Here is a 72,089-nt window from a genome sequence, read left to right as displayed (position 1 = left end):
ACCTTTCAAAACAATTATTGTAAAATGGATTAAAAATATTACTTTGTCTGCATCCGTGAGGGTTGGAAATATGTATATTGTAAATAAAACAGATTCTTAAGTAACAAGATTCTAGTGGGGTGCTTATGGAAATCCTGCTATTTTCCATCAGGCTCTCACAGATTTGTAATGTTAAGTTTTTGCAACAGTATTGTGACTACATAAAAATAAGTTTTCTGATTGATCAATCTTTAACTTTGTGGATTTTTATAAAAGCAAAACATTTTTTTTTTAGTCTGCTGCAAAAGAAGGAAACAAATTGTGCTGTTTTGCCATGTCGAAAAAATGTAAGGGTTTTTTTTCCCAGATAATCATAATGTTATGATTATTGGAAAGGTAAGCTTTTAATTTCCCTTAGATTTGGAATCTCAAGGATACTTTCCTTTTGGTTTTTGATATGTTTTTATTGCCAGTCTGGATATAATGTGTTGCTCTTGTTCTGTATGAATTAAAGCTTCATTTTCAGTAAGGGCACTTAAAATTTTCAGTGTCACGGTGAAAACAAAACTCAAATCTGCCATATGCAAGCAAGCTGTACTCTTGCCAGTTGTATTAAAGAAAATCTCTGTGACCTGTTGGCTTCATGAATCAACAGTTATGAGTTAGTCTAACAGTATATTGTCAAGTTACTCAGTGGAGAGCTCTGGACGAAACACCAAAGTGAAAACATAAAATTTTCTTTTACCCATGTGTGTAAAATAAAGCTAAAGAAACCATGGTTTCTATGAAGCATTATGACAGGCAAGTGGATAGGCTTTGCACTTGCATACTTATTTTCTAGGGGTGGTGGATTACTGTTGATTAATTCAGAACTTTGCTGAAACTGAAGGTAGTCACAAATATGTTGCTCTTAGAGTACAGAAAAATGTATATTGTTTTCAGTCTTGCTTTCCCTTTCTCCTGATCTATTAGTTGAATATGATGTTCTTACTCATATCTTGTCATATTTTGGAAATCCATTGTTTAAGGTTTTTTTTTTTCTTTTGCTGAGAATGTGTCACATGAAGAATGTAATCAGACGATGGTGGTTCATGGGGAAAAGCCTAAACTCATTTTGCAGACTCAAGAAGTTCAGATAATTCTGACAGAATGCAAATGTCAGTGCTTAACCAGAGATTGTCTCTGAACCTTTATGTTCGTTGCGGCTTCTTGATTGAGTATTCATGTTGTTGTATGGAAGAAGAAAAGGTTGCAAGATAATTCCTTATCACTCTGGCAAACTGTGATCTGTAGTGTGGAGGGAATCATCTCTCTTATTTTGTCAGTGCTACTCCTTTGAACTCCTGGCTAAAAAGCTATAATAACCATCTGTCTCAAAAGGAAGGTCATCAGGCAAGTGCTGAGACTTCAGGAAGCCTTAAGCAAACCTACAGAGTCGTTTCGCCGTTCAATTGCTCCATCTTGAGCCAGGCCCTTCCTTACCAGTGTGTACTGTAATGAAAATACCAGTGCTGCTCTAACTCCTGCTGCTCTAATGTGTTTCTCCCCAGCCCCTGCACTGAATGCTAATTATTCCCTCTGTGGTGGCGCCCTGCACATGCGGTACGTTGTGTCCTGGAGAAGTAATGGTTAGTCATGAAGCCTGAAGGAAAGTGTGGCTGAGTCTAATCATAGAGGCAATTGGATACTGGATGTTAAATAGTATGTTGGGGAAGATGAAAAAATAGGCTGGAAAAAAAACAGCTAAGCTTAGCTGCATACTTCAAAAATACATGTTTGACAGCTTTTAGTATGAACATTTCCCACTTTTAAAATAGCGTATTCTGGTACTTCCAATTTATCTACCTAGCTGTTACTGCTGGGAGCCTGTTATGGAGACCGTAGGGTAGAAGAGTAGTACTCGCTTACTGTACCCTCCGAAACAGGATGTGTAACAGTGGCTGGCACAGAAAGAGGAAAGCTGCATGGGAGTTGAAATAAAAATGTTCCTAGAAGTCTTTTTCTCAAAAGTTGCCCCAAGGGCTCCAGCTGCTTGAAAGACATGTCTCAAGGGCAAACTTATTCTCTAAGAAGACAACAGAGACATCAGATCTTGGCAGACTAGTGTGCAAGCTCTTTAATGTCTGAATTAACTCCTTAGCTGCTAGGCTATTTTTTATTTCTTAAATGTTATTGCTGATATCTTTGGAAGAAGTTGACCTAGAAATAGAGATTACTCAAAGTTTGGTTGCGAAGCTCAGCCGTACTGGTGAAATCTTAGAATTGATTGCATAAGGCTAAAGCATATTCCTTCTGGGTGAGTGAGTTATGGCTGTTATGTTCTCCAGCCAGTGCAAACACGCAAACTGTAGAAGCTGTTTGCCACTTCTTTTCTTTCATGTTGTTTTTGTAAGTTGCCCGTTGGCTTAATGGTTTTCCAGGAACTCTTTTTGGTTTTCTGTTCTTGTCATGAGTTGCTGAGTAGGGTCTGTGCTCCAGAGTCATCAGGAATGTAAATTTTAAACTGGAATGATTCAGATTTTGCTTCCACTTTCACCCCGTATTGTTAAAGCCTTTAGGAACTACCCAACTTTCTTAGAAATTCTCAGACTCGATATTCAAAATGTTCACTATCACACGATCGGATTCTCAGAAGTCTGTGGTTGTGTGGTTGTTCGGGGTGGGTGTGTATGTTGGTGTATTGGGTTTTTTTTTTCTATTATGTAAATAAAACACCCACAGCTATCAGGGATGTCAATATGAGCACTTAATCATTGGGGGGGGATATTACCTCACTGTTTCCATTTCACTGAAGTAAAAGTTTTAGTCTTGCAAAAGAAGAAACGGATGTCTGTTTTGGCATCAGTAGATACTGCTCTGCTCATAGAAGAAGCTGTAATGTGGCCTCAACAAGAAAAGAAACCATGCAGTTTTAAGCAGATTAGATAATTGAGATTAGCTCTCTGTGATCTTGCTGTGTTTTCATTTATTTCAAAACAGTCTAACATAGAGCATGTTGAGCAATCAGTTGAAAATCACGTGCAAACACTACCTAAGTACTGATAAGAATCATAGAGGTAAACAATGAATTCCTACTAATGGCTAAGTCACCAAGGTAAGATCAAGTCTAAATACACACCCTTAGTTAAATATAATTTCATTAACTCAGGTTACGTGGCTTTGGTGAAGGTTTGTTTTTTTTTTTCTCTCTCTCCCTGCTCTCTGCTTTCTGGTGCTTGTCAAATGAATTGCATAGAACTAATCCATCACTTTCAACTTTGTTTGTACCAGAGTTGTGCTTCGAGCTGAGCAATAACCCAGTATAGCTCTGTAAGTCTAACAGCAGATTGACAGTAGGTACGTGTGATAATGCTGGCTAGGAAAGTCCGATTTCAGTACATTTAGTATTTGACTATTCTGTAACCGAATTTAACTTAAAATTTAGCTTATCCTAATAAAAAAGGTCTATGGCCTCTTATACCCAAATATCACAGTATTTCGTATTTAGGAGCAGGCAGATTTTGCTACCATTTTTGTATTGCAAGGTCTAAAGTGTTTCTAATCCCCTGATAACTTTATACATTATGCACTATGCACTTGATGCCATTCACTTGTCCCTTTTCATCTGCTTCCATTCCAGAATTCTACAGAGATATGGTGAGGTGGCTTTAAGTTTAAACAGTTTATCACTGGTTTAATTGTTTTGTAGAAAATCCTAATCAATATTTAACTGATATTATTTACATCTCAGAATTTGCCTTCCTTTGTAAGGCTTGCTCTTCCTTTTTGTAACATCTCATGTCCTTTGCTTTTCTTCTGCCCATGCAGCCATTACTTTGCAACACTTTTATTTCCATGGTTTTCTGCCTAACCATCCATTCTGAAATATACACATTCTCTATTGCTGTATATTCTGTAGTAAAGCTTCTAATCAGCAATGCAGTTGATGAAAACAGTGGGCAAACAGTGTGAAGGTTCTTACTCCCATGGAAAATGTTCCTACTTTAATATTCCTCTCATCTTCCCTATTAAGTTCTACAGGACCAGTGTTTTTTTCATGTAACAGAAGACTTTTCACCCTGCTGAGTACTGCCGACTGGTCTAGTCCCAAGGAGATAGTTAACACATAACAGATGACAATAAATAATAGCAATAATTGAAGCATCCATGGCAGTGAGAATTTATTGGATCATTTATCAGCCTGTACAGAAAAACAGGTTTCCTTGCTACCATAGTCAGTAGCCTGACAAGGGCCAGTAATAGGTTTTTCAAGAGAGAATACAATAAAACCCATAGTTGGGAACATATATGCTCTCATGACTCAAAAAAGGAAAGAAAAAATTCCTGTTCATGTGCTGATGCATGATTTGTCCTATTACCTGGAACTGTGAAAGTCCTTTATACCAGTAGTATCTTGTTATGATTAATACTGTAGGTGCTCACTATTTGTCCAAAAGCTGGACCTCTTTGTATTAAGCAAACACAGAACAAAAGGTTAATTGCTGCTTCAAAGAACTTACAACCTTGGAGAAGATCTAAAGATAGACAGAAAGATATGAAAGAGTGTTATGAGACTTCATTCGCCAACATGAAGAGCAGTGCCTGCAGAAGCTGAGTTGTCAAAGCATCATCTAATTTTTGGCAAGGTTGTTGGGAAAGGATGTGAATGAGCTAGTAGTCTTGCAGGGGCTTGTGGGAAATTCCCACTGAATGCAAAGGTAGCGTTATTGAAATTATGAGGGTGTTTTTCTTTAATTGAAACAAACATTTTTTCAAACTGATATATTGGAATGATGATGCAGAAGATGACATCAGGTGTAAGCTGTGAAAGAATCTGCCAGGAAGATAGCTTATATTTGATGTCATAGTAAAGATGAACCAGCTGAGAAACAGAATATATAGTCAAAGAGAGGAAGTAAGAAATGATCTTTCCCTAGTGATGAGATAGGCGCAAAATGGTATGGTGTGTAATTGTGGCTAGAGGACTGTGGCAGGAACTGATATAGAATCATAGAATAGTTCGGTTTAGAAGGGACATTAAAGATCATCCAGTTCCAACCCCCCTGCCATGGGCAGGGACATCCCACTGGATCAAGCTGCCCAAGGCCCCATCCAACCTGGCCTTGAACACATTCATGGATGGGGCAGCCACAACCTCCCTGGGCAACCTGTGCCAGTGTCTCACCACTCTCACAGTGAAGAAATTCTTCCTAATGCCTAGTCTAAATCCGCCCCTCTCCAGTTTGTACCTGTTCCCCCGGTCCTATCACAACAAGCCTTTATGAATAGCCCCTCCCCAGCTTTCCTGTAGGTCCTTCAGGTGCTTGGAGTTTGCTATAAGATCTCCTTGGAGCCTTCTCTTCTCCAGCCTGAACAAACCCAACTCTCTCAGCCTGTCCTCATAGGGAAGGTGCTCCAGCCCTCTGATCATCTTTGTAGCCTTCCTCTGGACCCGTTCCAACAGCTCCATATCCTTCTTACATTGAGGGTTCCAGAAGTGGGCACAGCATTCCAGATGAGGTCTCACAAGAGAGGAATAGAGGGGCAGAATCACTTCCCTCGACCTGCTGGCAATGCTTCTTTTGATGCAGCCCAGGATACGGTTGGCCCTCTGGGCTGTGAGCACACATTGCTGGCTCATGATGAGCTTCTCATCAATCAACACCCTCAAGTCCTTCTCTGCAGGGCTGCTCTCAAGCACATCATCCCCCATCGTGTACTGAAAACGGGGATTCCCCGACCCAGGTGTAGGACCTTACACTTGGTGTTGTCGAAGCTCATGAGGTTCTCAGAGGCCCACTTCTCCAGTCTGTCCAGGTCCCTCTGGATGACATCCCGTCCTTTCAGTGTGGCAACTACACCACTCAGCTTGGTGTCATCCGCAAACTTGCTGAGGGTGTTCTCAATCTCACTGTCAATATCGTTGATAAAGATATTGAAAATGAGATGGCCTAGATAAGAATTGGCTCAAGCGCTTTGATGTTCTGCAGAACAGCTGTGGAAGTAGTCTACACAGGACTTTAGAGGAAGCTCTGAATCAAAGATGCCTCTTTGATAATGGTGCCGTTTCCGTACTTCAGTTGACAGGATGGACATAACTGGTGGGGAAGATGGTGGTATGGTCAACAGTGAGAGAAAAACAAAACTGAAAAGGAAGAGAATTTAATACATCTGCTTTGGAAGTGGTCTGATTTTATCCTTTTAAATCCTTACCCCTCATGTATACCCTAGAAATAGGAAAAGATACAATTTGGAATAACACGGAGATCTGGAGTAGAGATATGGACTTTTAGAACCACTAAGGTATGGTGGATATGTGAATGAGGCTATCTGTGTAAAAGGGGTACAGGGAGACAAGACAGGAAAAATCTCTCCCTCTCCCAGTGTTGCCACTGTGAAAGACGAGGGAGTGAGGACAGATATTTCTATAGAATGCAATAAATTACGTATTTAAACATGTTCCTTTAAGGTATGCTGCTTTTTACCTTGGAACATCTCCCAGTCCTTGTATTGCAGAGGAAGCTGCATGAAGTACCCATTTTAATTCTTTACTGTTCATTATTTCTTAGATTCTTTTTAAATTTGCTTTTTCCCTAACCTAAAGAACAATCATCTCGAGATGGCAAAGTAAGAAACGTAATTGTGAACATTGTGGCACAGAAATAGTCCAGAGGAAGGAGCTGAAGGCATCCTCCCTTAGTCTGGCCTCTTTTAATCTGTTTCATCTCTAGGCGCTCAATGCCCTTTACTCGCTTGGGAAGCCGATAGTTTAACTTTGTTCCTAGATTTATGCAGTTACAGATACAAATATCTGCTGTATGCTTTCTGTGTTCAGAGCAATTTTGGCATGAGATATCAAGAAAACTTACAGGTGTGTTGCTGTTACTGTTCAGGGAACGTTCTAAACTTCCAGCAATTCCTATGTTTCTGCAAAATGTAGTTGGAGAACACAGCTTATTTATTGCCTACATTTTTGTTTGCAGCATTTAGTCATTGAATCTTATAGTTTGTGTTTGAAATTGGGATGTTAGGGTCTGACACTTTGTGGTATGGGGCTGGTTGGTTGTGTTTGCTTTGTTTTTTTCTAAACCCTCCCAGTTGAGATAGGGAAGTGTCCTTGCTACCTCTTCACTGTGGCAGTTAGAGCTGTCTTCTTGAACACCATTGAGGATGGATCTTCTTTCAGTTCTGACACAGCATCTTCAGAGAGTGCAGCCTCAGGTGTGTGCTGAACTGGTCCGCCAAATAACAGTGGTTAGAGAGATGCACGGAAAGTTAGCAGGTATCTGGCTCACTGTGGCAGAAGTGGTGTAACAGAAAGTCTCTTGTCTTTTGCCCTGAGCTGTTACTCCACTTGCAAGAATAGCAGAGCAATAAAAATAAACAACTCATCTGCTTTAAGGCATCTCAGTTTACTTAGTTTCCTCTCTGCTGAGTTAATCTCTATCAGTATTGTGATCTCAGTATGCTGTGCTGGGTCTTACTGCCTTTTTGTGCTAAGCCTGCCTCCGGTTTTGGGAAAGCAAAGAATAACACTGAGTGTGGGAACAGCTAATAAGAAATTTTCATAGGACAGGAAAAAAAAAAAACATTTAGAATCTCTTATTTTCTGATGAAGTGAAAACCTGTTCTCTGTGTATCTAAATACAAGAACAATATTGCTTTTAAAATTATGTCCAGAAGTGAAAATCCATTTGTGTGAATACCAGTCACTGGCTCCACAGCTCCTCATTTCGGAGGTTCAAGAGGAGGCAGTGTGTAATAGGGAGATTCTGACTGACAGGACAAAAACTTATCTAGGGAGGGAAGGAGCCACTCATTGCCAAGTGTTGGCTCTCTGACGTCACGCAGGAAAATAAGTCAGCAGTGTGTACTAAAAGCAATGTGAGGGCCATGTGATGTTATATCCCAAACTGCACTTGATAAAGGTCAAGGAACAGGTTTGTTGTACCAACAACCTTGTTGTACTCCAAGCCAAGCAGGTGGTAGCTGTGGCTACTTCAGTGAGTAGATGATGTACTGGCATGATCACAAGGTTGATGCTGGTGTGGAGTTTGGGTCTGAGTTGGGAAGCAGCAGTGTGGCAACTCATGAATCTTGGCCTTCTGGTTTTCTTCAGTTTACAAAAGAGTAGCTGATCTTAAATAATGGATCGGAAGGAAGGATTTTATTATTATTATTTTTTATTTTTTTCTGGCATTTTTAGTACCTTTGGCTGGAATTGGAAAAGGATCTCTTTGCAACTAAATCCAACCCGTCAGCAGAACCCAAAGATCTGCAGTTGTATTTCAGTGGCTAATCCCATCTCTGATATCAGAATGCCTAATCCTCTTTATAAATTACACCTGCCCAACTGCACACAAATATGCATTGCCCAGACCTCGACACCTGGGGACACTGGGGAAGGAGGACAAGTTAAACAAGCAGAAATTTTTGAGCTGTTTTTGGATCAGTCCAGAAGGAGATGGTAAATTGTTGTATTTTATGATAGCTCAAGTTTGCCAATTGAATAATCACAATCAAGTAATTCATTGAATTTGAAACCATTTGCCTAGTAAGATTATTATTGTATCCATGAGAAACTCTGCAGATATGCCTGATACTTGTGAACCTGAAGCTCTGGGAAAAGGAAAGGAAAGTTAAACACCAAACAGCAGCCAGGTGCTGTTGTTAGCAAATGTTTCCCCAATAATTAGATCAGCCTGTGGTGGAGCCAGATGGTGCAGGCGAGTTCACATTATTAAAAACCAAGAGGTAATGCACTTTTACAGTAAATTTCACTTTCCACTTCTCCGAACTACAAGATTTTTTTTCCTCCTCTTTCTATGTTATCTTTTGGCAATGCTGACAGTTTTCTCTTATTCTTTTGGAAGTATTTTCAACATTGCACAGCTGTTTGTTTAATATGTTTCTAGTGCCTCGGCAGATAATAGCAAGTCAGAGTGAATATTTACTTTATTTCTGAAGAGCTATTCCATTCAGCACTCCTAGCACTCCCTTTGACAGTCTCAAGTGAGCAGAATAGCATTTTAATTTTTCTTTACTTTGGGCATTCAGTTGCTCTAGAACAAGACTATTGCTCATGTTCTTTCTCCCATTATCTTTTCCTTCTCACCAAATTGTAAATAACTCTACCACCTCTTTTCCTGGCAGACTTTCAAATTTTTATTTGACGAGTTTGAGTGACCTCATAGAAAATGGCAATTCCCCCTCACCTTCCCCCAAAGACTGCAGAGTGCTAAGGAAAGTACCTTGGAGTGTTGTTACAACACTCTGTCCTGCTGCCATCAGTATGAATCAGCTGAAAAGCAGACAGCAAAGTGTTAACATGAAGAGAAAGAAACACCAAATACTACTTCCCTGCTGTGAGAAAACTAAGCTGTGTTTATTCCACCACTCATCGTGGTGTTGGTTTAGAGGTGGATCCCAAAACTTCTTAGTACTGCTTCCGCTGCAGTCATAAATCTAATAAACTTGTAGCGACCACTGAAAACCACCTCCCAAACAGGCATTTGTAGAGAGAACTGGGGAGGCTGTTTGTTGCTGACTTTGTACTTGTGCAAACTAGGTCACTCTGAAGAGACTGAGATATACTCTCTTTACTTTTCAGATATAAAACTTTCCTGCAGCTGAAGCAGGGCATTTGTTTAACATCATTCTTTTTCACTGCAGTATGCCACAACACAGTGCTCCATGCTGAATGCATGATCATGGGAATCTGTTCTGGTCTGAACAAGATAGTTTTGTATTGTACCTAAGCATCCCTTCATTTCAACCAGAGTAGGAATTCACTGCATCTTGGAGAATATGTAGAAAGGGAAATATTTTTCAGATTGCAAGGGTTATTTCTGTACTTAGCCTTGATAGTGTGTATTACACCAGCTAAAGCACTGCCATAAAGGTCTACCAAATATTAAATTTTCAATAATCCCACTTCCTTCTCTTAAAATTGAAAAGATAGTGACTCCCCTGGGAATGCATGTCATTTCAGCATTCCCGTTGACTCTGTGTTCTGAAATACTGCAGTCTGTTTGCTTAGTAATCCCCCTGTCTGTGTAAGTTGTTAGGGGTAACCAAAGGCAGCTGATTACTTAATTGTATAAGGCAGGAAATCTGGTTCTTTCATTAGTTCCCATAATGTTCTTGAGATCAACCAGTATTCTGCCTGACTGAGTTTTGGATCCTTTAATTCAAAAGATATACTTTCCCTTGGCATACTCAGTGACCCTTTATCTTGATAGGCTATTTATTTAATAAACTAAACATCTTAGACTTAAAAGCCTAAACTTTCTAAATAAAATAAAATGTTATCTCTAATTATAAGATATTATAAGATATTATAAGATATTATAAGATATTTATAAAAAAAAATATTTTGCAACCAGAGGAGAAATATGACATGTAAGCTCTTCACGTCACTTTGCACTTTTGTAAAATCATTGATTTTTGTGTGTTGCTTGAACTGATAGGTCTAAGTGGGAAAGGGAATATTACTATCAATTTGTCACAGCCTTAGAGATCTGCTTTTGTCCAGTGTCTCATGCTTAGGAAACCCTTTTCCGTGCTGATAAACAGCTTTCATTTGCTGAAATTAATAGAGCACTTGGGGCCAAATTGTGCTATTTGTGTGTCCATTGGCAAATAGTTGTCATAGAAGGAGATGGTTACAATGTTCATGCTTTGCCCTGTTCTTAGGGACACATAAAAATTTTGGTCAGTGCTGATAGGGGCTGTAGCTTACCTGTGTTCTGCCCTCCTGCTCCAAACACACGTTGTGAGTAGGAGCATGGAACTGGCATGGGCTCTGTGTGCTCTTGCTACCCACCAATGCAACCCTTGTGACTATAAGCAGCAAGTGAAGAGAGGTACTACTGCAACCTGATGTTTGGGAATATCTATTGGTTATACTCTTAAGAAAGAAACTGCAGGTTTTGTCCCCAACCCCCTCCCTGTCATGTACAAGCCGATACAAAGGTGGCACTAGCCCCTTAGAATCTGCTTACGAGTGAATCTGTTTCTCTGGTCTCTTGTCTTTAAAATCCCGGAAGATCAGTTTGTGTCAGATTGTCCTTCTTTTCATGCCTTGGGAGTCAAAGGGAACTTTGCCGTAGAATTCCAGGTGCTCAAATTCAAGTCTGTCCTGAGCCTCAATTGAAATTATTTTGGAGTTTTTGGTATGAATCTTCTCTAGGTTCTCAGGACTAGTATGCTCAACGAGAGTTTGCTATGAGGAAAGATAAGCTTTAGTATGTTAAGTGGTGGTCGGTGAAGGCTGGGAAAGAGTATTGGAATGTTTTTGATGCTATTGGGTAATCTTTGGTCCCATAAATTATGTAAAATCCCTCATGCATGGATGCTTTTCCCAAGACATCACAATAGTTTTGCTCCTGAGGAAGTGAAGGTGTGTTTGTCCCGTGGCTTAAAGAGTGCACTGAACACTATCCTGTGTAATCAGAAAGATGAAGTAAGAACACTCATCACAGTTAGAGTAAACTGTGCTGTGCTTCTCTTTGCCACTGTGCCGGGGCTGAGCCTTGATTTGATACCTTTAATTAGAGATTGCCTCAGGCAGAAAGTCTTTTCTACCCAGCAGAGATGTGATAGATGGATACTCTTCCCTATGCTTCCACGCTGTCCTACATTTCTACACAATGGAGGACATTGTTTCCTGTGTTCGGTAACGCAAAAAATAGTGGAGGGGGGGAAAACAGAGAGGCCTCGTGTCTGCTACCACACCCGAAAGTGGCAGTGCTGTTCCTTGTGTTGCTAGAGAGTGTGCCACCTGGACCCATTGCACAGAGGCTTGTAGGCTGTCATATTTTAATCTGTGTACAAACCCTTTAAGATAATGAATGCTGTCCTCACTTTTTGGAAAAACAAGTTGTAGAAAGGCTTAGCAACTCACGGAAGGTATACAGAGCAAAGAAATAAACCAAGATCTTTCACTTCTCAGGCAAGTCTGCCAGTAGACAACTCTTAGCTAATTTGAACTACAACATGTTACAAAGTTGATTTTAATTGTCTGATGAACAGGTAATAAGCAGGGAAGTCGTTCTGATGAACTCCTGTTTCAGGTGATTATCGTACTTGCCCATACTAAAGGGGATTAAATGGATACCTGGGTAGACTGGGATAAACTGAGCAGAGCCACGTTCTAGATAAATGAAAGGATGATAAAACCAGATTAGGGTGCATGGCCCTAAACAAAGAAAGGATGATAAAATCAGATTAGGGTGTGTGACCCTAAACAAACTTAACCAGGGAACGAGAAGACAGTTTCTATTCATCAATGAAGCGCGTTTGTAAGAGAGCTTTCTCATAGAAATAGTGGTGATGGAAAACTAGAGTGGTTAGAATGATTTGGTGTCAAAACTGAAAGCTTTCTGAATTCTTATAAACCCTTTCTACAGTTACTATGACCTCTGGGAATGTGTGAACTATTCTTCAGTCTTGTTTTTATTTTTATTATGTTTGTTTCTTTCCGTTACTACTACTGTGCGCCTTTATGTCAGAGAGCAGGGGGCAGAGCCTGGGAGGACATCATCTGCTCTGGCTGATGGAGCACCAGATCCACTCTAAACTTGGGAGTTGCCCATGATCACTCCCAGGTATTGACAATTTTATAGCCTTTCAATAAAATGTGGACACTGTAGAGTGGAAACTTTTATGGAAGGAAAGACACAGTCCTGTCTCCGTTGCCAGCTTTCCCAAAATTGTCAATGATCTTTTTCCCACGCTTTGTTGCAATCTCTTTCTTTTCACTACAATTACATCCTGTGCTTGTCAGTGGGGAAGAGAAGCAGCAATAGTTCTCTGCTACCATTTTCCAAGTGTAACTCTGTATGTCTTGCTTGTTCAAGTAGGTAAGCAATAGGAAAATTTGTGAGCTAGCCACATGGTGCTGGATAATTTCAATACTGGGTGTTCTGTGGTTCATACTCCTCAGGAGTGCATACTCCTGGAAGCTCTTCTGCCCCAGATACTCTCTCCACTGCTTCTGCATTCCTTGTAGCTAAAGCTGGGACTTCTCCAAACTAGATTTGGATGGCCTGTGTGCCTGCACTGGTGCTTGACGTGACCTAAGACGTTTGAGGCACGGCTTCAGGAGGGAGCAGTGTTTCCTCCTACCTGTCACACATCACTTGTGTTACCTGTTGCTGAAGGAAAACACTGTATTCATAGACTTGGAGACCTTTAAAGCATAAAAACCAAACAAACAATTTACCAAAATTTTCCATTGATCTATGTAGGCAAAAATGTCCCTTGTAAGATGTTTTCTGATATTTTTGGCAGTTGGACTGAAAACTGCGCAGGTTGGTGAGTTTTGAGGGATTATTTCAGGTAAAGACAAATATAGTTTGCAAAGAGTAGCCATAGTCTCTGAGTAAAGGTGTTCACCTAGTTTGGACTGATCTGTGAACAACTGTGTCTGTGTGTTGTGTGACTTAGTGGATGTCGAAAAGGTGAAATGATCTGTGAAAATGTTTGCGAAACATGCATAATTTCAGTGGACTGTGGTGGCAATGCCCTTCTATTGAGTTTGTGTGTTACTTTCCGTGGATTTATAAGAGGACACCTTTGCTGGTCATTGGCCCATATTGACGTAATGCAGAAAGCAGATCTATAACGAGGTGTTTACTTTGGATTTAATGCTCATGGCAGTTAGTGAAAAATCATCAGATTATTTAAATGACCTTTTATATACATACAACAACAATTTTTTTTTCTTAAGAAAAATGTAAGGCTGCCAAAAATAGCAGAGACTGTAGAACCTTGTGAACACATTTAATTTGAGTCTAATAATTTCAAACAAATATGTGACTCAACTTCAATTAATTGGAGGTTTCTGCTTCTAACTATAACATTTCTTATCATGTAAAGCATTAAGGCAGCATAACATATACAAGACAAATATTAAACAAAGGTATTATGGATGGGAAATTCCTAATCTAGCTCACTATGTTGCTACGGTGGAAGTTTCTTAATCCAATATCTGATGAAGGAAGAAGGAGAGAATTAATTTACTGCACACTAATTACTGAGGAGTATGCACTGTACATACAGTGAAAGGCGCCGAAATGAATACTTGATAAACAATATCTGGCAAATTAAAAATCTGAAATGTTAAATGAAATGCAAATTAAAAATCTGGACCGTTAAATTAATTGAATGCAAAAAAACCCTGACATTAACTATCATCAAGGGTCAAAGTTATATCAGCAAAAGCAAAGCTATTCAGAGTTAAATCCTGCTTCTCTCTCTGTGATTTACTTGTTGTGAATGGGTGGGTACTAGAGGAGCCTGGAAGATATGGATGAATTTGCATATGTGAGGAGCCATCCTTTCTGCCTGCTGTGAAAAACAGGTCTTAGGAAATGATAGGGATGGTTTGAACCTAAAAGGACAACCGCTGAAATGAATCGATCCCTTGGGTACAGGTGAAGAGTAAGACCTTTTTGCAGTGTCTGTACCCACTTCAGCTAAGCTAATGGTGTACAAGTTTTAATCTAGAAGAAACTTGATTGTTGTCTTGTGCATTGTATTTTAAACATGGTTTTCTCTATTTTTTTATTTTTTGTTTTCATATTTTGGTGGAATGAAGACTGGAAAACACTATATTGTGAGAATGTAAGCTGTTTCTAAGAACTAATTTTTAAGAAATTAATTAAGGTTTAACATATACTCACATATGCATATTAAATTGTATTTGTCCTAAAAATATGCTCATAAAGAATCTAATGCTACAAATATATATGCAGACTTATGATACAGTTGAAGCAAACAGAAATACATTTTTATGATCATGCTGCTTATATCAACTAGGTCAATGAGAGAATGAAAAGATAGGGAAAACTTAGTATTTATCTCAAAATTCTAGGACATATCACAAACTGTGCATTAGCAAGGGACTTTTATTTGACCAATTTAATTTTTCACTTGTTTTCCTCCAGTTTCATGTTTATTCATGGTTGTTTGTGTAAGGAGTAATGTTATGTAAAGCACTGAGTGTGAGAATTGTTCCCAATGCGAACTATTTCTGCAATGTCCACCAGGCAAGGCGCTCTGAGGAGAATTTGGAAGCCTTAAAAAAGGTATATTGTAGGTGAACCTTAAACCCTCCAAACACACACACACAGAGGCATATGTGTGCACTAGACCTTATAATGCATAAGGGAGATAAGAATGCTCCCAATTTTAAGCATGTACGTAGTCATATAAATGTCAAGGGCTGAGTAGGGGGATCTGATAATTCAGGTTCCCCTTTGGGGGCAAGAGCCAATTATATAACAGCTCTGAGACAAATTGTTTAGACCACAGTTAAAGTGTGAGGCTTTTTGCAGGTGCTTGCTTGTATCATCTGGTTGTGAAGGGAGATGTGTTATTGCTGGGTGTTAAACTTGTGCTGACTTGAGTGAGTATCAGGAGAGGCAGGCAGTGCGAGTTCTGCATTTTCACACCAGTTTCTTCAAGTGCTGGATATTCTTCCAACTCAGGAGCCCGTTAGTGATGAGGGAGATTGATTGCACTGTTTGAAGACCATGCCCTCAGAATGGCATTTTTTGTTAAGTGAGAGCACTTTTCAGAGGGAAAGTGATTGTAGTAAATTCCAGATTAAACTGATATCAGTATTTGAATTATAGGCAAGTATCATAATGACTAAGTATTAGGAATTTATATTAAGAAAAGATCAATCTTGGAGAGAGTACTGCTAGTAAAAAAAGATGATCTATATATATTACCCTTGTAATGTCATGACCCATTCTAGTGTACCACCACTTAAAGACTGGGAAGAAGGCAATGCAATTACTTCAACATTTAACTAAACTGAACTATAGCCTAGCACTATATTTCTGTTTATCTTGGTTTCTTCCAATGTATTCTAATAGGTTTAGACATACAGTATCAGATCTATTGCAGTTAAAAATAAAAGTTCTTATGTGCTAGTGGCATCTCCCACAGTAATGAAGATGTAATTATATTGATGTAAATCAGAGCACCATAACTAGGAAGGATTGGCCTTTCCCCTCCTTTAACTCAGTGAAAGATTTTATCTTTGACAGGTACTGTCAAACAAAGTGATGGGCTGGAAGGCAGGATGTTTTTCCTGGTAATTGATTTACTTGGGAAGAAAATGATGGTTTTTTTTTTTTTTTTTTTTAAGATGCCGTGAATTCTGAGATGATTCTCGAGTCCTGCTTCTGCTCTAGGATAGCAGCAAATCCTGCAGGCTTCCTAATGAAGTGTGGTTAAAATCAGACTTTCTGCTCTGACTGTGCTGTTCGCAGCCTGAGAATAGGAAAATGTGTTTGAAGGTAGCTTGAGGTCACCTTTTGAGTTCCAGTGTGGTCAGCTCTGCAAAGAGCATACCTGGCTCCTGCTGTAAATAAGAAAAAAGTTGCTTTACAACTAATTTTATGTTTTACTCAACCATGATAGTTCCAGACATCCATTCTCTGCTGTGAGAATAGCAGAGCCCAGCATGCTCAAACCATAATCTTTTCTCACTTAGTAGGCTTCCAGATATATTTCCTACCTGTCAGGTGCAGCAAAAGGCTATTTTGCCACCTTTAGAGCTGCCTGAAAAAGCCATTGACTTAGGATGTCTTCTGCAGGTTTGCTTCTACCTTGCCACTGCCTGATTATTATGAAAGAGCCACAATAGAGGGAGACCCCTACCTGTTGGTTTATTTTTCTTGGCCATTAAATATGACTCGTCCCACCAAACTGTCAGCTTCTTTGGAAAAGACTAAAAAATTTAAAAATTATCATCTTAGAGTTAAATAAATTTACTGCTGCTGGCTCATGTGTTCTGTGCCTGTTTTGTGTGTGTATATAAAAATAAAAAACCCTAAACAAAAACCAACATCAGAAGGCACCAATGTGTTAGGAAACGCTTCCCTTCAGGCAGTAGTTTAACTTAACAATTTTTTTTTTCCCACTGTAGTCATGGACTGAAACAGCATTTGGTTTTCTCCTGGTCCCCTATCTAGCAAACCCCTCTCATTCTTTTCCTCAATAAGGTCTCTCCTCCTGCTTGTGTTCTTCCATGTCTTGTGCAACCTGTTAAAGCCCACAAACAAAATACTAAATTAAGGCCAACCAGAAGATCTACTCCTTGGTTTATTGCCTGGCTGGGACATGATGTCTGGGAAGGGAGACACCATCACTGCAGTGAGAGAAAGGGATCTGGCAGAACAATCTGAGTGGTTGCATGTTTCAAACACTGTCTTGGTGGTCTGATAGAAGTGCAGGAAGTTTCCACAGAAATTTTAGTTGTACCAAAAATCTCAAGGGACACCAAAGGGGCTGTTCACATGTTGTCATGATCCTCCTTCCAGCTGACTGTTGGTTATATGTTCCTCATCAGGTTGGTTACCAATGACTTTGTAGGGACAGGTCAGGGCTTCACTAACCTATTTTCTGGGTAATGCAGGTGTCAAAGGAGATGTTTGAAGCAATGTGTCCTTAATATCTCTCTTAAGAACTTGTGAGAAGTTCTCCTACGTGACAGATTTACAACACTATCCCCCCAATCGGTAATTACAGTCAAGTTTAGGACTGCATTTGAAGTGGAGTTACCACTGGGAAAAGACTAATGCATTTTTTTTTTCCCCGTTACTTTTCTTGGGTAAATATTCTGAGTTTTTGTACATCTGTTTGTCATCTGGCAGCCAATTGACGTCTTTCTTTGGGAATGAAAATAGGGTTTAGGAATGTGGCAGGAGCCAGAGACTGCCTGGGTCTGGGAGTCGCTGCTGGCCCACGGGGATGCTTTCAGGAGCAGATATAGCTGTGGTGGCTGTGGCACTCATATCTGAGCTGTGTGTGCTCTTGGGAGAGAGCTTCAGCCTTCAGTGCTAGGAGTTGGGTACCTTTCCCAGTTGCTGAAATTTACTAAGGAGAAGATACAAAAACAAAATCTCATTTTTTATTTTCCATTGAACTGATGCTTCTTTAGAAATTGGCTGTTCCACATACTACTCACCTTGCTAGCAAAAGCATCAGTGATCAATGAGGACAAAGTGATTCTGACTGTCAGCTCACCACATACATCCAGGGCAAATGAACACATCAGAAGCTGATTTTGTCCTAGGCCTGCTTTTGATTTGTGCATTTTTTCTGGCAGACTTGGGCTATGCCCTATTACTTTCTTACAATAAAAGAGAATGTTTCTTCTACTAGAGCTTGCAGCATGCAGCTGCAATAACCATAGGGGAGCCCCAGGTGGTCTCATTTATGGTGTTTAATGTGAACCCCTGAGGTTCTGTGGGGAGAGATTATATAAGGTATAAAACATTTTGCAGGATTGTCTTGCCACACTTCAGTTTTGACTTTAAAGTGGGCCTCCTTCATTTATCTCTTTCCACTAAGATGACTTATCTAAGAACATGTTTATTAAAGAGCTCCTAAAGCATGTTAAAGTTGCTTCTAAATGTATTCTGACTAATGGTGATGATGACAAGGGTGAATCATCACTGAGAACATCGTGCTCATCAGGACAGTTTCTCGGCTGATGGGGTTTGGCAGAATGCCATGGAAGTTCATGGCACTGTTTTGCAGATTGATACTGGACAAGGATTGGTATGTTGGACAGGAGTCTCTTGACTGAAGCTCTGATGGAGGTCTCTGGATTTGTACCGGCTCAGAGCGCGCAGTTCATAAAAGGAAGCCCCGAACTTACATAAAATACTTTTATTATGCACTACTTACATAAAATACTTTTATTATGCACTATCTATATAGGGAATACTATTTACTAAATGCTAGTGTGCTGCTTTGGGGATGTATCAGAGAGGCGAGGAACAAGAAGCTGTTTGCTTAGCTTTGGTAACATATTAAGCTACTGGCTACAGATTTCATTGCTGTCCTTCTCAAAAACAAGTCAGAGCAAGCTCAGAGAGTGTTACCCCCACACTGGAAGTCTGCAGTGGGAGCGGTAGAGGAGGTGCACTGGCTGCACCCATCCATGCATCTGCACTGGCACCAGAGGCAAAGAGTGACTGGCTTAGCAAGATGAAGGGATGTGCCCGGGGCTTTGGCTGAGTTTGTTCAAACAATAGTTTGTCCTGGCAGGGAGGTGAATTTCCACCCCTGGTACAGGCCATGACTCAGAGTCCATGCTGGAGCCCTTCTCAGTGTGCCTTCAGTGAGAAGGGTTGCAAAACATCATGACAGATCTAGATCTCATCTTTCTTCACTAGCCAGGGGAGCTTAGACTCAAGGTTTAAACCTAGGTTTCTCAGCGACTAGGAGTGATGTAGTTGCATAGTAGTAGTTGCATATTACAAGCACAACAAGGTAGTCTTGAAGATGGAATTCATGTCCTGAAGTGTTTTGTGAAATAAAATGACAGTAGCTGAGAAAAGAAGGTACTTGCTATAAGCTGAAGCTTGCTTGATGAGGAAGTGAAAGAAACAAATTAGAAAAAGCTCTGGATGGGTGCAATGATTAAACTTGTACTGGATCAAGTGTAGGGGTTTGGTTTTGTGTATTAAGCGTCTCCATTCCTAAGCTACCTACAACTGAAACTGCCTGATCTAATTTTTTTTTTTTTTTGGCAGAGAACAGATGATATTTGAAGTTACAGCACTTGGTTTCAGCTAATGAAAAGAAGACACAATCTGTAATCTTATCTATTACTTGTCCTGTATTACACCCTTTCATTTACTACATTAAAGTAGCAGTAAAAAGCATTCTGAGAGAGACAATGGAGCAGCACAGCAGCCTCAACGCAGTTTAAGGCTCTGTATTGTATTACAAAATGACTCTCTTTTCGGGGGGAAAGGGGGAGATATTGTGCCAGTTTACAGGAAGGTTGGGCAAAAGGTCAGGGAAAGTGCGTGATTACTGTTGGTTTTGCTGAGGCCACACCTATGTGAAATGCTTAATGCTAACACAAGAATGAACTTGAAACATGTTTGGAACGTACAAGCAGCAAAGATAACCAGAGAACTTAAACTAGAATTTAAACTGCATTGAAAATAATAAATAAAAAAATCTGCTATAAGATGGAGAGTAAAAAAACAGCCAACAGAGGATGTGTAGTAAAGGCCACCATCGTCTTAGTAAGGACATGGAGTGCATTGAATTTACAGAGCCTGGCATGAAAAAGGTCCATTAAGAGTAGCCTTGTCATATGAAGGAAGAGGGTTTGGTTTTAGTGCAAAGTGAACATACTTTCTTTATAAGCAGGATAAGCTATTACCTTGATGTGACTGCTGGATTTGGAACCTGTGAACTATACAACTGACCAACTTTTGTTCTTTCACACTTACCCTAAGAGGAGGCAGAAGCTGTTTTCTAGATTGCTACAAATTTGCTTAGCTTTGCTATCACCAGTCTGCCTGTGACTGTCTATACCAGTTCAGACTTAATGCCAGTTGCAACTTGCTCACTGCTTCTGGCTGCAATAGAACCCAAACACAGCTCCTGTACTTATGTTTTACCATAATACCCTTCTTCATCTCATCCTCTGAAAATCTTGTGCTGTAGATATTGAACCCTAAAGGAGAAGTGACTCTCAGCAGACGTAATTTTGTATGAGTAATTCACTTTTAAAGCTTGGATGTGTTCCATCTTCCCTGTGACTAATGGTACACGAACAGAACATAATTGTATAATCATTTTTCAATTGCTTAATAACTCATTTTCCTTGTTTGTAAGATGCTGTTTTTCAGCGTTTCAGAGATGCGAGGACCTGCATGCAGTAATGAGTGACAGACAATTGATTATTTTTCAGCAATAGTACCATTAAAGAAAACCTCTTTACTATTTGAGTCCTGACAGCTGGCCAGATCCTGACATTCCTGCTTATCTCTCAACCCAGTGAAATGCCTGCTGGCAGGCAATTAGTCTGCAGTTTCACATCGTGCTGTCTTTGATGGCAATGCTTGCTTGAGTTGTTCTGACCCTACCACTTCTGCCCAGTTGCCAGCATCTAAAATGCCAGCATATCCTGACTGCGAAGGCTGCGCTGTAGGCATGAGCACTGCTGCCCCACAAATATTTCTACTGGTGTATTTGGTAGAAAGGGGCAGGAAGGTATAGGTGGGAGCTGAAACCTCTCAAGGTGGCTTTTCTGGTGGACCAGGATGAACTTGCTAAGATGTGGAAAGCTTGGGCAGGGGGGAATGATCCTGCACTCATAGTACATAATGTTGTTTCCAATTGCTGGCCCAACTATATTGAAGAAAGATATTCGGGGAAGAAAAGGGCAGGCAGAGAAGTAGAAGCAGAGACGACTGTGGAAATGCATGTGCATCTCTGATGTGGCAGAAGAAATGTGAAGAGTGAATGAAGACCAAGAATTTCCCAGAAGCTTTGACCTATTTGCAGAAAACTCTTTTGAAGATAGGACCAGTGTCGGAATGTAATAGGTGTGTGTCATAGGTGTCTTATGCTATTTTAAACAGAGTTGATGGCCATGTGGGACTTCACTGTGTTGTATTCTTAAACAGATGAACAAGGAGTATTCATTTTTGCGGGGAGAATGGGTGTCTGAGCCTTAGGAGTCAGTGCTGATGTTTAGCAGTAGAAAGAGAAACCTTTTGTGGGTGGGCAGTATACAGCCCTTCTTTCAAAGAGGCAACTGGCAATCTGTACACAAATTATCTTTCGAGGAACAGCAAGTGCCACAACCTACTGAAGTAAAGAGAAATTTAAAGCACGCAGGTCTAGATGGAATGGGACTGAAATAGGCAGCCTTATGAATGTCCAGTTCTAGCAGGATTGTGTGATCCCAGCTAAGATCAAGAAATTAATTTGATTGCTGTAGTTGCAGACATAAACACCAAAACCCCTGTTGCATTTGGTAGTCCAATAAAGTCTTGATTTGGCTTATGTGAATTCAAGTTTTACTCTTGGAGAGTTTGATCAGTAGACTCTTATGTTAGATTTCTAGAAAGTTAATGAAGGGAGTTTGCTTTAAGGTCTTGAGATCTATTGGACCTGAAAATGGAGCTCAGAGCTGCATGATGTTTTTGGGAATTGTGACTGAGGAAATTTGTACATGTATCTGAATATATATATATAAAAAGGCTCAGTTGTTACTTGTGAAGAAATTCCATCTTCTTCAGAGTTGCATAAAGTGTGCATTTAGAAGTAGAAAAATGTGTAACAGAGTAAGGATTGGAAGTTTCAGAGTAGTGAAATACACCTTTGAGAAGCATGTGCAAAACTGTATTGCATCTGTCCATGGGTGTCTGGAAGTTGCCTTAGCTAATGTAGTTGGTGCCACTGCAAATGAAGTGAGAGGATAACAAGACCATTTTGAAAATCAGCATTCAATCTTTCCTAACAGAATGAGTTTTTCTGTTCTGGCATTTAGACCTGCTTTCAGAGTTGCCTGGATTTTCTGCTTCCCATACTCCAGACAGTTGCCAAAGTGAGGAAGGAATAAGTTTAGCCATCTGAATCTGTTTTCCCCTCTGACAGAGTAGAGTAGATGTGTTCGAATTAGGACTTTTTCAGAGAAAGAATCTGTTTGGGGCTTTTGTCTCTTTTCTTCCATCCATCATCATCATCCACCCCCCTTTTTTCCCCTGGTGTTAAAATATTTGGTTCATCTTTTAGGAACCTTAGTTCCTCCATGCATGGGAGCTTCTGCAGATTGCCCCACTACAAGAGCATTATACTGTTTGTTTTGTTTCCCCTCGGTACAAATTTTTTAGACATCTTTTTTTCTGATATTACCATGACATGCTATAGCAGGCTGTGTTCTTTTACAACCTATTCTGTGTTGAAATGTAAACCCATTGCAACACAGCCTGTCTGACATATGTTGTCACAGCTTTTAAAAAGTTGCCCTGCTTTTCTCTTGGCGTTGAGAATTTTATTAAATAAGAGTATTTATTTTTCTAGATTCCCCATGGGCAAAAGCAGGTAAAAAACAGATACCTATGTCTAATTATAACCTTATATTTCACATTAATCTCTCTTAATTTTTTTTCATCCCACCTCCAGCGTGCATTCTCTCATTCATAATTGCCACTGGGTAATTTGAAGTCGTTTGCTTACTCAGGGCTTTATGCCACACACTCATAGATTGAGGCAGATGAATCCTTTGCAAAAAATAAAATAAGAAGCTCATTCTTGCTGTATAGGTAACTCTCTCCCTCCCTGTCTCAAAGTTGCCGAGCAAATTGTTGCTATTAATATTTAAATTCGTGTACTTTCACTCAGGGAAATGCTAAATGTTCAGAGGAATGTGGCAATAGTCTCAAGACTGACTTTCCCTCTTCAGGAGAGATATTCTATGCTATATGTTTGTTGCCAAAATACCTGGTGTGTGGTTACTAGTTGGCTGTTGTGGGAATTTCCTTGTTCCCAAGGAACTTAGCTGTTAAAGGAGAAAGGATTGCTCAGCTAGCTCAGTTTTGGTCCATTGAGGGATTTTAGACTTGCAGCACTGTTGACTCCCGTATGGGTGCTGTAGCTGTTCTGTGATAAGTACAAGGATGGTGCTTTTTAATTTTCTCTCCCTCTATAATGTGTTGTTTTGCAATACTTAAATATTTTAAGGATCTGGGGCTTGTTTGCTGTATTTGGAAACATTAATGCCTCTTGATCCACAGGAAAAAAAAGCCCGCCTTTCCTCCCAAAACAGAAACTTTAGGAGCATTCTGATTGAAAAAAAAAAAAAAAAAAAAAAAAAAAACAACAAATTTTCAGGGCTCTAATTTTTATTGCATGAATATATGGCTTGATCATGGAGAGGTTTTTCATGGCATTTACCCTAAAAGGAGACACAATTCCATTTTCTAGCTCACTGTCCTATTTCCAACTCCCTGGAAGCTGTCTTTCTCTTTTTTACAGAGTTAAGTCACAGAAATCCTTTAGTTCATTAGATATGGACAAACAAAAGGGGAAACACACTTTTAGTTCTTAAGCTAGCCATGTCTTGGGAAAAACCTGCCCCAGTTTCCAAACAGACTGAACTCCTTGTGTAGTTTTCTTTCCTTTGGTTTTCTTTGGCCCCACAGCCCACTGAGCTGGGCAGAGAATTGCTTTCACTGTCAAAGAAATGTGTTTAAACAAAAGCAAGTCCTAGGAAGGCCTCTTGTGCCTCAAGAGGGAATATTCCCATTGCCTTCTCTCTTGCAGTTTGGTCACCGGTGGCTCAGCCTCAGTTTCTCTTTCTTTGCACTAGGGAACAACATGCACAGGGTTTTACTTATCCCTAAGCACTTAAGCCTCAGTTACGAAACCTGTCTCAGTGACCTGTTTTCCTTTTGTCTTCACTGAGAATTGAGATCCCTACTATTACAGAGGGAACGGTCCTACACAGCACCATAGTCTGACTCTGATGTTGTGTCATGTATTTTCTGCGAGGCAAATGTCATCCCACTGGGTTAACCTGTCGGACACACATTGATCTCTTACTTTGTATTCACTTCCTTTGGTCAAGAAGTATGCAAAACCTTGGTCTTCTACACTGGCTAATGTTTTCTGCTATTCACACTTCTTTCAATCCATTTTATGCAGCCTTATTTTTTTGGTCAAAGTCTTTCATACTCCAAGTCATTTATCTTATAAAACAGCTACTTAGGTACAACTTCAGTGTTAAGAATTTACAGTGTGATACAGCTGGGGAAGGGGTGGCTGAAAATCAAATATTATCAAGCAAAAGCATATGCCATTTCTTGTGTATCTTATTCTGCAATTCTTTGAAGTTTAATCTTTTCAAAGGAAAAGCTTTTCAGCTACTTTGTGGCAACAACTCAGGCTTGTAACTTTTGACTGCATAGTGCTCCTAGTTCATAAACTGATCCCATCCTTTTCGCACAATTAATACTAAAGCAAGTTTAGATTGGATCTCCTACTGCCTGGAACGGTTTGCCTACCTTGGTCTCTCACACTAATTCTCTCCGTACCTTTTCAAAATGCTGCTAAAAATCCTGACATCCTCCAGGACTCTACCAGCCAGCAATCTACAAACCAGTTCCCCTTTGCAAGTGGATTTAGTCCCATATCTGCTTTGTGGAGCCGTAGAGGACTGCAGAAGAGACAGGGTAACTGAATGCTGGGCCCTGACATTGAGATCAGGATATCAGCTTAGCAGTGTCATAAGCCTTTGAAGGCATCCTTCACCTTATGCTTCAGGTGCATTAAGATGCAGCCCAGAGAAAGGGGGTAGGGCAGCTCTTGCGTAGCCTGGGTGAAACTTGGCATGGCCTTGTCCTCCCTTCTGCTATCTATATAGTGCTCTGCAGAGCTGTAACCCCATCACTTCATCCCTCTCTTGTGCAGTTGTGCGGATTGTGCGCATCCACAAACCAGCATACAAAGATGCGCCTGTGGCTACAGTGAGGGCTATAAAAGGAAGAACTCTTTTTGCATCCTTTTCTTTTCATGCAAGGAAGAAGCATTCACAGACTGTCTCTCAAGGCTCCTATTTATCTGAAAAGTGCTATCTTGATTACTGGGTTAAAAATGGAAATATTTTTATACTGTGATAAGAATTTTTTTTCGTGGGCTGGTAAACAGTGAGTATAATGTCACTTTGTCTTGTAGTTCATTCTGCAGTCAAAGAAATAATTACATGAATGTCTTCATTCCCCCTCACCTCCTTGCCTTTAGCTTCTGTTGTGTAGTAATTCTCCTAGCACTGGATTATAAGAGAACTGTATTTGTACCAAGGCCTCTGGAATGGTCTGTACAGAAAACTAAGAGTCGTGACCAAGAGCTTAATGTGTATGACAATATTTCCCATAGCAGATTATACATTTCAGAGCATTCTGTGTCCTACTTTCAAAGGCTCAGCACTCACAGCTGGGGCCAAATTTTCAAAAGGGAGATGTTTGGATGCAGAGCTTGACATGAGGGACTGTGATGAAAATGTGGTGATTACCTATCACTTTAGAAAATCTCTGAGCTTATTTTTGTTTCTTTGAGTACCTTTGCTTAAACACTGATATTCATAAAGACATCTTGCCCTTTGTGAACTGACTGTAAATGTTTCCTGAGGACGTTACTAAATTCACACATGTCAGTGGCATAATTGTTTCCATGGAAACAAACATACTTTTAAAGGAAAATAATAAAAAGAAAGCAGAGGACATATGAGAACACAAAAACAGAAATAGCAGGTTAGAGCAAAGGTCTACTGAGATGTGTCCTGTATCCAATAGTGGTCAACAGAAGGTGCTTGGCGTGTACATCAGAACAATGCAAGCATATGGCAATGCTACTTTAGAAATTCTTTTAGCTTTAGCAGTTTAGACTCAAGGATTTCCTGAGCCAAATGTGGTAGCCTTACAAGCAACTTCAAAATTATCTTTGCTACCTTGAAAAGCCTCGTACAGCACAATGACACAGCTTTGCAATCAGGCTCTTGCAGCAGTATCATTCCACTGAGACTATAGGGGCAATTTGACTGTCTTTAGTTGTTAATTCAGTCCTTCCTCAAGCAAAACGCCTGCTAGCTTTGCTTCCTTAAATGTTTCAGTATTAACTGTCTAGAATCCATCACGGAGATGCTTTAGGGAAAGAACTAGGGTCATAGGGTTTCATTCAGAATGACAGTTGGAAGAGAGCAATCCTCTGTATATTATTACACTCTTTTATCCTAAAAGCTAATAATTTGTTCAATTTTTCTTCATATCGCATATCTAACATGACCTTGTTCACTTCACCTGCCCTTAGTCCCTGCCCTTGTCCATCTCTATCAGGACACTCCTTTTAAAACAGGTGGTTAAAACAATGTGTTTCCTGTCTTTTTTTTAAAGAGGATTCCACGTTCTCATGTGAGTCTGAAGCCAGAGTTGAAAGAAATGTGGTTTCCAGTTGTGGAAGTGTGTAAAAAAATATTTATTTTGTATACACGTTTCTTAGTACTGAATTTGAAGGAATGCCATCTCTGTGCATGTTAAGCTGAGACAGTGAAACCCTTCATTGTAGTTGGGGAGAAATTAGGAGATATGCCTGTGTGCCTGAACGCAAGGTGATTGACCTGCAAATCTGAGTTGATCATGGTTTGACCACACTCTGCGGCAGATCTCCTGATGTCCAGAGTATGTACTTTGTGTTTGTCGGTGTGGGCCAGTGAAATATTACGCTGGGGAAAAAAAAATCCCTGATTTATTAAGCTTTAAACAAAAAGTCCACCTTGGGTGTTAATTGGAATCTAAAGTCAGGTGTAAACCTCTTTGATTGAAAATACATGCTGAGTAATTACAGGAAAGAGGCCAATTTCAGGCACAGCAGTAATTACTGAATTAGTAGAAAAGTTCAAGAAGAGCTTCAAATTTCATATCATTGCTAAGATTTCTGAGGAACAGCTAATCCTGAAGTGATTGGACTCCTCACACCTGTATGTTTTGGGAAACTCCACTTAAATTTCAAAGAAATCTCTGCATGAATAATTCCAGATGTCAATATTTTGTAAAATGTTGCTTTGTTTTCAAATGCAGGAAACTGGCTAGCATCCTGAAATTTCAGTGATGATAGAATTGAGGAGAAAAGCTTTGTTAGGCACTTTCTTTTTCTTGTTCCTTGAACTCGGTGCTCTCTTGCTTGATTCATTTAAGTGGAGTTCTCTGGTATAACCTCCTATGTGTAGTAGAGTGCCTCGTACTGCTTTTCAAATTGTCCTTTCCCAAATAAAGTATTTGTGTTACTTGACTACATCAGTTGCTGCTAAAGCAACCCTCAATGCCAGTGTCACAGTTAAGTTACCCAAACAAATCTTCAATTATGCCACTTCAATGTCAATGTCAGATTTCAGGCCTTTAACATTATGATAATATTTTGCTCTGGACAACAGCTGTACATTGAAAGCTATGTCTATTTCACAAGTTTAAAACCTCTTCTTTTCCTGAGAGAACTGTTGAGTTGTGATCAGATATTGTGATGTAGCAAAAGAGATGACAGATACCACAAGTATTTCAATTATACTGATGAGAGCTTAGGAGTGGATATCTGGGATGAAACTTTGACGTTGTTGAAGTACAGTGCATGAGACTTTTGGGGGTTTTTGATGGTTTTTGGTATAGTTGCACGATAATGGAGTAGATTCAGAATGGCACCTCTGGCCATATGCTGTAAGTGCGGAATCTGTAGCACAAATGCTTGATAACACGGCTGTGCAATTACAAGAGGAACCTGATGCAAATCCTTAAATATAGACGCTTTCTATTTAATTCCCAACAGATATTAGAACATTATTGGATAAACCTTTCCATTAATACTTTGACAACATTCCTTTGAGAAAAAAACATTTACAGTCAAACAATTCAGATCCTCGAAACAAACTGGCTATATTAGATATCAATTATCTAGAGTGAGTTACTCCCAGGTTCAAAGGACAGCTTTGTTTACTGAAAAGACAGGTTATGATTCCTTCAGAGAGCATTTAAGGTCACTTTGATAAGGCAAATCCAACCAGTAACTTGGAGCGCTTTTTGAACTGTTTAATTTAATTTATCATACATCTACATGGCATGTGATGCTGTTAGAAGGGAAAATATCTGATACACAAATTCCTTGATTTTTGTCTACCACACCAAACCATTAGTCAGTTGTTTCTTCCTTCTCGCCCTTTAATGTATCCAATATCTTTGACTAAGACAGACTGTTTATATATATTACATATTCTAAGAGTGTGATGTATATATTGACACATATACAAGAACAATATAGATGTGAAAATCACCAGGAGTCTATTTTATAATAAAAATACTGTCATATAATTTTTTTCTGATACTCTTTTCTGTGTGTATTGGCTCTCTGAGCATGCTGCAATCAACCAAATCCACTGAGACACTCATCAGAAAGTACTCCCAAATTGTGAAATCATTGTCACTCATTAGTATGTCAAGGACTTAAAATTGAACAGTGGAAAAACTCACACTTTTTTCTTTTCTTTTAATCATATCCAAAAAGTAAATCCAAATGCTGCATGATATTTGTTTTGCACATATCTGGCACACTTTAATCAATAATAAAGAGAAAGTTGTGCAGTGATTAAAGGCTCTGCTGAGAATGAATAATCCAAACATTATGTTGAATTGTTCTGAATGGATTTACTAAGGTTTCAGGTGCAACTATCCAACTTATATGTGCAGCTAGCATTTGCAGCAGTGGCAATAGGAGACGGTAGCTTTGTGAGGTTTATTTAGCAATTGATATAAACAGTATTTTTTAACTGTCATTACCTTCTCCTTATCCTATATACCATATTAATCATTGACATGAAATAATTAAATGGAACTGAGGAGGAAAAAAAGAGGAGATATCAAGATAGGTCTTGTGTACAAAACCCACAGATATCTTCCTGAGAAATCCACAGGCAAAAAGAGAATTCTGGTACTTGCTGTGTAGAACAGTGAAGTTTGAAAATAAATATTCTTGTTATCTAGAAGCAGGAATACCCTTGATACCTCAGTTTTTGTCTCTGTTTGGGAGAGATGGCTGATACTTTCAGAATCATGGTGGGGAGTATTCAAGCTCTGCAGGGCCTGCTGTGGAGATGTTTGTGTAGTCTGCTATTCAGGGGTGGCTGGACCATGACTCCATAAATTACTAATGTAGGAAGATGATAGAAATGTCTGTACAAGGCAATCTGCCGAAGCTAGGCTCTCAAACTATTTATTTTCACCAGGGACTGGTCTAGTTTGCACTGGTGAGGTCTACAAACACTTGTGGTGGGTGGTCTCTCTGAAGCCTGAGTTGGCTGAGATGTGAAGCTTGTTGTGATGATTTTGTCCAACTGCAGAGATACTCGCCATGATCCTGGACTTAATGATAGTTCATGTTTTTCCGGTTCTGTGGTAGTGGTTTTTTTTTTTTTTTTTTTAAAAGCCATGGGGATGGGAAAAGAGGGAAAATCCACAGGATAATTAAAGACAATAACTCTATACCTGTTTATTTTATCCCATCTTAAACCTTTCTGACATGTACTGATGTCTGTAACGTAAGTGCCCTAAAGGTGTGTGGGCCATCATATTCTTTGGTGGTGTTTGCTTTAGGAACTTAGCTGTCTGAAAGTTTTGATATCTAAGAGGAGTTCCATGTTCTGGCGTGATACAGCTTGCAGACTTCAAGGAGAAAAACAAGCCCAGCAATGCAGACACTAGTCCTCTTTAAAGCTGCTGGAGGTAAAAGCATAGGAGTTCAGGCACTTAGATGTCCAGACTGAATGCAAAGAGATAAGTGATTATATTTGTAATACCTTGGTGTGCTGGCTGATTCATTCAACCAGTTAACAAACCCCTGCCCTGAGCATGAAGCAAAGCCTGTTTGGAAAGGTTAATGTCAGACTCTTGGCTCAGTTAAAGTTACCTTTCTGCACTTTGCAGGAGCTCTCTGATAATCTCGTCATAAATTCAAGAAGCAGAGTAAAATAATGCCGTAATAACACTTGGTATGTCATAAGAAGCCAATGGAGGATCTCCAGTCACTGGACAGCCAGCTCAGCAGGCTGCCCTTTGCCAGGTAGAGAAAGACTATGTTCTTGAGGAAGAGGAAGGATTTATTTTCCTTTTCTTTTTTTTTCCTTTTCCTGTTTTATAAAGGCTACTTTATTCCTTTTTAAAAAAAAATGAAAAGAAATCTTTGAATTTATTCAGGTTCTGCATGGTCTCAAAGCAAAAATTACTTAGGCAGCCACAGCGGGGAAAAGGCCAATGAGAGTTGAAACCAGGAACCTGTTTTGAGGTGTACAGAGCAGAAGACAGAGTGAGTAGGATCTAGACTGTACTCCTCCCTTAGCAGAAGCTAAGGAAGTTCTGCAGGCCTGAGTCCCACCCCTGCTGGTTGTGATTGGATTTTTTAAATTTATTTCAATAGAGGCTTAACTCATAACAAAACTAGCTCCAGATGGTGGGGAAGATCCACGGAGGGGTTATTTCTGCCTGCCTATTCCATTTGTTTTGTGAACCTTTCCCAATTTACTCCCCTTTTGTAAAGATGATTTTTGTTCTGATTTTTTTTTCCCTTCAATAGAACCCTCTTTCACAGCTCTAAGAAGTAGTTTGTCTTGTGAGCAATAAATACTCTTGTTGTGAATGTAATTAATATTTTCATTTGACATGATCAAGCTAAGGTTAAAAGAACACTAAGTAGTGAAGGAAACTCACTCTCACATCTTTAAACTGATGATATTTGTTTTCAGAAGGTTTGAAATGGAATGAACCCTGTTCTTCCATACCTCAAAATAACTTTGTTTAATAGTTGGATAAAAAGCAAATTTATCACACAAGTACTTTCAAAGAGAGAATTTGGACGTAGTAAATATTTAGCTGTGAAACAGCCACATACCATTGCAGTTAAGCTGCTAGTATCTCTGAGCAGAGATGTAGCTGTGTATTTGAATATCCTTAATCCTTTTCAGTGCAAAAGTAAAAAGGACTTGTCTGTGTCATTGTGTATCGGCCAAGTTACTGTTAGTATGTCCTGACTGTGGTAGCTGTTTGACTAGTAAATATGCATCTATATATCGTATATGAAAAAGTGTCTTGCTTAGTACCTGGCCACGGCAAGGTCAGATTTCTGGAAATGGTAGCTGGAGAACAACAAAATCTCGTCAGATTCCAGGGTGGTATAGGTAATAAACTAAAGGGAATAGCTTACCAATGACAAATTTACTATGTTGCCTTGTTCTCACAAAACCCACTTAAAATGAAGGAAAATGCTAAAATAGGTAGGAGCCATCGAATCTGTGACTCTTTCTAGAGGATTTGTTTTCTGCCTGTGTTTTATCTCATTTGACAAAGGAAACTTTTCAAATGCTTATTTTTCTGAAATGGTTAATTATGGGTTGTAAAACCAGAGAACCAATCCAGGCTCTCCAGCTGCTGGTACCGGACTCGTTTACAATGGTGAATATGTGGAGGTTTGTCTTTACTGTGAGAATCCAGAGAGCAGAAAGCTTTCAGTCCGAGTGATATTTTGCACTGAGGCCCAGCTTACCTCTGCTGTGACTCCAAGTGCCTAAGGACATACAAGAAAAAATGAACAATAAAATCATCTCCAGATTGAGAACAAGAGGTCTGTTTCACCTGTAATGACAAATATATGGGAAAAGATCACAGGATTCTCTTGCTGCCTATAAATCTGGCCCTGAGGCTTGAGGCTCGTAGGTTTCACTTGTTCTTTATAGTCTGGAAACAGATCCAATGCCAATAAAGTGTAGGAAGGGGGCGAAACCCTGCTCTGAAGAAATGGATGAACAAGAGCCTCTCTTTCTGAAACTCTGCTCCTTTAGATAGCAAGCTGAAGTAAATCCAGTTTCACGGCAATGCTGTGAAGAGAAGAAGAAGAAAGGGCTGGGGAGGCACCCGTGGGGCAGGGTCTGGCAGGAAGGGGCTGTCCTGGGTGGTGCTGTGGGGTGTCTCCAAGGTAGAAATAGCCCCCGACTCCCTGCTCTGGCTCAGAGCAGCCCCTCTCTCTGAGAGGAAGCTTCCAGGTTTTGGGTCAATCCTGAGTAGTTTTGCAATAAGGGTTTTGTTATGAGAGAGCTTCTTCAGGACCAGGGCAGAAATCCTCCCCGAGCCTGGTCACTCTGCTGTGCCTCCCTGCAGGCTGCGGCTCAAACCTGCTCTGCCTGAAGGCTTTATGTCATCTGACAAGGGAAACTTTTCAAACACTTTTTTTTTTCAGAAATGATTAATGATGAAATTAATGAAGGCTTCAGGTCAGGTTGAGAGATCAGTCCTTACTAAAAGCTCAGGTTGGTAAAATGAAATCCCCACACCTCACATTCTGCTGTGGATTTCTTTCTGGCTTGTCCAGGTAGTTGTTACTCCTACATGTTTCTGCCTCTGATACAGCTAACCTGCTGCAGCATGGCGTTGATGTGTCTGGTCACTTGGAGGAAGTTCCTTTTCATCATACTTGTCCTTACAAGATTTATGTGAGGTATGAGTCTCATTAAATTAATAGCCTTCATCTCTTCAGCAGAGGATATGTTTAAAAACATCTGGTCCTAAATGCTGGGTGTCATTACCCATAAATGAAATGACAGGGTTGGGAACCTTTCAGCCCCGAAGCAAGCAACAAAAATGTCAAATCTCATGGTTCCTTCCATTTGAAAGTGCTGTTCCTTAGAATGCCTGAAAAACCACCTTCTACTGCATATACAGCTGTTTCCCAAAGCTGACTGTGGTGAGCGTACAATGTCTGACAAAGGCTGATGACATCTTCTGAACCCGAGACCTTGAAAAGCAGCTGGTTATAAGCACAAAGCTGCCCCTTCTCCAGCCTGCTGGCAACCTCAAACAGGTATAACCATGTCTAAAACATAAACACCTCCAGTCACAATACTGTGATCTTCCATGGTCTTCCCTAGAGAGGTGTCTTTGTCAGTTCTAGCCAAGAATCATTTGCTCTTGGCTTCATGGCTCATACCAAGAAGGAAACTGTATTGCACGTGGTTTTTGTTTTTAAAAAAGTAACCTCATCTGAGCTATGAGGAGAGCCTGCTGAAAGCGAAATACCTAATACTGTTCTGGGAAGAGTTCCCACATGAATGAAAGAAAATATATTGAACTTATTGCTGCTTTGAATTTCTTCCCACTACAGTTACTTGAATTCTTTGTTTTGTTTTCATATGCATTGACCTAATGTTTTAGGGTTTAAAAAGTTATACTTGGAAGCTTTATCAAGGTTTCCTAAAACTTTAGGATTCATGCAGACATACTGTTAAAATCCAAAGGAATTTAAATTACAGGAGCCGATGGTTAATTTTACTTATGATGTTTATGCTGTGTGGAGCACTTCGTGTGTGTGTGCGTGTGTGATTGGGAGTGATCTTGTAATTTCTGAAAATTATAGTAAATGTTTCACTATATAAATATTTTGAATGAGGCGTGGATGTTTTAGCCAAGGTGTTGGTCTGTAGCTGTAGGACATGCATTTACCTGTACAATACTGGGCTAGAATTGGAAATAAGCATTGTAGAGCTGAAGACAGAATCTTCTGTCTTTGAAATGACTGAGACTGCACTCAGTTTCCTTCTTATAAAGACTTATTTTGTCTCCAAAAAGGTATTAGTCTGGAGTTGAGAGGCAGAGATCTAGATAATTTTTTTGTCGGAGAACTAGTAGAAAACATCCTGGAGATGGACTGAAACTGTTTAAACTTTTCTTTCACACTCTGTTAAGACGTTTTCTTCTTTGCAGTGACCTTGATGTTTTGCACAGAAGAGAGAATGTGTGTAGATGTATCTGATATCCTCTGTGATTTACTTGTGCTGGAGTGATCTCTGTGGAGAATGCACGTGTGTCTATTGGCTTCTGCTTCAGCTCCTAAGTATCGCACGATTCAAAGTAGTATAGAATGACTGCCAGAGATGGACTCTGCAACCTGCTTCCTTTATGTGAATTACCTCTTTAGGTTTTTCCTTACTGTCTTGTTGACTTTAAAAAAATAAAGATATCTCCCTCTGAATTTACTCTTCATTTGCTCTCTCCCTTCATCTCCAGTCTCTGACTGTAAAATGTCAACAAAAAACACCTGAGTGCAGGTGTGGTCAAGTGAGTTTGGAATATGCAAACAAGATCACCCACGCCTGGACACTGACGCTATCCAAACTCTCTTATCTGTCTCTGTTATAAGGATTTACTTTTACCTTGAAGTCTTTGGAGGGAATGGAGCTTCTGACTCAGATAACCACTACTGTATCAAGTTCATGTAATGTAGTCTATTAAAATAACATTAGATAGTTAGAAGGGAGGGTCCTTTTACAATCTTTTTAACAAGGAATAAACTGATGCCTAAGGCACTGAGCATTGCCTGTGAGATAGAGCGCCCTAAATCATCGCTTTCAATGTGTATTTAGGGTGCTAACTTCTGTGAGGCTCAATGTCTTGCAAGGATGGGCCACCCCTAACAGAGCTGTTAAATGGGCTCAGCTACAAGAGGTGTTGCAAGTATGCACCTGTCTAGTGACAGCAAGTTAAAAGATAAGCGCATGAATAAATCAGTCGACAGGTTTTATGAAAGACCTGGGAAGAGAGAGGACAGCAGAAAGTAGCCGTAATGCTAATCAAAAATGAAAGATGTTCTAAAAGCATGTGAGAACAAGTGAACGTTAGCAGGTGCTGTAAATGTTCAGGCTTATAGCAGAGCTTGAGCCACACTTGTTAAACTGCACTGAAGATGCTGGTTCAGTTACATAGTCTCAGTGAAGGAAATTGTAATTTGGGATGGATTATATATCTCAAACTCCGGAGTATCTCTTGACTTAATAGAGAGTCTTCTTTCCAGGTCTACCCTGGGCTTCCTAAACTAATATTACATAACACACTTGATAATTTCTTCTTCAGATGGTTAATTTTTGGGGCAAAATCCTGATCTTTCACCACCTTTCCCAGAACCTCTACAAATCTAAGTTTTTCTCAGTGCCGGTTCCCATTGTATTTCATACCATCAGGAGCAGTTTCCAAGGAGACTACCTCCTTGTGGGCTGAATCTTCAGCAGGTGCATATTAGCTCATTTGAGTGAAGTCTGCAGGGTGAATTATTCTAGTTTGTTTATGATATTAAGTTCAGTAGTCTAACTGCTAGCTGTATCAGAAATGAAAAAAACACACCATGGTTTAATCTCCTTTGACTATTCTTGAGGGCAACAGTGATGATCAGTCTGTGGCTTCAAAATAAGTAAGTTCAGTCTGGCTACAAAATGTAAAGCCTGCTTGCAGAGTATTCGTCATGTTACACCACGGGCTTAAGATTTTTAAGGAAACAGCAAGTTCTGAAAAACAATATGTTTGCAGGTGATTCCCATAGGCCTTAATTTTCAGAACATTAGGAGACCAGCCTGCAGCTCTTCTAGTTGCTTTGTGTAAAATCGAGAACATCAGGATTCTGATGAAATTTTGTAGCTTTTTTTTCATCCTTTGGCACTTCTCTCTCTGTGACGGTGATACAGGTGGCAAATGTGAAGTAAAGTGTACACATTTTTTCCACTGAAAGCCCAAAGTTAGCATTTGACTCAGATCATTGCTGTGTCTCTCTCAGCAGGTCCTGTCTTGAAACTAATTGACTTCCTGTTTGGTGTGTTTGTTCTTGGGGGAGGTGTTTGCAATTTTACTCTAATTTTCAGTACACTGGGCTAGACTTGCCTGTGTATAACATTAGAAATAGAAAAAAAAGCTGTAGGCAGTTTGTCACATTAATTTATAGCTTTGGATAGGATTTGGATAACCATATGAATTACTTTACCAGTGGACTTGACCTTTACATGTGGTAGTAAATTGTGTGAAAAGAGAGAACATCAGTGATGTATTTAAGGAGGTGTGGAATTTGAATCTGAATGGTCTTGATTTTCTAATAAATCAGCCACAGAATAAGCATGTCTCTCCTCTCACTCCCCCCACACATATGGAATGATGATTAGGACCAGAACAACAAAAGGGTCACAGGAGTAAACAAATCTATTTATGACACTTTAAAAAAGAAATTGTTGAGCATCTTTAAAATACTAACTTTGTAACTTCTCTTCACGCATGTAAATCAAGATTTAATGATAAAAATATGAGTACAGTCCAGCCTTGCCATTCACAAATGTATTTGGGGCTATTACTTAAATAACCATGGCCCTTAATGAAAGGTATAGCATCGTGTATACGTCTTAGAGTGTTGTATTTCTAAGGATATTGTGTGTGTATTTCCCTCCTGGGAATTCTCGTAGACAACGCTCTCGCCTCTGGCCATTGCATTCAGCAATATGGTAGTGTTACTACTGCTACTTATTATTACTATTATTATTAATGCAATGAGTGAGCAGTTCTACCTTTTCTGTGCCCTTCAATCTTCTCTTGCAACTTCTTGAATCAGGGCTTTGGCATAATGTGCAGCTTCATTGGCTTGAGCTTGAAAAGTGGCTTTGCAGCTAACTTGGACGTGTCACCACCATTGTTTTCATATGCAACTTATTGCAGCATCAAATTTGCCAAGAAAGGTATAAAAGGAAAGACGATTTGGAAAAAAAAAAAAAAAAAAAAAAAGAGAGAAGTGCAAACCTAGATCTATAATTAAGGAATTAAGTTTGTTTGTAGGGTATCAGATGAAATATCATATGTGACGTTTGAATTTCTGGCTGAAATGATACAGAGACATATGGTATGGTGAGTTGCTTGTGTAAATTTTTAGTTCAGACTAATTTCATGGGAGCAGATCTAATAAAATTCAAAATATGTTGCTGGATAGGATAAATGAGCTAAGAGACAATGTGATTAGTCTTCTAAGGACTAATTTAAATGTAGACTAGCATCTCAGAAGAATCACCGAATGGTTTGGGTTGGAAGGGAACTTAACGATCATCTAGTTATAGCCCCCCCCTCCTCCAAGTTGGGGAAACCTTCACTTGTTCAGGTTGCTCAAAGCCCCATCCAACCTGACCTTGAACACATCCAGGAATGGGCATCCACAACTTCTATGGGCAACCTGTGCCTCACTACCCTCAGAGTGAAGAATTTCTCCCTTCCAGAGTGACTGTTTCTGTTTTAAAAGTCTGACCATACAGTGCTAGAGATAACCTTCCTGATATTCATTGAAACCAGCACTGAAATCATAAAGGTTGGACTGGATCATCTGAATTTTTTGAAGCAAATTTAGCTTTAACTAGTGTAATTGAAATCTCTCAAGCATCTGTCCCACTCAGTACTCTGATTCAATTGGACTTGCTATGTGTATCTGTATTCTTGTATTTTTAGCATGGCCTTCCCCCACCCACATGCTATTAACTAACAGTTGAGCATCACTGCAAATACATCTTATGGTGTCACAGTTTCCTACTGTATTTGGGTAAATGTTGTAGAAAACATAATGCTGTTAGTCTGTTTACTCAGGCTCTGTACAGATGTAAGGTTAGTCATGGATCAGACTTCGTTTTCATCTCTTCTTCTGCTTCATTGCCCACATATGGGGTTTCGAGCATGAATTATTAATAATTCAATCATTTTAAATGCTGGAGATGCACCAATTGTTGTCAGATTTTAAATATGTTCGTTTTAATTACATAGTTACCATTTAATGCACAACATGGATCTAAGGAGTTCTAATTGTTAAAGAACATTTTTCACCTCTCCTCATTGGTATAAAGTAGATTAAGGGTATAGAAATAGTTCTTCATCAAACCCACTGAATTTTCTTTTGAGTGGTAAATTAATAGAATACGAATGTAAGAAATGACCATGAATAAACTTTTAAAATGATGTATACTTTTTAATCTGTGCATTTCCGTAATGTTAATAATACGGGGGAGGGGGGGATAAAGTTTCCAATTATTTTGTCTGCCAACTGTAGATATTATAGGAAAAATAATAAAACAGAACACACACACACACAAAGTGAGGATTAATTACTTCATATGGATGAAAATCTGAAGTCACCCTGGAGATGCTATTGCATCTGTCATTGCTTTGCTTTCAGTGGTTGGGGCTGATACTGACATTCCATCAAGGGCCCTGGAAAAAATTTACATGCTAAATAATTGAGGCTTGGTGTAATGAAATGGATTTTGAAATATCCTAATCATGCTTATTTTGATTTTGCTGTACCCAGCAGCTGGTTGAGCCCACTTGCCCCATAGATCTTGGATCAAAGAAGTTCAGTTTGAAGACCATTCCCCGGAGATTTTCCACTATAACTTTAAGGTCATGTGAAGAAAAAGGTGGTTACAAAGTGATCTTCAAATTTCAACAGAAACTAGTACTTCTATTTTTGGTTTTGAGCGTGTCACATCTCCCCTTCCCCCACGGAACAGCCAGAAGAGAGATGGAAATGAGTTTTCCAAATGGGTGAACCTTTCTAGAACACCAACAGTCTGCGCTTTTTTACTTAGTGTCTCTGCTAGCTCTCAGAAGTCCATTTGAGGACAGGAGATATAGTCTGAATAGTTCACCGGTCAAGGCAATAAATAACTAAATAAATCACAAACTCAATGTCATAATCCTTTAAAACTCTTGTAGCTAGCAAACCATCTATACCACCATTAATAGCTACTGATAGAACTTCATAGAGCTTGATATACAGCTTGGCTAGTTTCGAGGCACCATTGTGAAACCTGTTTTCATTGAATTCAAATGAAAGTGCTGCACAGGGAAACGGCCTCTCCATCCTCCTGTCATTATCCTGGAACTTTGGGCCTTGAAGACAGTGTGTAACTGTTGTAAGGTTAAATGATTGGGCTGGCTTGTCTGTGATTAGAATCTCTTCTATCCCAGAATTTTTAAAAGCTACAGAGATTTTTCGAAAGGTAATAAAAACACTGTACTCTTTTGTGGCAGAGAGACTGGGATAACAGAGGACACTACTGATTGACTGCTGTTACTAGGAATTCTGTTTCTAAAAAAAAAAGGCGACAGACCATTGGATTTATCTTAGACTTGTGACTAGGGAGAAATCCAAACTGAACCCTGTTTGGAAGAAAAATTCTTGTTAAGGTGAGAAATACACGTGCTTACATGGGATCACTTAGAGAAAAATCCTTTGGTATGAACAGGCTGGCACCAGTGCACAGGCAGGTTCCACAGAATCACATCAGTTTTTGCTCCCAGAACCAAGCTGATAATACCTCATGGAAATTTTTATCTCTTCCTCCTCTTCTTCTATTTTTTTTTTCCTAATGATTTGTTGAAACTGGAGGAGTAATTTTAGTTTTACATAGTATGAATTCCAAATCTGTTCTACTGGGACTCCTTGTAGGTATAAGATGATAATTAGACTATTTCAATACCGCAAATGATCTCAATTTTCTTTCAGCTTGCCCCAGTATAGTATTAACTACTCATAATTTACATAGCTAAAATAAGGAGTTTCTGAATGCTGACAAAGTCGGAGAATGTATTGTGGAATCTTCATTTTGCTTACATTTTCTTCTGCAGTTGGTTCTCAAAAGTTGTACGTAATACTCTATTATTTTAATTTTATGTCATTTAAATATCACTGTAATAATATCTACATTCATACCAGTCTAAGATAAGAATCTAGTCCCGTAAATTCAGCTGTAAGCTTAGCACCATTGAAGGTAATAAGATTCTTTAGAGTTACAGGATGTGACTGGGATCAGGCCCTTTGGAATTAGCACTACTGGCCATACACAGAAGTCTTTGAGTAAGTAAGGATTTGCAGGCTTGGCTGTATAATCTGTTGAGTTTTCCTGTTGTGACTTATCTGGAATCTTGGTAAGAAAACAATTTTCCACAACTTTTGACACTTAGCTGATTTAAACATTCAGTTTGAAACCTGATAAACTTTGCAACCTGTTGCAGCTTTGAGATTTTATTGCTTCTTGCTGCTTTCATTCACCATATGGTCTGCTATTCACAAACTCTGCCCTAATGAGAATTACTCTTGCAGGTAATTTTCTAATGATTGTCTTGGGATAAACAAAATTTTCATACTTGTTTTGCTAATGTATTCAAGTAGGTTCACAGGGGAAAAGATTAATCATCTAAAAAGCAAGCCGGTGTCTTTCATTATGCTAAAGGATCCAAAGATGATCAGAGCAAAGCCACTCGTTGCTATGACAGCAGATACCTTTTTCTCCCTTTGTGAGGTAAATGGCAGCTCCCAAGCTGATTGGCTAAAATGAGCTTATCCTGGTGACCAACCATAGGGAGTTAATTTCATCAGAAAGAGAAAATGGTGGGAAATCCTGCCGTGATCTTACAAAGGAATTTTCATTAGAAGCCAACAGAGTCAGGGGCTCTCTTTCATTATAATTAATATGTTCCATCTAATAAAATAATTTAGGGGAGGCAGACAATAGAATTAGCCTATCTATTATTTTCTGTATCCACATAAGCTTTAATCTGTTTTCTGCTAAGACCTACACTCAAAGTAGAGCAACCTTTATTTTCCCCATAATACCTCTGTTACTGAAGACTGTCATCAGGTTCCTGTTTATATAATTGGAGATAAGCTAATTGTAGGCAATACAAAAGGGTTGGCATTCTTACAGGTATTTGCTGGAAACACACTCTATGGAAAATAATGGATGCAATAAACTTAAAATAGGAACATTTCCCTTTGGTTTATGGTGGTAATTCACATTGCATTTCTCATTTTCTCAGTGGAGATAATTTTTATCTGGGTCAGATTCAAGAACAGAGGTTCCATGTCAGCTCACGGGTGAGAGGAAGGGATAGTAACGAAACATTAAAGTAACAACGAAAGGGCTTATACCGGCTTGCATGAGGTCTCTCCTCCTGTGAGCTTTCAGCAATGGCCATCTCACCCAGTCTCTCAGGCAGGACTTCCCTTGAAGAGGTTGGACTTGTAACTTCTGTGCTGTTTGCAGCACATAATACATCACAGGTCAAAAAAGAGGTGGAAAGAGTTATATCAAGAATTGTAAATTGCTACTGATTAGATATGTCACTGTAGAACAGGATATAAGTTGAGCTGTTTTATGTGCTTTAGAAGATCTGGTTTTCCTTTTCACGCTAATTGCTTTTAACTGACATTGGTCAAGGGAAGTTAAGTTTAACTCTGAGACTTTGTTTTGCAAGGGCCAAGGAAAGCACGTGGTATCTCAGAGAAGACTTCCACTCTCTGAACCTGGGCTTCTGTTTACATTTGCTTTATAGCTTATTTTTAAGGTTGAGTGGTTTAATAATAAAAGCATTTATTGCTGTTGCTTTATTTGATCCATGTGTTCATGTTTTAGGAAAAATGATGTAAAATGAAGTAATTCAGTCCACTGAGTATGTCATAGATTACAGCCCCTTTCTTGATTGTTACTAGATGTTTATAAAATATGTACTATCATATCAAGCTAATGTAATGGGAAACTGTGCACCGAGACGTTAATTTTTACTATAAAGCATCATCTTACAATCACTGATTTGAATTGGTTTTGTGCAGTGCCTATCATGAAGGTTTCACAAATCTGTAGTATTCTCTGCAATTGTTGTTCTATAGCTGTCAGATGAGAATAAATCTAGAACTGAGTAATATAATAAAACTACTGCTTTTGGTGCTTTAAAATGCAAAGGTCATGCAGTGAAGTATTAGTTCTTACACATCTGCTTTATTTACCCTTCTTGTACATAAAGGGGAAAGTACTGGGCTGTGTCTAACATAAGGAGAAAATCAAGACAGTGGAAAGTTTAATTACTTGCTTAAAACCACAGTGATTCTGTTGGTCAGATGAGATTACAACTCAGTAGCTGCTGGCCCTTTGCCCAGGCTCTCTCAGTATCACAGAGCTCTTAGTTTACATGTTATTCTGTAATACCGGGACACTTTCAAGACTTGGTTTTCTGCATTGTATATGTGTACAATTGCAAAACCACTTATGGATGAAACTTACATGTGCCTTTCCATTTAACCCTGCAAATTACATATGCAAATCCACAGCTGACAGACTATTTTCCTTCTCATCATTTGCAGTTGTAGTAACTTGGCATGAAACTGGGCTATACCACTGCAACCTACCTTTCTCATCGGCAAGCTCCTGGGAATCCTACTCTTTGTTTTGCTTCTCGGGTTGATGTAGTGAAGCTAGATCACTCAGCTTCTAAGCAGTAATGTAAGTAAGACCAGCTTTTCAAGCAGTTGAACACTGTCCTGTCCTGTACTGTGTACGTTTAGCTGTTAACAGGAGGACAAGCTTCAGACTCAACATTAAATGTCTGAATTTGAGATATCCAATCTTAATTGCAAGTTCACGTGAGGCATTTAAGCAACAGCATGTGTGCCCTGAAATGGCCAGCTTCACAGCCAAAAGAGGGAATCATAAAAGGCACGTGCAGCCTCTCCTAGATTAAGCCTTCATCCTCTGGAATGTAGGTCTTTATATTTGCCTTGAATATTGATCTGTCTTGAATTGAGAGTGGGACAATGACAGTCTAAAAATATCAAAGATGTCTCTCAAGGAGTTAATGCAGCTACATATTTCCAAGAACCATTTTTAAAGCTAATATGGAGATATCTACTCAATGGCATCCTGGAACTTCAATGTGCATTTTTAGATGCTTGTGCTGCAGGCTTCTAGAAAGGGAATTTTGCAGGGAGCCTCCTAACATATAAGCTAGGTGAGTAGGGTCCCTTGAAAGCAGTTTGGTGAATCTAGCCTTGCCTCTCCATGGAGTTCAGTGCAGTTCACCTTGCAAAGAGGGCTGTTACATCAAAGCCAGCTCCTTCTTTAAAATTGGCGTGTTTATTTGGTAAAAGGTGATGTTCTCAGGTGTGTTAAACCTTGCTGAAAGTGGCAAGTTTAACCATTGCCCTTAACTTCCATTAGCAGCAAGAGAGCTAATCACTTGTTTTCACTCTAAACAAAGGGAGATGCTCAGGAATTCCAGTCTTTTCCCTAAGAGGCCCGAGTGGGATGCTTCTTTGGGAAGGACTGGTGCGCAGAGTGAAAGAAAGGCTGAAACAGATTCCAGCATATGATATAGGTTTTGGTGGGGAAGTGAAACTTGGCTTAAAAAATCCAGCACCAGTCTCAACAGTGTGCTATTCAATGCTTTTGAATTAGGTCAGAACGTGAAGCTAAAATGTACTGTTGTAAACAATCAGTTTGCAGCCTTTGCTGTCAAAACATGAGTAATGGTAACCTCCTACAGATGGTGTTGATGATGTATTTCTGACACCGAACAATTTCTATTTTTGACTCTCTAATTCTATCATTGCATTTCTGTTCAGCGCCCTTCGATTTGTATTCGGTCTCACTCTACTTTGGCAGCTGTAATTCTGTCACTTACCTGGAGCTTTCTTGCAACTGTTCTGACATACTCATAACAGGTACAGATTCTCTTTGACAGTGCAGTATCTGTTTTTATCAGCGTGTGGGCTGCTGCCAGTGATTTACAATCAAATGTTAATAAAATTTGTCTGTTCCTTGTACTGTGTTTGTTTAAGCACCTACTGAGTCTTTTCATGAATTGCTTCAAATAAGATCAAAGGGTTGAGAAAAATGTTTATCAGTCTGAGAAGTTACAGTGATGGTGTACTTGTAAACTCAGATTCCTAAAAATTCATAGCTAGTAAAGCTCTCTGCACACATAATTAATGACTTAATGGTAGATGACAAGATAGAATACTTTTGGAAAAGTTTCACTTTAGAAACAAAGGGTAAACTGTTTCAAGCCTAGAGAGAAGGGAGGATAAAAAAAAAAATGTCAGGGTCAGGCTAGATTTCCCCTATAGATACCACCAGAGCCTCTGTCCCTGCAGTCGAACACAACAGCTGGTAAGCAGCAAGCGACTGGAGAAAAAGACCTGCCTTTAATCCAGTACAATGTTTTCTTGTGCCCATTTTACTGTAAGTCTCAGTGGCAAGGGGACAAAGGCTGTTGACCGATCTATGCAATTACCCCCTCTAATATTGCTTTCAACTGTCTGCCCAAGAGTGGATGAGGTTTAGTTAAAAGTCTGGGAAAAATACCCTTTTAATAAATAACAGAGGCGGACATTTATTTATTTATCAAGTTGCTCTTTTATACCTCTGAATATATTTTGGAACAGTGCAGGTGACGTGACTGAAAGTTAGAGTGAACTCAAATAGCAGCAATGCAAGAAATAGTTCTCTTTTTTTCCCACTGGAATACCCTTAGTAGTGTGTGTAGTTGGCACTGGGAATAAAAATAGGGTGTCATTTTTTTTTCTCTTCTGTGTGGGGGTGGAGTCCTCTCTCTGTTTTACCTCGTGTGACTTGGAGGCAAACATTTAAAACTATTTATCTGGTGCACTCTTCATTTGGAGGCTTTATCTGTCCTTGATGACAAACATGTGATCCTTTAGAAATAAACAAACATAATCCAAGCTGCTATGTATTTCTGATGTGGAAGATGCACAGGTAAAATTGTGTTTAATGAACTGTAGATGGAAGCCTTTTCCTTTTATCTGAGGAGATAGCATGAATAGGCACTGCACTTACCGTTATACTCTGAATCAGTGCAATAAATCTGAAGCCTCATATCTAGGCTCTTTCTATGATGCAGATGACTGTAACAACTAGTATCTTGGTCACTAATTATAGAGTTATTTGTGTGAAAAGAGACAAGCGAACAGGAGTTTGTACTGTATACCAGGGCTCAATGTGTGCTATGGCTATACAGTCACACCAATGAATGCACCCTTGATTGATGGAAACGCAGCATTTCTGTAAGTACAGATGTTCAGATATCAAGATGATGAATGTTCAATAGACACATAGAGATAAGTGTTGCAAAGCCCACATGGTACATGGCAGAGGATACCCTTATTTGTTGTGTATGTCTGGGCCAGATGCTTCCACAGGTATGTGGCACTTTGGACTGTAAGACTTTAACGGAAATTGATTGCACTAGGCAGCTTTCTGTTATTTTCATACTCCTATCCAGGAACAGGCTGGACAGGACACTACCATGCTCTTTCCCTTTTTATGAATCTAGGGATTTCATGGGGAAAAAATCCCACGTGTCTGAATAGCTGCAGAATTGAGCTGGCTGGGGCTCCTTTTGCTTTGAATGTGAAGATGCAGAATTTGGAAGGCAGAAGACTTCACTCTGTGTCCCTGAAGAGCATAGATTACCTGCTTGCAAATTTTCATACCTAATAGTGTTGCATATTTGGCTTGTTTTATTAACAGTTGTTTTTTCAATCAGCAGACCTGAGGCCATCAGGTGTCTTAACTCTCAATTGTCTTCTAAAATACCTGAGAGGAAAGGCCATTGAGAAGCTAATTTAGATTTCATTGTGTGGCCTTTCTGAGTATAGCAGCAGAGTAGGAATTGAGAGTGAAACCACCAAATCATTCATGTATGGCATCAAATATCATCAATGTTCAGTCCATGCCAGCATCTGTTGAATAATGCTCATATATTATGTGATGAACCTATTAATTCCCTAATATTTAAGCTCCTGTTCAGTACGTTCCAACCATAGTTGTATAAGCTCGTATATGCATTATGTTTCTATTAATAAGAAATAGATTTAATGCAAGTAGCTGTCAAGGGAGGTAAGTATCACTCCCAGTCTCCATTTTTTTTTCTGCTCGAATATCTTCACACACACACACCTGTACAAGAGAAGAAAAGGGGCACTATTTTATTTATAATATGCTCTCCTGTTTCTGTAAGAACTCTGAAATCTTTAAGCAGTAACTGTTAAATTAAAGCCTACCTTTAGTTCTGGTGACTTAATAGGTCACTGAAAATTGGCAGTGACTATCTGAGCTTGATCTAGAAATATGGCCTTGGCATAAGAGTTTTGTTATGCTGTCATGTCTGACCGTAGAAGGGAAACATACTGTATTTGTATGACTTGGTGAGTGTTGCACAGTTCAGGTCTAAGATTTGCAGAAGTTATTGTACTATTCTTTTGTCCTGCATGGAACAGAAAGCCATACTTAATGTCCATCCCTGCTTCAAAGTCTTTGAGTCCCAATTTACTGATTACTGTTGCTTTAGTACCTTTCTGTCAGATGCATTGTTGACTGTTGCAGTACCTGGGAGCCTCAAGGACATAGCTTGCTCAGCTCAACCCACACTTCAGTACTTGTACTGGTTGAAATGACTGCAGAACACTGATATTGTAACTCTGGACTGTAAGACACTTGTACAGATCAGTGGGAACAAAAAGAACCTCCTTGTGATTACTTCATATTCCTTTATCTGTCCAGCCTATCTGTTCTGTAAAACCTCAACGAGAAGTAAAAGCTAGCACTTATCCTTCCTACCTTTTTAAAAAATATGTAATTATTTCTTAATGTTTGGTTAAAAGAAAATGACATCTTAAAATTTGACTAAAAGAACCCCTCAATTCTCTCTGCTTAAAAAGAGGAAAGAAAGAAGCAATTATATTTGTTTTCCTTTTGTGTTTGCTTAAGAGTGATTCAAAAGAATTAAGTTGTGTTGAACTAAACCATGAAAAATTTAATTTGGAAAACTAACAGAGTTTCTCCCCATCCTTTTTTATTTTGGCCTAGACTGTGTAATTTACCATATTAGGGGAGATTTGGAGTCCTTTGCCCCAGAAACATATTTTAGTTTTGTTTGCATGGACAAAACATGGCGATGGCTACCTTGAGCCTTTTCAAATCAAGGGCATAAAGTAACGACAGCACTGTTCATTGTAGCATTGCACTGAATCAAGTTGTCTGTCTCAAGCAATATTTGGATATAAATCCCATTTGTAAGTCTGTCTCATTCCACCTTTCAGTCAGTTTGGGTTTTGCCTCTGCTGTTCCTGCTGGAAGACTGCCCCAAAACTTCTCTAATTCTGGTCTTTCAGAGCCCAGTTGCCCTTTTTGTTTACTTCATGTTACACAGCTATGCTCTGATGCTAGTTCTTGTCTGCTTACTTGCATGTTTCTTCGCACCGGATCTGTATCTTGCTGGGCTAGAAAGCAGTCACCAGACTTCTAGGTGGGTTCTTTCTCTGGATTGTGGAAAAACTATTCTGAGTGAATTTCTGTGATTTGTGGACTAGGAGAAAGTATGATTCCCAAAACACATCATCGCCTTCCTTCTCTCATCAATCACATACCAGCTGGGGTTGTTCTGGAAACATTTTCTCTAAAAATAAGATGCCTGAATTGCAAGTCTGAATAGTATATTCCAAGAGGGGGAATTCCTAGGGTGTGGTGAATTTTTACAAGAGAGACTTTTAATAGAAAAGGGAGGTGTTCCTTTGAAGTGCTGGAAGGAGAGGAGAAGCCAGAAATCTCAGAAGGCCTAACTTGACCGATGCATTCAATTTGGCTTAAAAGGTTTGCTATTTGTGGAATGGTCATGAATTTTTATACTGGGAAGTTATCAGAGGGTGGCTAGAGTTATCCTTTACATTCTCACCGTTCCCTACTCTGTGCAAAATAAATAAATAATACCCCCCCAACTTACATTAGTGTGGTCTAAAACGAACACACAGGTGGGCTCTGCTAATGCTTCAGTACTTTCTCATATCTGATCTTTTCTGAGAAAAGGAATCTCTGCTGTCACTGCTTAAGCACCTGATGTTGCATAGGTGTAATTAAGCCTCTTAATCTTTTTCTTCTCTGTTCTTTTTTTATAAATGTCTGGTGGTTATTGTAAATTTGTATTAAAATTGGACAAAGCATTTCTGTTTAACACTTATTCTCAAATTCTGAGAGATGATAGCAAACAGCTGCACTAAAAGAGAGGATATGGGTTAAAGAAAAATATAAGCATTAAGCAAGTCTCCTTTTTTTTTCTTGAGGGATACAGGTACAATTGTATATAATGGTTTCAGAAACAACATGCCCAGTCCTGAATTTCCTTCCCAATTCAATATTTTCTTCTTGTTGGATTAGAAGAAAGTTAGCTGCTTTGGTTTCCATTATTACTAATCAGAATATCCTTGGTTGAAGGTGATGTTGGTCTTGTTTATCAGACCTTCGGGTATGACACTTAAAAAACTGGGAATCATGAAAGAAGACACGTTCCCAATGTTTTGTGTTCCACTGATTTGGTAAACCAAAAAGTGCCAATAGACCAGAAAAGACTTTCAAAATTTGACAGCACTAAACAGACTAAAATGCAATCCCAGGCTGTTTACAGCTATTTGTTGTTCACAAAGGAAAATTCAGTCAAAGAAATCTTAAGTTGAAAACCAAGAAAAATTCCCAACTCTCCAGTGAGAAATCATATGAAGAGGTATGGACTGGTCTGTCTGCAGAGGTTTTGGATGAAATATCTTATGCGTGATTATTGTAATTGCTGTGGACCTGGCCTCAATGCCCTTGCCTGTCCTTCCAGTCACCTAATTTATGTCATTTTCCACTTGTGCAAATGGGCTTAATACTTGTAGGGCAGAAGAGCTTGGAATCCTATTGCTTTGTGTCCTTTTTTCCTTTAAAATGTTATGCTCCCCTATGAAAAGTCAGTGCTTACCAACAGAGGCTGTATGTCCAATAAAAATGATCTTTCAAAGGTACAAGCAATGAAAGCCTTCATAAAGTTCACTGTGCCTTGTTCTCAAACCAGAGAAATAATTGTAAATTTCTATTCTACACTAACTGTTTGTTAGTGAATGTTGACTGTGTTAGGGTGATTTATTTCAAGAGTAAATAAGGAGTTTTTGTTGTTCTGTGTTTCTTTTCCATTTTCTTTTTTTTTTATTTCTTTTTAAAGGACCGGTCAGGCCTGTTTGACCATGATGCATCTTCTCCATTCATTATTCTTCTGCAAGATGATGATTCATTTCCTACATCACAGTGATAAGTAGAAAGGGACTAGATAGCAGAGGGCCATTGCTCTCTTCCTGTTAGCTGAAGTCAGATGTTAAGCTAGGCTTTCTGATCTCTAGTTTGATTGATAAGCTTGAAGGAGTCTGTGGCAGGTATGCAGGTCAGGGGGATAACAGCTGGAAAACATGCACCCAGCAGAGAGACCACACAGAGAGACCAAATTCTTTCTCACTTATCGCTGAACAATTTCAGGATAACTTGGTGGTTAACATGACATGATTTGACACTTAATGCAGTGTGTAATCTCTGGATATAGCCATATAATTATGCTCTGCATTCTACTCAACTGATAAAATGCTCTGTTACAAAGTGGGATGATGCTAATTGTTTCTTACTTTAATTTTAGCTGCAAAATAATATCCAAGGCTCTGCAACAACCGTCAATATGCTATTGAGTGTTCAGAGATTTTACATGTAATTGTGAACCAGCTACATCCAAAGAGTTTGACAATTTCTGCTTCTCACTGGTCATAGAAAGAACAGTTGCTAAACACAGGAAAAGCTGGATGGAACTCTCTCTCTGCTCAGAGGTAGGAAACTGTCAACAAGCCTTTACTTGGATGTAAGCCATGCCAATGTGGCATCACCAGTAATTTGATGCTCCAGATAAGAGGGGAAGGAGCCCTTTATGTGTTAGGATTATGTGATGCACTCTGTCCAAAAGAACCATGGTCTTTGGTTATTTTTGACCTCCTCAGTTATTGCTGTTGTACCTCACGTGGGTACACTACCCAAACTGTGAGAGGTCTTATGTAGGCACTGAATACACATAGATTTGGCCTGTTGCTTCTTCATTCCCATTTTATGCATCCTTACCTCTACACATCCTGCCTGCCTTTCTGGTAAATAAATTTGAGGTACTTCTAGCAAAGAGTTCAGGTGCTCTGCCCATGTTGATATTGCTGCTGTGCCTGACACTCAAAAAGGCTGGTAAGTCATGAAGTAGAGAGTCCTGTAAAGGAGTGTGTCCATGACCTACCCTATAGGAGCTAAAGGTCACTGTCCCTGAACAAAGTAAGGAGATGATGTCTTCTCTTCCCTGTATCAACATTAGATTTCTATGCTTTCTGCAGTAGCTACAATAAGGGATGACACCAGAGAAGAACTGATGTTGGAGGTCAGTGCTGCCTGAAGAAGCACAGGTTACTGCCATCCCCTTTGTAAGGGCTGCCTTTAAACCTCTGTTGGAAGGTTAGAGCTAAAACTGGTTTGAGGTCACATCCTTAGGTTTGAATGGATGGCCTAGGACTAAATAACATCATCTGAGACCTGGATTTTGTCACTTTCCAGAAGATTTAAAATAATGAGATCAGACCCCTTTCCTACAGCAAGTTAATCCAAAATTAATTTAAAGACAGGAAATAGGCGGGACAAACAACTGCTCCTGGCAAAAACTCCATTCTCTTGCACATGCGTATTATACAGGTTTGTTCTTTCGTCTTGTATGATGAATCAGTGATAGGGTCTGTGCACTGACAGTTGTGTAAAAGTTGTGAATACCCTCTGAGGAACAGTGCTGTTAAGCATGCATGTAGCTAGAGACAGCAATAATCATGCACAATTTAGGGAGTGTGTGCTCTTTTATTAACATTAATCACTGAGGCATAAATGCATACTACTGATCATAGTTATGGATACATTAGGGTGCTTTCTTTCCATGTTTAGTGACAGTCAGTTGCTTGGCAGAGGCATAATCCAGCCACAGTAGAACAACAGTGTTTCATGTTCTGATTTCACACGTATAAAAGAAACAAAGGAAAATAATTTGCCTTAATTTATTCAGGGTGCATTTGTGAAAAAGTAGTGTGGCATTTCGCCAGTCTCTATACATTTTGGTAAAAGAGACTTGGTGGCAAATTAAATTTAGATTCCCTAAGCAGGAGCTATTAGGGGCTCTGACCTCTTGTTTTGAAACCAGTAGATCGATTTCTACCAATGGGACCCATTCCACTTGGTATTAAAGAGTCGAACAACTTCACTGGTAGTTTTATAGGAGTGCTCGTTTCACAGTCAGGTGTTTGTAATGTACCGATGAGTAGCAGGAAATACTCCTCCTCTTAAAAGACCAGGCTGATGCTTTGAATTGTGTAATTCCACCTCTTCCCTTCCTCACTCTCCCCTCTCTTTCCTACACGAGCTCTTTTGCAGGTGTCTGGTCTGACCCGTCAGGTGGGTCTCTGTTTGCCTGTCAGCTTGGGAGCTGATGGCCTTACGGAGGTACGGCTGATTGAACAAAGCGGAGCAGGGTTAGGCTGAATTGCAGGTGTGAGCAATCGGCAGAGATCTCTGCTAATCCTGGGGATAGTGGAGCACCCTTGGCTGAAGCAGACACAGTCAGGAAGGGCTAAATGAGGTGCAAAAGGGAAAGAAAGAAAAAGTTAAATGCTGTGGTCTCCTTCTCCCAGGTGGCTTGAGTTATTTAAGGCTTGTTAAGTGAGGAGTTCTTGTTTTTCAGCAGCCTGTGAAGGTGGAGTTTTGGAGTATGGCTGGGAATTTGTTTAAATATATATCTGTACGTATTTCTATTACTACCTTTATTGGAAAGTCAATGAAAAATCCTGTCCACTTTTAAGAATTTGGGGTTTGAAGCAAAAATGAAACTCACTTATGCTTTGTCTTCCTCGGTATCTGTGGAGACAAATTAGCTGAAGGTATGGTTGAATTTTGGGCTTTGTCATACATGGTACACGATCTCTTCTGGGTGCCAAACACATTAGGCAATCTTGGGAACATAGGGGAATGCCTCCACTGAGAGATTGTCTACTTTGGGCATCTAAAACATTGTGCAAGCCAAACGCAGAGGGAAATGCTGGAGGATAGGGGTGTACAGAAGAGAGCATTACAGTAGGCAAGGGGCGTGAGAAAGGTTTAGAAAAATCTAATAGGGTGAAAAGGGACAAGTTGCTGAAGAAGGAAAAAATGGGGTTACTGGAGCAGGGAGAGAGAGGGCAGTAGAGGTGATATATCTCATCTGAACTGGATGCCTTTGATGTGCTGAGTAAATATTTCTTTGCTTTATGAGTTTTTAAGTTCCTCTTAGGCTCTGTTTTATCTTCAGGGCTGTCCTGAAATCTTATGAGTTACAAGTTCATGTTTTTTAATTTCTGTATTCTGTATAATCGAAATAATAATCAAAAGATTCTAGATACTGTGGTTCAGAAAAAAATAATATGATATATATAGACTCTAATATCACAATAGCATTGAATATATCCATAAACTTTATTTACTGGCCTTCAATATTAATAACCAGTAAATCTAATCTTCAGTGATTTTGCTAAAAATGTTAAGTTTTCTTGCAACAAAAACAAATTTAAGCTGCAGTATACCATTTCTACACTAGTTCTAAATTCTGTAATTCTGAGGAAGGACTGCAGGATATCACCCTTTATTTGCAAACAGGGAAGGGCACTTACACTAAGCAAAGCATGCCTTAAAAAACTAACAAGAAATTGGAGAGGTACAGAGAAGATTAAAGTATTCCTCAGCAAAGGAGGTTAATCCAATTTCTCAGCACTAATTTTGCTGCACTTAAGAGGAGATTGTATTTTGCATTCCTGATCCATCAGGTATAAGCTAGTTTAATGCAACAAACACCTGTGTTTGCCTGGTATTTATTTATCTCTAAGCACATACTTTACAGTGGGTAGTGTGATACAGTGGTATGACTTTTGTTCTTCCCCTCTGTCTCCACACACAAAGTCTATAGTTTGTGTTTTCTGAGGCTCTACTTCAACTTTATTCCCCTCCTTGTTGGCCTGGTAAAATGTTGCTTTGTCACATGTAGTCTGCTTGTAGTATAACATCTCCTTTGCACTGTGGAAACACTCCAGAAACACAGGAGATGCATACACAAGTCCCTACCTCTACAAGTGTAAACTGAGAGGACAAAACCAGACACAGAATATAATAAAGGTCTGCAACATGTGAGTAAAGTGAGCAGAACAATGGCTGGATTGTAGCTTATTGTTCGGTTTTTCAAGTTAAAATCCCCAAGAAAATCCCTCCTATCAATTAAACTAGAAGGAGTGTGTGTGGAGAGCGCTCGCTTTCCTCCTACTCACAGCTTCTTCCCTCCAGCCTAGAAGAACACTCCTCATACAAAATGGTGCTGAAGTCAACAGTAGCTTGTGTATTGACCCCAGGATTCCTGGGTTGGACCTGTCAGTGCTGGTTTTTAGGAGGTCTGCTGAAGTAGGCTTTTGGGAGGGATGAAGTTCTTGAGCACAGAGCCAGCCAAAGAGCAGCATTAATGCTCAGGTATCTTTTAAAAGAGATTATTTTTTCCCCCCTCTTCCGCTTTATCCAATTCCTCAATGCGAGATGGATGCAGATGTGTGGAATGAATTCATCTAGGGTTTAGAAATACCATTTTGTATGTGTACCCACCCACATAATTGCTTTCCTTTCACATACTGCACTCCCGTGCACACCTGTGGGATGTTGGCAAGACTTCCTGGATATTAGATGTACTGAACGTATGACCCATATGGCTTTCACAGTATGGTAAAGTTACAGATTTACACCTGGGTAGCCTTGATGGACAATTTATTGCATTCTTGGTTTCATCTTCTGTATCCTTTTTCTTGTATTAGAGGTGTATGATGGGAATCAGGACTACTGTGTCCTAACATACAATCTTATATTTTTCTTTAGTCGTATTTTAAGCTTCATGACCGATTAGGTTATTCCAGTTGCTGGGAGTCACGTATTTTTACCAGGAGGTCTGGGATGTTATTTATTCTTTCTTCCACGAAGCACACCTATAAATAAAGTAAGGACAATGCTCATCTACTTGCTCATTTTCCGGTGAAGATCAAGTACAGTTGAGAGGCTGTAGGATAGCTTTGGCAGGTCTCCTGCAGGGTGCTGCAAAGAATTCCATCATGCTGGAGCAAGTGGAGGCAGGGGAGAACAAGTCGTCTCAGGCTGCATGCTGTAGCCTGGCATTGGGCAATGGAACCAAGCTTTAAATAACGGGAGATTATAGCCATCTTTTAGTTTAATATTTCCAGCTTTCTAGCATGTATTCTCTTACTTTCATGCTTTTGACCACCTCTTAGATATGCTTCCAAGTAGCTGTATTTCTTCCTCCCAAACAGCACGTTTCATCTGCCATTATGGCTTTTCATATCCGTACTCTTTGTGGAATTAACTTAGATCAACTATTGCATTTTGTTGTTTTTAAAATGCTTCATGTTATGGTGGGATGATACAGGGGTTGTCAGGGCAGTGCGGGTGGCATGAATTCTGGAAATATCTTCAAGTACAAGGTCGCTCCAGTGGCATACCATAGAAGGATGGCTATTTTAGCCTTGAATCCACCATGTGGGCCTGCCTCTCTGTGCAATGACCCGGCTAGTTATGGGCTTGTGTCATTAAATAAAACATGGCAATCATGGTTCTATTGGTGAATGTAATTATTTTTAAACTGAAAATGTATTTTCTTGGCACATACAGGTGGTATGAACTCTTACTTCTTGATCCATTATTCTTTAAATTGCTGTTGCTTTTAGGATAAATTAGCACGGAACAGAAGAACATAGTGTTGCTGTGAGGTAAAAACTGTGCATTATGGCTTTGAATCTTTTTGTGCATATGTTCATTGAATATATTCTCTTAGAATAGCAACGCGCATATGAAATGCCTAGGTAATGTCATCCAGGAAGAATGCTACAAAATCATACTCTGTTTAAGTCAATTTTAATTATTTGAATACTTTATCATAAATTAACGTACAGTTATTTAGTTTTTAACATGAGTTTGAGAGAAGTTGTCCCTGTTTCTCTAAGAAGTTGCACAAATGCTGAAGTAAGCTTTGTCCTAGAGGACGTATTCACGCTCTTCCTCATTGTTTCAGAAAAGTTGATGACAGCAGTGATAAGAATAGAAGTAACAATAATTCGAAAGAATGGAGAGGACTATTATGACTTGACCAAAAATTTAGGGCACAAAGGAAACAGGAGTGATATATATATATGAAATTACTCGTGAATGAAATTACCCAGGGTGAAGCTTAGACTGGATGCAGGGAATGACAATATTCACTTGCAGCAGTCCTCAATGTGTCCTTCTCTTCATCATCCCCAACTAACAACATTTTGTTTTCCTGCACATTGCCTTGTAGGTATAACAGTATTGCCTGCCTTGATACCCATTTCAAATTTTCAGAAGAAGAACTCTAGTCTAGAAAAAAAGTATTATAAGGACTTCTAAAGGCTACCACATATATAAGACCTAGGAACTGTGCTTTGTGGTTTATAAGAATGGTAGCTCTACAGAATGTCACTGTGATACTGTAGGGGAGAGCTTGCCCTGTTCCTGACGTACAGGAAGAAGGTCACTTACTGATTTACTAGCACCATCTCTTAAAGGACTTCCCAAGGGAACTCTTTCATCCAAATTCTGATAACTTCTAATCTTTCTTATCTTTCATGGGAGCTGGTGGAACCACAGTCCAAAGATGTTTTGGCTGCATATTATATAAATGCTTTACAGTTACGTTGCATAAAAAATAATTTCCCATTTTTATGGTAGGGTTTTGTGATTTCCTCCCCCCCTTCTTTTTTTCCTTCCCCAGTTACAGATTACTTCATTTTAACTTCCCCAAATATTCCTTTCAAGGAAGGAAACAGTCTTTAACGTGTGTGTGTTTTAGAGATTTGGGATATTGGAAAGATCAATCAAAATAGATAGCTAATTTCCTACTACTGTGCAATTCACAGTCTGTAAAGCACTTTCACACCAATCTGCTAGGTTAAGAAAGTGTTACTAACCCGACAGCGTGGGGTTCCTGAGACATGAGCTACAATGCTAACTGTTTTTCTTCTGGATCTCTCTTTTTGGGAGCATAGATCTTGACTTTTATTCCCAAAGTCAATGACCATATTTTCTTCTTCTTTTTTTTTTTTTTTTTTAAGAAAAAAAAAAAAACCAACTAAAAAACAAACCTCTTCCCCAGGGAGCATAAGGAAGGGAATAAAACAATTTGCTTGCAAATAGGAGGTAATTGGTATGTTAATTAAAGTTGACTTTACCTCTCTTAACATTAACCTCCTTATTTTCTCCAGTGTTTCAGGTAGGGGAAAAGAATTTATTCTTTAGTATTCTCAAGAATGAGATTGGATAATAGACACAAATGAAGTCCAGACCTAGTACAAAAAACGTGAGAAGATATGTCTCCCGGCTGCTTTCCTAATACAGCATAAGGAGGACGAGATAACTATCTGAGCAGTCACTCCACATCTCAGACTTCAAATTATAGTAATTATGACAATTTGTGCCAATAGCCATGAGGTGGGGTTTTTTGATGTGGTTAAAAATAACATCTGTAAAAATCCAATAAAAAAATTACATTTTGCTAATTTTCTGATAAGATAACGTTTAACTGTACTCTGTGCCTTCTACTGCCATTTTCAATTAGAGTATTTCCTTCTGGGCTTTTACTGTCTCATCTCATGGATCCAACTCCATCCTGAGCAGTTCATTTGTTTTAACTTTCTTAATTAATTGTTTTGTGTAGGTTTTGCCTTTCAAACTGATATCAATCTTCCAGACTTATTAACGTGCTGATTGCTAATGCGCGATACAAAGCACAACTCAGTTAAATTGTTCTTTCTGTCATATTAAATAGAGTTCCCATATTAGCCTGTTAAACAAAATAATTGTAGATAATTTAGAGGGTAAAAAATGACAAGAATCCTGTACCTGTGAGAGGAGAAAAAAGTTCTATTTGCGGCAGCTCTTGTGCTGACTTTGGGTACGGTGCTGAGCCCACATGCATAGGTGGAATAAGACAAAATAATTAGCCACCAAGAAATTGTAGGAGAATTGGTGGGAAAAGTGGCTTTTCCCACATGGTGCACTTTCTTACATGAGGAATATTGGGTGAAAGAGAACTATGGTATCAGACGCAGCGAATGCTTACCTCTTTGCTTTTTTTCAGGGATTTTTTTGTGTGAATTAGTTCAATTTTATATTTCTGAGTTAGACAAGGCAGATGCAGTTTTGGAGGAACATGGTATTATGTCCCTTACACCATCCTCACATGCATCTTCTCCACGCAGCTTGACTGAAAGGGTACATAATTTGGAGTCATGACCGTAAACTCTGATTTAGTTTAATCAGCGTATGAAAAGGAGCACACCCCTCTGGGGATAAGGGCTGTCCTTGAAGATGTCACATAGGTGACCTGGTGCAAGTTCAGCGTGTGGTAATACAGAATTGTTTTAAAGGAATCACTTTTTAACTTGTTAACCCTAGCATGTATATTGCAAGATATTATGATATACCCGAGACAATATGTGTATTTCTGGAGTTTGTCTGCTAAAGCCGGTACAACCCCTGCCAGCTGCTTCAATGCAGCAGTGGTATTGTGCACTGCTGCCTATGGTGGCTGTGGAAGTGGTTGCTTTCCTCTTTCTTGACCCAAACCTGGCCAACGCTCCAGGCTCCACCAGCCAACTCTCCAACCTCCAAGGTGCACCAGCATTGGTGCTTAAGCTGCTGCAGGGAGCTTACAAGATGGTACATTTTGCCAATCCGACTACAGAACCAGTCAGAGCGGTTGCAAAACTTGCAGTGACTGTGGATCAGGTGCCAAAGATTTTCCTGCTTTAAGGTAACTTCCTCCCATTTCTTGCAGTGAGGGTTTTCGCTGTGTTTGAGGCCATGCAAAAACTATATAGTAGCTCCACTAAAAACTATATAGAATAATTTCCTCTTTTCTCCTTGCAACAGAAATCCCTATGCAGTTTCCTTAACACTGTAGATCTCTCCTGTTTGAGAAGGGTCAGTTTTGCTAAGTAGGAAGAAGCACATTGAAGGTGGATTTATCTCATATACAGGCAAAGGTTGGCCACTCTAGGCCTAGCCTAGAGCTTCTCTGAGCTTCCTGGCTTTTTATACGCAAGTCCGCATGTGCTGACACAGATTTCTCAGCTCTGGTACTAAGTTGCTCACAGAATAAGAATAATAAAAAAATGCCGACCATTTTGCTTGATTTAAATTTTGCAGGAAACCAAAGTAGAATGAACTTTGGCTCCTATTCAGCTGCAATCTAGACATGAATTACCAGGCGCTTCAAACTTAAATTAGACGAGTCAACCATTGAATGTAGTTCAGCAGCACACCAAAATAAATCCGGCTGACATTTATGACATATTTCATTGTTTCTGTAATCTAAGTAACACAAAAGGCATAAGTCACAGCACAATACTTTATTGCATTTCTTTTTGAAACACTGTCCATGAGTAAATTTAGACTGGAAATTAGAAGATTTGTTACTATCAAAGTGGGAAATATATGATTATGTTGCTGTGATGGCACTGTACTGCGGCTGCCCACAGTAAGCTGAAGTTCATGATCCAGTTGTACTCCAAGATAATGTTCCTTGGTACTCAAGGATGGATTATTTAAAACAAATGTCAACACCAAGTGTTTTTGGTTTCTTCATGTACCACTTTTATTCTGAAATCATCAGTGTGTGTAAAAAAAATGTGATTTGTAGTCTAAAGTAATGTAAGTGCTGGCAATAGGTTTCTTTATTTGACTGTCACTTCTGCGTCAAACCCCCCATATTTTTGTCATCACAAAAAAAAAAAAAAAAGAATGAATTGGGGTATTTCCCAATGCTATCCAATGGAAAGACATGAGATATATGATACGTTTAGTAATTAGACTGCAAATTTTCTCTGCCCTCTCAACTGAAAGAATACATAATGTACTAATTCACGTAGTGCCCATGGCAGATCTAGCAAAGTATCTGTGGCATGCTGTCATTGGGCAAAGTGTTTTCTAATGCCCCTGTCCCACTCAGTTCAAAGCTGTTTGATAATTGACATATTAAGTGCATAAGATACTTACTGGTGATAGGACTGGGCCACAAGCTACCCTTACAGGCAGGCTGCCTCGGCCCCTCGTGGGTCTCACACAGTTGATACTCTCAAGATGACATTAGCACTAGATATATGCAATAGCACTGGCCCAGCAGTGGCAGTAACAGGACAAAAAATTCAGGGGGTCATGCAGATCAAAATCATGAAAGTCAAGCTACAAACACAAGAAAAATAAGTGTATTTAAATATGGTAGACTACAAGGAACATATACGCAACAAAAAGCGTAACATCTCAATGACCGATGGTTTTACAGCCTAATTTAGGGATGAACTGTTCCCAAACAATTTTTCCAGGGTATTAAGCACTAACAGCATCAGGCATGCATGTCTTGTTTCACTCTTTCTTTCTTTTTTCTTGTACAAACAAGTTGAATGTGACCAATACAAGAAAAGAGCCCACTCTCCACTTATGTGTGCACATTCCTTTGTCCTCTTTCCAATATCCTCCAGTAATGACGGAGTGCAAGATCATGTTCTGCTCTAATGTCTTTCTTGTAAGATTCGGAGGGTAGTGCCGTCGTGACCTTGGGAGCAGTTTTCTCCATTTGGAAGGAGGCAGGGGAGAGAGCATTGAATTTGAGATTGATTTTCCTCCTTTTAGCATGTGGAAATTCAAAGCAAGCTCCTTGATTCATCAACAATGACTGCATCTCCAGCCTTAGAGAATGCAAAGGCATCAGCAGTAGCAGACTGATGAAGTTAATACCCTCAGACTGTGTTGTGAATGTGACCAGAGTACAGTATGCAGTATGCTATTGAAAAATGCTGATGATGTTCCTTGCAGTGACTGGTCACATTTTAACCAGAGAGTTTTATCTGAGGATTAAAGAAATGGGGAGCTCACACTGTTTTAGATATAACAGTGTGTCCATAGTTTCTTGTTGGGGCCCTTATGGGATGTGCATATGTGGTTGTGCATTTTGGAGACTTCCAAAGAATGCATCCAGATAAAGGCCAAAATGCAGTTTCAAAATATCTGTGAAGATTTTAAAGATGATGGTTTTCCCTTTCTCCCTTCCCTGCAAAGGGCTGGTCTATTCAATTCATGTTCTGGGAGTTGTTGGAAGCGAACAGTTATTCAGCGTCAGCTTTTTTCAGTAAAGAGCAGATTGAATAATTGAGTAGAAAGTCTTTTGGAGAGCTTCAGTTCTTTGGCAGGAAGGGAAATCACACTGGATCCAGGCTGTGAATCCTTTGAATCCTTCAATGTTCCTTACTTGCCATCTTTAAATTTGAGCTGGCCAGTCCTTTCTGTCTGGGCTTCAAATTTAGCCCTGCTGACCCCAGGGGAAAGGAGTGCATCAGTAAAATTTCAACAGGAACTGACAGTACCTGGCTTCCTTCAGATTCTGGATAGGTAACAACTGAGCACTCCACTCATTTCTCAGAGGTGGCATTTTCACATCAAGGTGGAGTGGCACAGGCACCGTCAAGGGGGGAAGAGATGATGTTCCCGCATGTGCATTCTCTTGATAAAACGGTGCTAACTTTCACCATTTGATTTTTGTGAAGGGAAAGATTCCTCCATGGTACACCTGCTACAAACAGAACTGTTTGGTCTGCAGGAGCATGTGAACTTTATGGTAAAACCACTGACAGGAGATGAAATCTGATGAAGTTATATGTTTAGTGTGAAAAGGGCATCCACAACTGAAGAGGTGCTCTACTGTAGTATGAAACGGTTTGGCCAGTGAGAACATTAAATGCTGAAACTTGCGTTTTGGAATAAATATACAGTCAGATCATCACGCACATTTTCTGTTGTGGACTGCTGTACTTGTATATACAAAACAATGAGAACTTCCGGTTGTTCTTCCCATTACTTTTGTGCTATTGTTGGCTGGGAGAAGTGAGTTGTTTGTACTGGAGGAACAAACCCACATACATTAGCGAGGGCACAAGTAGATAGTACTTTGAACCAGTGGACATTTGAAGGTATTAATTTACTGCCTCTAAGAGTCTTTATGAACTTTAAGAAAATAAAGCTGTGCTAGGGGATATAAGGTAGGGAAATGTCAGCTTTAAGTGCAGTGACGATTTATTTTTTTTCTTTTTTAGTTGACCATGTCTTTACCTGCCTAGTTATGATGTCACCTTCTTGCACAATGTAGTGAAGGTTAATCTTTCAGTGCACACATAAATTTTGCAGTAATAAATGTGTGCTTTTGGTCATCATACAGAGATTTGATTTTCTACGTTTTAGTTCTGAAAAAGTACAGAACTGACAGAGGAAAATATATGGGGTCTTGTTAAAATTTGTGTAAGAATGGTTTTAATTTAGGTGTATTTGAGAATCAATAAATGAAGTTGGCCCTATTCTAATCCTTGGTACAGTTATTAGAATTTGTAGACAGTTTTCTGTATAGTAATACCATGTATCCATAAAACATTTACAACTGGGTGAGTATGAGTTAATGGTGTATTGAAATTCAGGTTGCTGGTAAAAGGGATTATTTTATCAATAAGATCAAGCTTCATTACAGTTGCCACTGATGTAACTCAAAAGGCAATTTAGCACCCCGTGTTGCTGTATTCATTCTACTACAAAATTATTTTCTGTTGCTACCAGTGAATTACAACCGTTTTTGTTTAGCCCCAGAAAGACTCCACTGTTGTGCCTGTTATTGCTTATCAGATCTCTCTAAACAGTGTTGGTCATAGGATCTGAACCCATGCCAAGTTTTTTTAACCAAAAGAACAGTTACTTGCATACCTCCTCTTTACCTACATATCTGCAATGGTTAAAAAAATGCATTTTGCTGTATATCTGAATGTATGAAAAAAGCTCTTTAATGACTCTTACCCACAAACACATATGATCAATGTTCTCCCGTTAGCACACTGAAATTTGACTAACTGCTTCCATGTCAATTTTTTCTTTGAAAGTTCAAAACTTTGGGCACTAGAGTTGTTTCACTTTTTAGGTCCAGATGTCTAAACTCAAGCTCAAAGACAAAATAATCATGAAACTTTTGACTTTTCATAAAAACATTTAGAACTTCACTACAGTGATATTGTTTTCTCTCTTTAGAAATCTATTTCCTTACTGGGTAAAGACTTGGTGTGATTTTTTTTTTTTAAACACTTCATAAGGTTAAATTACTAATTTTTTTTTCAAATGTGAACTTTACTACAGTTAAGTGAAATGATTATTATATATATATATAAATTGATGTTGTGGTCATCTCCGTCCAAGCTGTGATGACCCAGTGTGGTCAGCAATAATCAAATTCTGCTCTAATTGAAGTCAGTGATTGCTTTCTTGGGGTGAAATATTAGGCCAACACTAGGTGTTTTCAAAAATCTTATCCTTTAATCTTGTTCTTTCCTTAGCTTTTAATATAAGCCTTTGGCTTGTTTCTAAGGGCAAATGTCAGGTAGCATGAGGATTACCTTGTTTTGCTTTGCTGGAATGTACTCAGAAAGCTAGAGTTATCAGATTAGTGATCATTGCTGCAATTAATATTGTGTAGTACATCTATCATCAGCCTGTAGAAAGTCTGATGCTGTGGACAGAGATCTTTTCCCAGGTGGCCTTGTCGGAAAAGGAGCTTTTAATCTGCAACTGCTCCTCCCTCTGGTAGAAGTCATGGGGTGATTCTGTACATCATCCTTATGACACTTCCTCCAGACTGAGCTGTGTTGGAGGAGACGGGTCCAGCAAATGTCTGCTTGTCTGAAGATTGCCCCAAGTGGAAATGCTCCTGTGGGCTGCAGCATTGGTTGGTCTGCAGAGGTGATGACAAAGACCTGGAGACAAACTGGTTACTGAAAATGTTCTTCAGAGTTACTGCTGTTTGCAGAGCCCTCAGTTATCTATACCAAGAGAAGTTTTCTTTCTATGAAGTCTGATGAAAATTTAACAAGAGCATTTCTGAAGTACGCTGACAATGTTCACTAGAGAGCTAGGAATGTGTTTGTTCATCACCAGAACTGAATTAGTTTTCTTTGTGCTACCTATAATCAAGTAGGTCTCTTTCACCTTTAAGGAAAAACAAAGTGTTCTTCTGTGGAACTACTTCTTCCTCCTCTTTCATCCTTAGTCTTTTCCAGGGTAGCACAAACAGCGAGTCACCAGGCCCCCAGAGTAGTAGTTAGCATAACTGGTATGGTTGTGTCATGCAAAGACTGAAGATGCATGGAACTCAATCAACAAATTCTGATTTGTTGGTTCAACTGAGTACAAACTAAGGAAAAACCAAGCTGGAAATGGAGAGCAAATATATGTGAGAGGCAAGCCACAGCTTGCAGTAAAGAAAATGTTTGCAGAAAATGCCAGCATTACAGGTTTATCTAAGGTGTGGTCTAGCTTAAGCTGCGGTAATTACCCAAGGTACCATAGCTGTGGCTGGAAAATGAAGTGCTTTATAAACTTAACCCATTCATGTCTTCTGAGACCAACCACAGTGTTATAACTAGGCCAAGCCATGGTTTTCCCAGTGCCATTGAAAACTCTTAGGTAAGATCACATACTCCCTCATTTACCTGCCAAGAGGACTTTGAGGGTCTGCATTCTCACATCAGTTCATACCGTTACTAACTAGCAAACAGAGCAACCAGCTTTTTTCTTTTACTACTTATGGGTGTTAGTGATTCCATCTACTGTAAGTAAAGCAGTAAAATGAGAAGAAGCCTTTGAAAAATACAGAAGAGCTGTGGGAAAAAATGTTTACTAGATAGTTATATACGGGGTTGGGAATACCTACAAAGAAATAATACTTGGTGAGTAAGGGAGACAAATTTAAACTTGTTAAATGTTGAGTGGAACTGTGTCTGTTGACTTATCGGTGGGTACAAATACTGCTGTCTTCAAGACGGCTGCAGAGAGCTTTCCTGGTTTATTCTGTTTTGAAGAAACAGACGACTATCCAGGAGGATGGCAAAATATTTAAGCAAATTTGGAGCACTGCCTTGAAAGATTGCCAGGATCTGATGGGGTTTGTTTATGAGGAAACAACTCAAAAACACTGAGTAGGTGAAGTCTGGCCAAAAAGGACTTTTTAAGCATTTGAATATTTAAACAGTAAATGGATAGAATAGGTTGCCTGTTACGTATTAATTCCCAGAAACTGTCTGAAATGGAGAACATTAAAAATTATGTTCCAAAGTCTTTCATCACATAAGTACAGAGACAAGGCTTTCAAAAAAGAGATCGAGAGTTCCCCTAATTCAACATCCTTTATAAATGCTTGCAGAAGATCTAATTTGGGACCAATAACTTCTGTTTTAGTCAAAACATTCTGCAGGATGTTTTAACCAGTAAAATCAGAGATGAGTCTACTGCTTCCCATGCTGACACGTTCCAATGTTTAATCATCTAGTATAGCTCTTGTGGTTGGCTACTCTGACCATGCTTAATAGTCTTCCCTGGCAAGAACTGTATCTTTAGTCTGATTCAGATTTGTTTGTTTTTTGACTTCCAGGGAATTAATCAGGAGCTATTAGTTGGGGTTGGGGGGATATTTTTTTCTTGGCTTGCCAAACATTGTAATTTTTAGTAAGCTTTCTGGTTTGCTAGAATGATGCCCAGCTACCCGACAGCTCTTGCACCTTCTGTTCTTGGCAAATCTTTGTTGAGAAGGAGCCTGTTCTGATGCATTTTCATGTGTGCTACATTTATTTAAAAAATGTTTTCCAAAGATACTTGACAACAAGACCTGAGACTCATTACTGTGAAGAACTGGGAAAAAAAACCGTAAACATGTGAACAGCTGGTGTGTTTGGTGTCCCTCCTAGCTGTCACTGCTAGGATTCCCCCTCCAAAAGTAAAATCAAACTATGTATTTGTTTCTCTCATCATGCATAATAAATTATAAGAAGTTGAGAAAAAAGCCAAGCCAAATCCTGATAAAAAAATCTATTGAAAGTTGACAAACACCCACTGGCTAAGTACATTCCTGGCGTATGGGAAAGGAAAGAGAATGGTAGGACAATCCTCGTTAAGTTTAGTACCCTACATTATAGGGACTTGTCCTTAGTTTGCATAGGCAGATCTTAGTACCTGCACTGAGAAGCATACAAGAACTTTTCAGGAGCACAATATCAGCCTAAGGGCAAGCTATATGGCATGCAGCAGTATCAAAAATAAATATTAAGTCTATAAGTACTGGAAACTGGCCTGCCGCTCCAGCTGCACTAAGTGATTCTGAGGAGGAGAATAATATAAGGATTTTAACTAAACTCTATGTGTAGCCCTGTGTAGCATGGACTCACCTTCCCTCCTCTGCCTGGGAAGGCACTGTTTCTTATCTGGCTTTTCTTGTTCTCTACCCCAGGCTGTGACACTTGTTCCACACAGGCTTTTCTCTGAATGCTATTTGTTTATTTATTTATTTACTTGAAGAATCTGCTCTATATTTGCTCATTTCATTTTTATCTTGATTAAACATCTTTCTAGCTTTGGTTTTCACAGCCTCGTCCTTTCCTATGTAGAAGTTGTTAAAGGATAGGTTTGTGTAAGAAAGGACGGACTGCGGAACCATGGTGCTCTCACTAAGCCCGGTCAGTGTAAATCTCCCCCTGACGTCTGTGTACGTGAGAGCAGACTCATGTGTCTTATTTTTCCAGTTTTCCTTGTACAGAACTGTGACTTCTGCCTCCTTTGAGTCCTCTTTCCAGCTAGTAACATCCCTGTTATGCTTAGTGGCACTTCATAGAGAAAATGTTTGTTACAGTATTTGTCAAAGTTACTTGCAAATATTTCCTGTGCTGATTTATTTGTTTTGACTTATTACAAAGAAAATGTGTGGACAATTTGAAAATTCTAGATTTAAGAGAAAAATATTATGAACCATCTTTCTGGGGGAATGAGCAGTTTTCCATGGAGAAAAAAAATCCACTTGCACTCTTTTCTCCTGTCTCTCTGTCCTTCTAACTGCCTCTGTGTCTGTCTCAAACCTTCTTTTCTTAAACATTTTTATTTGTTGTTCAAATATTTGCAGTCTTTAGAAGAGCAGAAAAAATTCAAGCATTTTGAAAACACAGAAGGGCTCCTTAAGCTCAATAAAATTACTGAGATATTGCTTTAAAGTGGCCTGCTTAAATAAATTAGAGAGTTCTACAACTCTTAAATGCCCAATAGAGATGAAAGAGGCACCTAGAATAATAGACTAGGTCACACTTAAATGAATCTCATTTGAAGAACATAACAGTAATAAGATAAACTGACTCTGTGCTAAACTGCAAAAGCACAGACAATAAAATACAGGTCTCTTAAGTGAATCTCTTTTAGAGGAAGTGACCAGGTGACAGTCCAGAGCATGAAAATGGAGAAAAAAATATATATTAACTTGTTGAAAGAATCAATCTTTCTGAGTATCAGAGCAAAACATTACCAGTCTTACAGATAGCTCTTCAGACACAGAAAGGCTTTTTAAAGCATTTCCTCTTGTATAGAAACAACTTGTTGAAGATACACACGTAATATGAATTTCTTGCTGCAGGTAGGAACTAATAAAGAGCTGGTTTAGAGTGCTCAGCTTTTCTTTTCCTGTAACCTCTAAATCCAGGATTTAACCCTGAATGTTGTTGGGATCATGTTTTTGTCAACAGGCCCTGTGAAAACTGTCTTTGGTGGGTTTGTCAAGGTTATGTAACGGCAAACATTTGGAAAAATTTGGCACAGTTGTCAGTCTTTGCTCTGAAAGGGCACAGGATTAAATGAGCATAAAAATTTAATTGTCCTCTCACCCTGAATAAGGCTGGGGCTTTCCATATTAGGGTCGGGCTGGCTAGTTAAGCAGCAATTTTTATCTGGCCCCTGGATAAATAGATGCATTCAGCCTTCTTGGGCCTTCAACCTTCATTAATACAAAGTTAATCACATAAATTAAACATATATATTTTGCTGGAAAAACTCTTAACAAGCTGCATCCTCTACTGGATGAGAGAAAAGAATCAGGCATGTGTACATATTTAGCCTGACAATGCCAAGATTTCTAGAATATGTTTAGATTTCTGTCCTTAATTTTCAAGAAGCAGATTGGCAGCTGGTGTGAATTGTCTGCCCTAACCACAGTGGAGTTAGGCCAACATATACCATGTGGGAGCTGATTTGCAGTTTGCTTGAGGATCTCAAATTCTCATTCTCAACGTTTTCTTTTTTAACTTCAGTGGTATTTTCTGGCACTCAGTTTCTTATGGTGGAGATATATGGGTGTGTAATTGGAATAACCAGGCAAGGAACAGGTTCTTTAGATCTTGTGAGGACAAGGGTATTCCTGTGCTTCAGCAGAGATGTAATGACTGTAAGATACCAAATTTGTGATACATAATGATATTTTACATTTATATGGTCTCTTTCATTCCACGTAATCCCATGGAGATTTACAAGTACCTTAATGGCAACAAACTGTGTCTGATTTTTGAAATGAATTATTCTGCTGTTGGAGCAGTTGGTCAGTAACAGAAGTGATGTTAAATAGCAGAATAATCACTGATAAACCTGGGTGTGTAATGGGGCTGTAGGGGGAGTTGTTCTTTTCAGCCTCCCACCATAAATGGTGGTGTGTTACGTGATAATGTTGACTACAAACCATCAAAATAAGGCAGAAAGCAAATACTTTGTGTTCAAGGTTTATTGTTTCTCATGTTTAAAATATGAAATTACAGAGTAAAAGGAAGTGGTAAAACTTCCATCACTCAAAGCCATGGGAATGCATCCGCTTGTTCACACATGCTCTATAGTTACTGAAAGCGTGATTCTCATTTTACTGACTAATCCAACATTTGGATGTGTTTAAAGGACAGCTTAGTCCTAGCCCAACGTTTTCATTTCCATGTAATTAAAAAGAAGAATGTGCCACATCATACCTACCTTTTAGGTGTTTGTAAGTGATGAATAAAATATTCAAAGTGCAATTACAGATAGTCAAAGTTGTGTGTGAGACACAGAGCTCCTTTGGACAACTGAAGTGCCTCTTTTGAAAGATGCCTATGGAGTATGGTGGGTCTGTATTACATATCCAGGTCCACTGGGATGTACTGATGCACAGGCCAACTTCAGCCACTGAAAGTTAATTGTTTCATTTTAAGTCTACCAGATCCTACCAGCTCTTCCTTGGCTGGCTCCTCGCTCTCATTTGTTTTTTTGCTCTGTGATGCACAGTCTGGTGCCAGCTGCTGATGAGCTGGGCAGCAAAGGAGATTCGGGGGGCTCTGGTGCTGTGCGCGTCCCACTGTTTTACAGAGCAGGAGATGCTGAACAATCCTCTGAAATGCCTCCAGCACTGGGGTGAATTTCATACGCTGTCTGCATTTCCTAAATCTGGCACTCAACATTAGAAGAGCAGGCAATTTTCTACCTTAAACTGGCTGGGAATTACACATCTTTTCCTATGGAAAAACAGTTAAGCTTTTAAAAAACTTACATGATGAATCAGAATGAAATGTTTAAAAAAAAAAAAAAAGCCTTACGTATACAGGTAGACTTGTGTATGTGAGTGAGTATCTGGGAAAGTTTCTTGGAGAATCCCATTTTTAGGAGACCAAACAAAAGAACATGTTTCTGGCATCTTAGCCGGCTTTCTGGAAGCCAATGTCCCATTTTGAATTTTGCAAATCTTGAGTGGGGAGAGAGGCAAGGAAGCAGAAGGACAAGGGGCACCGAAAACCTGGGGAACTTGTTTCTGGCACACTGCTCTTCCCCTTGCTTCGTCCTGTCTCTCTTCTCTTCTGGAAGACTTCTGTCATTTTAATAAAGAGGGAGATTAGCAGAAGTGTTGTATCTAGCAAAATAATTCTGGGATGTTTTTTTTCCTGTTAAATTTAAATGTTTCCCACACAATTTTTCAATTGTGTAAGCACAGCACTTCTGATTAGAAAACTATCATGGGAGAAAATTTCTCAGCTCTGTTTTGATTATCCACCAGTGAACTCAATGTAGTTCACAGTAACTTATGTAGCCATTATGGTCATTTTTAATACGATTAGGTCTTTTTCTCTGAGTTCTTTTGGCTACAGTGTAAGGGTTTTGAGCGGCAGAAAAGTATGTTCAGGTGGATAGATTTATTGCACCAAATATGCTTTCATTTCCACTGGAAAGCTAGAATTTCTGAACGTTAAAAGATAATAGGGGATAAAAATATACAGTCTAAGAAATACTAGTACTGATTTACAAGTTAGAGTAAGATCACACCGAGGCATTTCATTGCTCTTGTGTTAGACCTAAGGGAAAAAAATAAGACCTCTGAGAGACTTTGAGGAAGTGATTTTGGAATTAATATACTGTTGTTTGATATTGTTATTGTCAGGCTGATTTATTGCATCTAAGAGATTATTAGGTATTATCACAGTAGATTATATTTTACTACCTCAGAATACTAATTATATACCATCAGTTTTTTCTTGTTGTTGATGAGTTTTGTTACTGGAATATTCAGTGTGAGCAGAGAATATAAACCATGAAAACTAGTGCCAGAAAATGTTTGATGAAAAACTTAATTATAAGAATGAGACTTTTTGTTGAATAAAATAGTGCATATTTTTTTTGTTAATACCGTACTGGTATCTCCGTTTACTTTTTTTATTTAAGCTTAATAGTGGTGGGGCACGTCAATTGAATGTAACTGTAAAAATCTTAAACAGTAACTACTTTGAACAGAAACTCTTAATTTCATGGCACCTGTCTTATTTTTGTGGATGATCCATGAAAATTGACACAAGGCAGCAGTATGCTGGCGCTTCTTAATGGATAATCAGTTTATTACTAGAGAATTGAGAACTTTGAAAAAAAGCCGTTTGCTTTATTTCTTCCTTTCAGCCAGCAGAACGTTCCCCAGGTTTGTGATATAGTTTCAAGTGGAGAAAGGTCTTCACAGTGCAGAATGCACTGAAAAATAGCTGGATTCAAGGCCTTCACTGCCCTGTTTTGAGCCAGTTCATGCTCTGGCCAGCCTCAGTATGAGTAGAAAAATGTTGCGTTTATAAAGTCTGTACGTATTTTTTCCCCTCTGCCTGCTGTAGTCTCTCCTATAGGTTTACCTACTCAAAGTAAAACAAGCAGTATGTGATGGTAGGTAGGCAGTATTGTACAGCTGGGCTGGTTTTTCGTAGCTTACTAATGTTTAAGTACACAGGTGAGAGCATGCAAACCATCCCAGGACCAGAACTGTTTGAAACCAAACAGCCTCGCCTTCCTTTTTCCCCGTGCCAACTCTGGGTCATTGCCTTGTTCCGTGCCCTCCTCATGTCAGGCTTGCTTTACTTCACTCAAATCTTTTTTAGGAACTGAAAGTCTTTAACCTTCTGGCTGATGGGAAATAGACAGAAGAAAACAGTAACGGTTTTCCAGCACACTCACACACCACCTTCCTTTTTAGGGGCTCTCACCTTGTCTCTCCAGGTTGTTTAGTGTATATATTACTGCAAAGATATTTGAGAAGACCCAAAACCCAAATGTGCCTTTGAGACTTAATGCTGGCTAGGGAGTGGCTTGTCCTGGATGGAAAACAACATGGGCTGTACTTTTGTCAGCGCTCTGCTGTGCAAATCCATACTAAAGGTTTGCCAGACTGGTGTTGCTAGCCCAGAACAGAAATCTTCAGTGGAAACATGTTTACAGGTGTCTATTCTAGAGGCAGTGGGTACTCTGAATTCAGGGACAGATTTTGCTGTATGTGGAATGCAAGACTTTTCTAACAGCTTACAGCGTTACAGGATGACAAGCAGTCCTCATAGTGTTGAATGCCCCCACTTCCTCCATCCTATCCGCAGTAATAGAGTGCTCAGGAGCACTCTGCACTGCAAAGGATCAAGTCTGTCATCTCTTCTGGTGTTTTCAGAAAGAAAAAAAATCACCATTGAGAGTCTCGAAAAGCCTCTAGTTTTTAATGATCCATCTGTACCTTTCCATTGTGTTCTGCTAGAAAAGACATTTAATTTATTTTAAAAGATCTGGGGTGTTCAGTGAACCCAGTTTGCACATTTCTTGTGACATATCCAGCATTCCAAGTAAGGGCAACTTCTTAGCATGGCAGGCTACAGAACAATGCAGCTTTTTTTCTTTGCCCCTCTTTCTCGTAAGGAATACAAGTCTTCAAGAAGAGAGCATCTCTCATTATATAAAAAATGTGTGTACTTGGTTATGTGTATCATATAGGTAGGAAAAACGAACTTTAATAAAAACGAGCCATTCTAGACCTGGGTGCTCTATGTCTGATGACAAAAATGACTGCCCTCACAGCTGAAAATACATGAAGGAAACAAGTGTTTTAGGGGGAAAATGACAGTGTTCAATTCAATCTATAGAGAAATTGCAGCTTTAACCCTTTCAGGGCAGGAGATGGCTTGTAGTGATCTGTGTGAACTATACCTTTATGCATGGGAGCCGTGGTCCCTGGCACAAGCTTGTTGATGCTGCTGCGATAGAAGTAATAACAAAATCCTCTTTGTCTCAAGTTGGTATCTACAAATTCTCACAAGGAGAAACAAAACAGAACACAAAACCCCCAACAGTCTAACATGTCAAACCCTCACTATTTCACATGTGAAAATCCCCTGAGAGAAATATTGTGTATCGCTACTGTAGATAGAGTACATGTACTCAAGAACAAAGAGGGCTTAAGATGAAGACATGGTGAATATATAATAAGTCTGAATAAATACGGTAAGTCCTCTCTTGTTTCTTTGCAAGTGCTTTTCAAGAAGTGAATAATAGTAAAGCTCTCCAAGTCACTTAGGGTCTGAGCCTGCAAATATCTACTCATATGAGTACTTCTTACTCATGTAAGTAGTCCCATTGAAGTCTGTAAACCTGCTCATGTGAGTAAGGCTAAACAAGTTCAGGGTCTAAAACACTATGGGGGAGACAAAAGCATATACAAGTACAGCCCTAAGACTCTTCAGACATGGAGCAGCAAAAGATTTATCTGAGGCTTCCAATGTAAAGCCTTGTAAATTAGTAGGAAGATCTAAAAAATCAGGCCGCCACTGCATTGAGAAGCAATGGAGCTCTCTTAATATGGGGATATAGAGGTAATGTGATGGAAAGACTTAGATGCAGCGTGTAGTCTAGCGTTTGTGTTCCTTACTCCTCACAATCAGAACACTAGCTGGAAGTCTAGCGAGCAAATAATTATAGTAATCAAGTCACGATG

This window comes from Cuculus canorus, chromosome 9, assembly GCF_017976375.1.
Source record: "Cuculus canorus isolate bCucCan1 chromosome 9, bCucCan1.pri, whole genome shotgun sequence".
NCBI lineage: Eukaryota > Metazoa > Chordata > Aves > Cuculiformes > Cuculidae > Cuculus > Cuculus canorus.
Note: the sequence above shows the minus strand (reverse complement) of the source record.